The sequence below is a fragment of the Cibotium barometz genome, chromosome 60 (assembly GCF_041138505.1).
Source record: "Cibotium barometz isolate CiBa-2024 chromosome 60, ASM4113850v1, whole genome shotgun sequence".
Lineage (NCBI taxonomy): Eukaryota > Viridiplantae > Streptophyta > Polypodiopsida > Cyatheales > Cibotiaceae > Cibotium > Cibotium barometz.
In genome coordinates, this window is record NC_141105.1 from 17,204,967 (window position 1) to 17,277,055 (window position 72,089).

A 72,089-nucleotide genomic window follows, 5' to 3' on the forward strand; every position below is an offset into this window, starting at 1 on the left:
GATATCTTATTTATCTTGTTGTATTCGGATAAGGAAATTTGGATTCTTCGTTTGTTGGCATTTCTTTCTCTTGTTCCGTACTTTAGGTGATTTATATAGTCAACCTGATTGTTTACGGATGGACATATGTGACTCATCGAGACGCTGATGACTCTCTATGTTCATATAGGTAACTCGGGACGTCGATTATTCCATATGCAGATGTGGATATGTTGGGGCGCCGATGAATCCCTGGTTTCTGCTGTTTAATGCCATGTTTTCCTACTTTATTTCGAATGGTTTACAACGAGGAAGTTACTTTGAATGTGAATTTTTTTGATCATCCGCAGTCTGATGAGCAAACAGAGCGTATGAATCAAATTATAGTGTATATGCTTCGTGCATGTCTCTAGAAAATCATCATATTGGAAAAAATATCTTCCAACGATGGAATTTGCCTATAACAGTTTTAAATATACGGCTATTGGTTTTAGTCCGTGCATACTTATGTATGGGTATCAACCCAGGGCACCTATTGATATCGGTCTTAAGGACATCGAGCTTGATGCATCGAGGGATTTCTTGCGAGATATGCAGAAAATGCTAACCGAAGCTCGGGATTCTATTAGGAGTGCTCAAGATAGGGCACGATTTTATGCTGATAGGGGACGCTCATCTCGGTCTTTTGAACCATGAGCGTTGGTTTATTTTAATATTCCTAAAGATTTTCAGACTTTATCAATGGGAAAATGCTCGAATTTATCTCCTAGATATTGTGGTCCATTTTCGAATTATACATCGGATTGGCATGGTTGCGTTTGAACTTAAAACTACCTCTACATGTTAGAGATCCAGTCTTTCATATCAATAGATTGAAAGGGAAACTGGGAGGTGAGGACAACACAGTTACTCCTCAAGAACTCGTTGAAGTTGAAGATTTATCCTATGTTCCACATGAACTTGATAAGGTACATGAATTCAGGGAAAGGAAACTTTGTAGTTGACTTATCCCTGAGGTTAAAATTAGGTGGAAAGATAGGGAAATAGAGGATTCGATTTGGGAGTCAGTTGAGATTGTTCAGTGCAGTTCTCCTTCTTTTCATTGCAAGAGTGCAATGTTTTGAGAGAGGGGAAGTATGTTATATGTACATTATGTGTGCTATGTTATATGCACATTATGTGTGCATATACTAGGAGGCTAACCCACATTAGGCTTGTGAGCATGGGAGCATGGGAACAAGCTCTAGTGGAGCATGGGTTAGGACTAACCTTAAGGATTAAGGTTAGGGTCAGGCATCCAAGGGTCACACATGGGGAATGGAAAGTCAAGAGTCACTTGAGGGCCCTCCTATATAATACGGGCATGGAGCACACTCAAAGAGGCTTGGGGACTTGGAGGCTTATGCTATGGTCTCTTGTGTAGAGGTCCATATCTACTCATCTACCATTTCACACTATAGCTACATGCTATTGGATTGGAGTTATACCTCTTGATGGTATGGGACATAAGGTAGAGGTATGATGTATTTCATTTATGATTCATGTGTGCATCCCTTGGGCTCGGGGGTGGTTGGGTGGTTGAGTTTATGCCTGATTTATGCATGTTTATGCATAACAATTATCTAGAGAGATCTTAGGGTTTTAACACAATCCCCCAAACACACACACATTGCTGGCATCCCTAAAGCAGTGACCTTCTCTCTCCACCAACAAGAAAGCTCCTCCTTCCGCTGCAGGCAGAGACAGAGAAAAAGAGGGAGACACTATGAAGAGAGAGCAATGAGCTTAATAAGTTTCGCACCCTCTTAGAAAGCCCTCCTAGCATTTTTTCCAGGTCTCACAACATTCCCAGAGAAAAAAAGAGAGAGAGACTAAGAGTGATTCCTCTCTGTTATGCAAAGAGGGAGGAGACACAGACTAAGAGTGATTCCTCTCTGCCCTGACCAGCTCCAGAAGGGTTCCCTACAGTAGCAAACTCCCTCCCTTCTTGATGAGGATTCTAAGGGTCATGCCTTGTACTACAGCACCTTCTTCAATTAACTGTGCTCTCAGTCGTGATGGTTCCACAGAGAACCACTACCTTGCATCAAACCTACAGCAGGCCCGTGCAGTCCCAAGACCCACCAACAAGAGAAATGATGGTTCAGTTCCACAGAGGACCACTACCTTGCATCAAACCTACAGCAGGCCCTTGCAGTCCCAACACCAACCACCAAGTTGTCTCTGCATCAAGCATCCAAGGGCCTCCCACAGCTCCCTTGTCTACTTTTGAAGGAGACAATGCCCATAGCGGCTTCCTTTTGACCCCACCAATGGCTCTCCTGTACTCTGCCAACACTGTGCATGTGCAGCTCTCTTGCAACCACCTCCATTATTCAGGTGATGTTGTACTCCCTCAACCTTTCTATGTTTAATCAATTCTATTTGTTTCATCTTCTAGTCTCTAGTAAGGGGACAAAGCGCCACACAATCTCAAAAGCCCTTTGATTTGCATGTAACCATTTTCATGTAACCGTTTTCATACATTCTTGTAACGTTCCACTCTCCTTGCAGAATCTCAAAAGCCTCTTTGATCCGGATGTAAAACCATTTTCATGCATTCTTAAGAGTACGCATGTGGCATACTCATGCACTTGCATATTCTCTCGCCTGTTTAGTTTTAGACAAGGAAGTGTTAAAGTATGATTCATACCATCACATGTATGCACATGCATACTTCACGTTCACACTGCATTCACCATCGGACACTTGTCGGTTTCAATTGTTGTAAATAAAACCCCCATTTAGCTCTCAATATCTATTCTGTTCCAGCTCCTGCTTAGTTATGGGTATCTCAAGGTCACACCCTATTCCTGAGAGAGAGAGAGAGAGAGAGAGAGAGAGTGTGTTTTAATTAATTAATGCATCCAAAAGTAGCATATTTGACAAGTTTGGTCGTTTTGGAAGGTAAATCTTGCAAGGCTAATGATCACAAGTGAAGAGGAAGATTGTTTGTGCGACAGTCCTTGTGTCGAGACACTACAATTTTGATCGGAAATTGGATTTGGTCTCAAGAAATTTTCAAGACCTAACATGTGTATGTAGAACTGTATTTTTAAAGTTCAACATTGTTAAATCAATAATTGAGACGGTCACTTGTTCCTCAGATATCAAAAATAAAATGGAAAGAATCTTATTTGTGTGAGCCATGAACAATAAATGAATACATAACAGTCTACTTTTATCTACACACACTTCTTTACGTTGCAAAAAAGGTTTGCATCAATTAACCAATGCTAACATTAATAAGTGAGCACCTCTAAACTTCAATAAGATTAATCAATTAACCAAAGCTAACATTAATAAAGTGAGCAGCTCTAAACCTCAACAAGATTAATAAATGTGTGCCTTCGAAATCCTAAGAAGCATCAAAAGCTTTTAGGAAGCATGGAGCTTAGTGTCTTCGCGACAAACTGCTATTGCTCACAAATGCATTGTTGCTTGCTTTTTTTTTTTGCTTTGCTTGATTGCTTTTTTTATGTGTGTTTTATGTCTTTCTTGGAAGGGAGGAGGGGGTGTGCTATTGTTTTTTAGAAGGGAGGGGAGAGTCCAGATAAAAACAGAGAATTGTGCAGGATTCAGTTAAACTATCTTGTCCCTCCCTATCAATGAGGATACAAGTCCACTTGATCTATTACAATCGAAGCATGTAGGATCGATCTCTCTCTCTCTCATGCCCATCCCCAGAGATCTCTCCTTATCAATTAGGGTACATAGGATCTAAGGATCTATGTGTTTCTTTCTCACCATGCAATAGCAGAGAGGGCAATGAGCTCATGCAAGTAAGGGAATGCTTCTTTGTGAGATCCAAGATAAGGCGGGAGGCTAGGATGGTGCAACACAGTAGGCAACGACTACAACACATGAAGCAAGAAGGGTCAAGTTGTGGGTGACGAAATAACAAGCAAATCAAGGCTACGGTGGGTGAATTTTACTTATAAGCCAAGGTATTAAACTTCCACTGTAACTCTGATGGTATTATAGTACGTGAATTTGTGGGAATACATATCCCGTTGTTGTAAGCTTAAAAACTAGGTTTATATGAATGGTATTGTAGCCTGTACTTGAATTTGTAGGAGTCTACATCTATGTGCCATTGTAGATTTAGAAACTAAATAAACTAGGTGTATTCCCACAAAGGCTTTAGTGGCTAATCTACAGTTAGCTGTGTTAGTTATCTAGTCCTTGTTTGTAATCAAGACCCTAATCTTATAACTCACTTTTAATAGGAAATTCTCAAGAAATGGCACAGGAGATTGACAAATCACCTTGCCTCTTTAATCACCTTGTATCCAATGAGACGGTTAATGCTTTATGCATAGGAATATAGAATGTAGCCTAATAAACTGATTGTTTATATCAAATCATACAACCACAAAGATGTGTTCGTTCAAAAAATGGCTTCTTAGTTTGCACAACATTGAGTTCACTTTTTTCAGTTGTCTCAATTTGCCTTGCTGAGGATAGAATTCAGTTTCATGAAAATCTTGTGTGTTAAGGATATATGACGAAATGGTTTACCTTACGACATGAAATAAAAGTACTCTACATGAGGCTTTTCCTGCTTTTCCTGCACCTGGCGGTTCAAAGGCCAGTAGTTAAACAAGAGATCAGATGCCCCTCAAGAATATATAGCTCCATCTCCCCACACAAAACAAGTGTCCAATCTGAAATCTTTTTCCATTAACATTAGAGTACAACAAGTTCTCAGTTCCTTCCATAAATTGTAAAAATGTATATTTACATAAATGCAATTTTGAGGACGACATGTAATGGCCTTCCATCAATTCATGAACTAGGAAGATGATTGTTTACTGGCTGTGATGACTTAATGACATTGGTTTAAAAAATATTGAAGACCAATAATAACAAAATAGCTCTGAAAAGCAATTGTTTATCAACTGCTTATAATAATAATAATTGTTTATCAACTGCAATAATAATAAGTTAGCAGATAAAAACCCGATCCTCTGGCTTATCATTTGGAGCACTAAAGTAATTGACATCCACAATTACAGCTCCAAAATCATCTGCAAAGCATATGAAAACACTACAGATTAGAGACAGCACATCACAACAAATAATGCTAGAGCTTTTATCTTGGAAATAAATAAGCTCCAAAACCAGAACAAAAGCTCCCTGGAGTACCTTCATATACAGTCCGCACAACATCAACATAATCTGGCACAAGATCTTTGTAGATTATGCCCTCTGGATGGGCATCCAAGACAAGGAGCGATCCTGTGTGAATCCAAAGCAGGGAAAAAACTTTCATACAAGCTAGTAGTGCATGAAGTAATCAAGATAAGTGAGAATGATTCGTACCAGGAGCAAGCCACTTTGACATGGTTGTGCCATTGTTCGAGCAATCGGGCATTGGAGCTAGCCACAATATGTTTCGAAGATTCATGCTCTCATCATAAGGTAAAGGTGAGCCTACAGTAACCAATTTGAAAATGTCAAAAACCACGTGACATAGCTGAGGGAGACCTCTCGGCCATACTCGTCAACCCCATGCTTGACATTTTGGAGAGTGGTATACCATCTACTCGGAGCTGATGTTGCTCCCATGTTTTTATGTTCTTAGTATTCCATGACGAGTTTCCATGGACAGTTTTGTATCACCCCAGTGAGATAGCTATATTTATGTTTTCATTCTGTTTTATTTTCCATTCCATGATGAGATATGCCATGGACATTATTGTACCACTTTGGTCTCATAGGCCCGTTGGGTCTTTAGTAGACGCTTGATATATCTTTCTTTCTTTCTCTGTCTCTCTCTCAGTGGAGGTGGTTGGATTGCAATCGGCCAGATGCGGATTTCATCCCACCGCCTCAAAGTGGAGATTGGAAGAGCTAAGCGCGTCTTCAAAGCCAGAGAGCTGGAGACCAAGGGAGGAGAGAATCAGCTGATTATGCCCCACAGAGGTTAAGACAAAGGAGCATTACATACTTGCTATCCAGTATGCTATGCGATCCGGGAGATGTTTCACTATCTGTTCCATGGCCGCTTTCAAAATCATTGACTTCCCGGCCCAGCGCTACCTAGGGCTCTTACTACTTCGAGCTCCGCATACACAAGGACACTTTCTTGAGAGACCTTCGAACCCAATCACCCTGACCCCTCCCTCGCCAACCAACCATCACCGGCTTCTTCTAGACCCAAGAGAAGGACACCCATACAGTGGACCCACCTCGGGTGCTGTGGAGCCACCTCGCCTAAAAGGAATTACCAAGGACCGGGCCTCCGCATTCCAGATTGCCCCGTGCCCCCGGCCCCCCAAACGTTGGCCATGATCCCCTCATCAGCTTCATATCCAAGACATGCTCCATCGCCATCAAGCTATCTTTCCACGTGACGTAGCTAAGGGAGGCCTCGGCCATACTCATTAACCCCATGCTTAATATTTTGGAGAGTGGTATACCATCTATTGGGGGCTGATGCTCCTCTCACGTTTCATGATCCCTATATTCCATGATGAGATTTCCATGGACAGTTTTGTATCACTCCAATCATCAATGAGAGTTTTGATTTGTTCTATTTTATTTTTTGTTCCACGATGAGATATGCCATGGGCATTATTGTATCACTTTGGTCTCATAGGGCCATTGGGTCTTTAGTAGATGCTCTCTCTCTCTCTCTCTCTCTCTCTCTCTCTCTATGCATGCATGTGTATGTGTGTGTACACGCATGCACGCAAACACACACACACACACACACATTTGTATACATACAAATATGTATATGTATTAATGTATGTATGTACACACACACACACACACATACATATACAAACATGCATATGCATATACATATACATATACACATGTATCTTGTCTTTTCACATGATCACTATTGTGTATGTAGCTAGTTGGTTCACTTTCTTTTCTTTTCCCACGATCCAGATAGTTACCTCATGAAACTATATTTTGGTCTCACAGACCCTTAGGGTCTTTACTATAAGTTTCTTCCACGCCAGATGGCAGCCAGACACTCTTTCTTGTATAGAGGTGAGGCCGTGAAGATAATTACTTCATATGTCTATCTGGGAATTACACTTTGCCGGGCCATATTCTTGTGGCAGTTGTTGATGAATGGCATATCCCTAGAGGTAGTTCATGCTGATGGACGAAGGAAAGCAGATCTCCTACATGGTATCTTTGCCATCCCCCACCATACAACAAAAGTACAACAACAGAATCTCGAGTTGCGCAGAAAATTTCATAATAGGGCAAGGTGCCATCATGGCCTTAGACGAGATCTCACCTACTTGACAATAACCAAGGTGCACTGGAAAAGTCTCCTGGTTGAAGGCTGGATACTCCCTTGCATGGAATCTGGAGACAGAAAAACTCCCGATTCAGTGCAAGACTTCTAAGCACCTGGTTAAAGGTTTACCGCATTGAGGGAATAGAAAGGTGACCATGCTTACAAAATCCCAAGTCTTCCTGTACTCTGGGCTAGAAACAAGTGGCCATGAAACAAATCGAATCGATTAAGCGTGACATTGAAGCCTACAGAGGGTGCCAAAGCAGCAACTGCCTCAAAAAGGAAAGCAAAGTACTGATTCAATTCCTGGATAATTCACACACAAACATGGTAGTTAATAAAATGAGCAGTCAAACCTACACTATGACATTCAAGAATAGAGCCCTACTCATAATCACCTTCTTTTCAAAACGATGCCCATATGTGTATTTAGTCAGCTGGCAAAGCTGCTCATTTGCTCCCTCCACATCTGGCACCTGTGAGCACTGGCACAGCTTTATTCCTCTCTTTCACACGCATATACCCATCATTGGCATAAGCATCTCCATATAATCTGGCTAGCATGCAATTAGAAATTGGTAGATAGTCAAAATACAAACAGGTAAACCTTGAGCAGTCAGCCAGCTCAACATCCCTATACAAGGGGTTGGGACTCATACTCACCCATCTCATATCTCATAAGCAACAAGGGCAAAAGCAAGGACAAGAAGAAGGAGATCTGCAGCAGCAGAGAAGTCAATGCCCCCTTTTTGAAGGCTAACCCAAGCATCCATTGAGTCCCACCAGTCAGCCTCCTAAGGAAGCAGCAAGGTTCGGATTTATCCATTTGGTCCCTTCACTAGTCTTGACCAGTGTTTCACACATTGAGCGAAACAAAGGTGTGAACGGGGATTTTCCACAAAAGAAAGTTGGACAAAGTTTGGCCTAAAAGATGGCTATGCAGCATGAACACCATGGGATTTTTATCAATAAAGTGAGTTATAATGTTTAAAAGTCCGTGAGTTCACACATCATTAAAGACGGGCTAGACCTCTTAACCCACTGTGGAGAATTCAGCAACTGTTCATCATTCAGGAGCATGTAGATGTCAGCCATAGCAGTAGATGATGTAGATGCATTTCATGTAGAGGGGGACAGCCCTAAGGCCAGCCCCAAGAGGTGGGTAGCCTTGCAAGGGGTAGCCAACCTCTGGTCATGCATACAAGGCCATGTCGGCCAGGCCTATGTGGCTTGGGCTCTTGTCGGCCAGGTCAGGCAGCCAACCAACCAGTCAAACAGCCAGCTGACCAGCCAACCATTCAGTTCCAGCAGTTGACTAGCATTTAATGCTAGTTGTGAGAAGTTTGCTGCAACCGACTGGCATTTAATGCTAGTCGTGGACACTTTATGCCAGCCGACTTGCTGTAGGGGCAACTGACCTGCTTCGCTGAGGCATATAAAAAGGCAAGATCAGTTCAGTCCATAAATCATCAGTTAGAAATCAGAGATCTTCATCAGAACTCAAGCATGCATGCTTAGGCTTGTGCATGTGCATACTTACAGCCATACTTGTGCTCTCAGCCCAAGGCAAAGAAGCTGAGTATCTTTAGGAGTATTTAGCACACCTTCCCTCAGTCTCGTGCCGGTGTATCTCTCTCGAAGATAGCTTCCAAGTCGCCTAAAGCTCATGCATAGTTCTACCCAACGTTTGGTTGCTTTGTCCTTTCGTTTGGCGGTGAGTCAGTTAGTTGGTCCGCTCAGTCTTGTGGACACAGTTCACCTTGTTTACAGTTCTCTAGAAGAAGAAATAAAGCAAATACTCTTGCTTGCAAGGGGGCCCTTCAGTGGGTAATTTGGGACCCCATCTGGTGTCGTCTCTACTACATCTATTTTTAGATTCATGTATGCCGTTTTAAAGGATTGCTAAAGACTCACTAAACTCAGGTTTAAAGAAAGGCTTCGTTGTTTCACATGGTCCTAGCTGAGCGCATGCTACATGTATGACCAATGCAGAGAAAGTCTGGACAGCTGCGCAAAGAGAGAGGGAAACTGTACGGCTGATCAACGAGAGAGGGAGACTGCCTTGGTTGAGGATGGAATCACATGCCTCAAAAGAGAAGCCCCACCCCCCTTTTAATAATATCAACCAACTATATGTAATGTGCTTTTCCTTTTTCTTCCAAAAGTAGCTAACATGCCCAAAATCTAGCTTTATGCTTTTCCCAAGCTTGTTGGCCAAGTTTCAAGTAGGCGCCTCCTTTTGTCCAGCTGTCCATTCCCAAAATAATAATATGATTGACCTGACACTGTAAGGCTAGGAGACTAACCTACGTAGCTCATGCCTGACATGTCTCGAACTGGGCTCACAAAGGGGTCACGGCATACAACAAATAAATCCCAAAAGGTACTACTTTTGTACAGGATTCTTGCACTGTTGATGAGCCAGTTTGTCATTGTGTGCCACAGTGCATGGGTGCACGTGACATTCCCTCCTACTTAGCTTGGCGGTAGATTCTTAGCTTCGAGGTAGTCCACCAACAACTATGGATACTCGTGGAAGAATTATTCATCTAGCCAAACGGCTTCATGGGTCCCTCGATCTTTGAACTTGGAATAAAATTGGCAAAGACGTCGTCCATAACCATGCTTCCAGTGATGTAGAAGGATCTACTCAAGCTCTATCACCTTTGCTTCATCATCCATTTCTGACTGCTGCTCTTCGGGAACATTATGCAATGGAGGTCCAATATAAGGCTTTAACCAAGAGACGTGAAAGACGTTGTACATCGTCCAACTGTCTGGCAATCTAAATTACATGGCGACGTCGCTTATCTTCTTTACGATGGGAAAAGGACCAAAACTTTTGAATGACAACTTTGGGCAGTGCTTGCCCACTTGCTTGAGTCTTTGCTTCATGATCCCTTAAATAAATATACCCATTCACCTTCTTTGAAATTGACGTCTCTCCGTGATTTGTTTGCCTGTTTGGTGTACGCCTCTTGAGCTTGGGTAAGACGTTCTTTGATGGACTCAATGATGACTGAAAAAGTTTATGTTGTCTTGTTGGCTTCCAAGGAAGGAGAGATCATCCTCGTGATAAGGATAAAAATCTTCTGCCTCGTATATGGAGTTCTGCCAACACTAGATGAGTGTCATTGAGAATCGCCTGTACCAACGGGAGATGAAGCTCCCACTTTGACTGTTGATCATGGCAATACGCTTTAAGCACATCGAAAGCCAACTGATTGTAAATCTCGGTTTGGCCATCGGTCTGGGGATGGAATGCACTGGACAATTGCAATTTGATACCACAGTTGTCGAACAGAGCTCACCAACAGTGAGATGTAAACTTTGGGTCTCGATTTGAAGTAATGGTCCGTTTGGCAAACCATAAACTCGGTACCAATGTCAGAGAAAGAGCCGGGCTATATCTTCTGCTATGGCCATTTGTTTGTATGGTATAAGCATACAAAATTTACTGAATCTAACAACTATTGTCATACAGTGAGTATTTCGAGATCCAGTAGATGCAGAAAGGAGTCCAACAAAATCCATCAAAATTGTGAAACGGACCCTCAAGAACGGGCAATGGCTAAAGCAATCCTGCCTGTTCGGTATGAGGTACTTTCACTTTTTGACATATGGGACACTGAGAAACATAGTTGTACACATCACTACACATCTTCGGCCAATAAAACGATCTTTTTAACTTCTCCAAGGTACTGTTGATCCCGCGATGACCACCAACAAGTGAATCATGGGCATCATGGAGGAGTGCCAGTCCTTTCTCCCCGAGAACACATAGTCGACACTTGTAAAAGAGCAAACCGTCTTGAATGCTGTAAAGACCCGATTCTAAATAAAGGGCCATACTGTAAGGAGTTCCGAATTCTCGACAATCTATACTACCTTTGTGACTCAGAGCGTCCGCTACGAGGTTGTTCTTACCCGATACATACTCAATCATTCCTCAAAATTGTCGGAACAACTGACTCCACCAATGTTGTCTATCGCTCCACCAGGCACTTGGCATAGTTTGCAACCACTTCAAGGCTTGGTGGTTTGTCTTCACAGTAAGTTCCCTTCCATAAAGAAAAGGTTTCCACTGCTTCAAGGCTGTGATAACCCCTAGCTAGCAACTCTTTGTCATATACAAAATAATTTTTTTCTGCATCATTCAACTTTCTACTGTAATGCGCCACCCACTGGTCTGCCTTCTTCTTGCAAAACTACTCCTATTGCGAGATTATTGGCATCGGTGATTACCTCAAAAGGGTCATTCCATGATGCGAGCTTAAGAACTGGTGCTTCGGAAGCTGCCTTAGAAAGCCTCTAAAGCCTTACCTGTGTCTGAAACTTTCTGTCTTCTGGTCTTCATGCCCTTGAGCAAATCTGTCAAGGGTGTTGCAAGGTTAGAGAACCATGAAGGCAACCGACTGGAGCTGAATTGATCTTGGGAGAATCAAGTACATAGTGTCATGGGCATTTTTGACCAGATTTCCATACCAATGCATATGAATACAGTATTGCTAACAAGTGGTTGTCGATGTAGACTTGCAATCCACACTACCCTCTCAAGTGCCCATGTTCCCTACCATCTGCTCTCTATTGTTCCACCAACACATGGTGGCAACAATCTGCAAGAGAGCACGTAGGAAAAGAGAACACTACACAGGGTATGTGATCTTGTAATCCGGTTCCTCCCTCCTGCTACTTGCTTCCATATTTAAGCATTAAAGCTTACCAATTGCAAGTAGAGTCGATGACAGCGGAAGTCTTCGCGATGGAAGTCCTTGGAGTGTTGAGAATCGAGATCTTCAATTTGTCGCATTTCTTCACGACAAAAGTCTTCAAGAGGATGAAGGGACCCTTGGGAAAGCTTCCCCTATGGTTCAACTTGAGAAAGGAGGGCTGAAATTAGGGTTTTCAGCAAAAAGACCAGAAAATACAGCAATAAAGAGAGCTGTTTTGCTGAATTTCAATCATTGGGAGTGTGTAGGAGAGTGATCAGCATCCGGAAACTTTCTTGGAAGCTTGAAAAACACCTTAGCAAGCTTGGAAATGGAGTTGGGAAGGAAAATGTGTAGAAAATGCAGCCCAACAGCCCTCATGAAGAAAGCGCCAATCTCTAGAGAGAGGAGGAGGAGTGAGGTGGTGAGTTGTCCAGTGTAGGTGGCAGACGAAGCTTTGTGGAGCAAGCTAGAGTGGACACATGGCTGGTTACTCCCTTTGTACAAAGGGAATAAGGTTTGGGCGGTGGACATTGGGTTATGTCCACCTCGGCACATCAGTGTATGTGAACACCGGGCTGGTCATAATTTATAAGTGAGTTTTGGTCGCCCAAAACTTAATGAAGTGTGTACGCACTCACTTATAAATTAGTGCTAACTCCTAAGGCTAGGTTTATGACCAATACTTACCACCTGTCACATGCCACATAACCATGTCAGCAAATAGTTTCACACGCACGGTCCGCGGGCGGGCGTCCCCTTACCCGGAACTACACATTGGTCAAGCAAGCATGAAAACAACATGCAATTTCAATTGCAAGCAAGCACATAAAGATGCTATGCAATGCAGCATTGGTATGGACAATCCCCGTGCTCCAGGCAAGTACACGAGGTACCAGACCCAATGGAACACCAATCCACCAAGCATTTCCGGGCATGTACACGGAGGCACAAATCCCAACGGAAAGCCAAGTCCACGGTATCACATGAGTAGTATCAATCCTCGGCATATACAACTGCCATGGACACTAGTCCAATGTACATACATGATGAGAAAGCATGGGTGGACCAATTGGGTGGCCAAATGGTGACATCCCCCCCGGCTTCTAAAGAGTTGTCTGCAACTGAAAAGCATCCAAATATGTCTGAAGCACATGCGGGCAATCTCTGAAGAACTCTTCATCTACCCATTTAGCATCAATGGAAAGATGGTTCTTAAACTTCACAAGGTAACGCCTGACAACTTTGCCTGCAGCAAGCTTGCGTTCCTTGTGATAGACAATCTGCTATGGGTGCAAGATCTCCTCAAGCTCATCCACTTCTGGTGGATTCTCAATGATCGTTTCACTGGGCTCCGGCCCTACATACTTGCGAAGGAGACTCACATGAAAAGCATTGTATATGTGCACTAGGTAATGCCAATCTGAAAGCCACTTCATTGATCTTCTCGATCACTCGAAAAGACCCATAATACCTGGTTGCAAGCTTAGGATATGCACCCTCTTTGCCAGGGCTCTTTGCAAGTCTTGCTTTCTCAAATTTCAGCAATACCCAATCATTCTCTTTAACATCCAATTGCCTTCTATGCTTGTCAGCAGCCTTTTTATACTTGTCTTGTGACCTTGCAATGGTTGTCCGCACCTGAGCAAAAGCAATATCCAAGTCTCTTACATACTCATCAACTGCAAATATCTCATCCTTTGTGCGAAGGATGGGTGGCAAAACCACCTTACCATAAACAATCTCAAACGGGGCCTTTCCCGTAGATGCATGTACCGTGTTGTTGTATGCAAATTCCACAAGCGGTAAGTACTTCTCCCAAGAAGACTTCTGATCCGCCACATAACATTTCAAGAGATCCAACACGGCTGAATTTGCAGCCTCACTCTGCCCATCCGTTTGAGGGTGATAAGCTGATGAGAAGTCCAATTTGGTGCCCATATTATCAATTAAAAAGGCCAAAAGAGACTTGTAGTCCTAGGATCTCTATTCCCCACAATGGACTTCGGCATTCCATGATGCTTGAACACTTGTGCAAGATATATTTTAACCATATGCTCAGCTTTGATGGTCTTTTTGACCGGCAAGAAATGAACTTGCTTGCTAAACCTGTCCACAATTGTCCAAATTGCATCATTACCCTATTGGGTGCGTGGCAAGTCCATACTTTCCCATGGCTGCGTGGGAATAGGCAATGGCTGAAGCAAACCTAGTGCCTTTTGCCTATCAAATTTTACCTTTTGACAGGTGATACATGCATGTACATGTGCCTCTATGTCCTTCCGCATACCTGGCCAAAAGAAATATTGCTCAATCATGTGCGTAGTAGGCATTATGCCTCTATGACCAGCATATTATGGAGCATGGCACTCATCCAAAATATTTTGCCTCATGTTAGACACCACACAGAGACAATTATCTTTCCTGAGATAACCCTTTTGATCACATATGAGGCATGTGCATGACCAGCCATCAAATCAGCCCAAATAGTGGCAAAATCAGCATCCGTATGATACAAATCACGCATGGCAGACGAGTCTCCATGAGGCAACGGAGATAGCTGCTACATACGACTTTCGTGACAATGCATCGGCCACTACATTCTTCTTTCTTGAGGTGTGCAAGATTTGAAAATGAAACAGAGAGGAAATTGGCCATCCTCATATGCTTCTCTGACAACTTAGTTTGGGTAAGAAAATATCTCAAACTCTGGTGATCTGTCTTCACAGTGAAATCAGCCCCAAGAAGGTAATGTTTCCATATAGTAAGTGCATGAATTACAACCAAGAGCTCTTTCTCATAAATGCCAAGAGATAGCTCTACATCATGCAATCTACGGCTGTAACGCCTCCGCTACGGCTGCGTCTTCCTCAAGCCGCCATAGCCTAGGCGTGGAGAAGAAGAGTGTCACGTGCATCCCGCACTTGGATGCCACGTAGACATTCTGTACAGAAGGTGCAGGACCTGGGATGGTGAACTGGTCCCATGTGAGCCCAGTCCGGGACGAGTCAGCCAGGGATCCATCTCAGTCGTCCGAGGTCAGGTGTGCATTGTCCTGCACATGAAGCAGTGCCAGTCCGCGCTGTGAGTCTCCCTCTGGAATGATGTCGGATGTGCTGTGTATCTGGTTTGCAACTGGATGCCAGACATCTGTAGGCATGTAGTTTGCATGTAGAGATGGGGTCAGCCCATAGGGCTACCCCAGGACAAGGGTTTGCATGTGCATACTTAGATGGGCATGGGGGAGGTGTAGAACCACCCCCAAGGGGCCAGGAGGGCCCAAGACTTTGCCCACCAGCCAAGGCAAGGGCTGGAGGGGCAGTCGGCCAGCTCCAGAGCCTCTGGACAGGCAGCCGACAGAGGGTAAAAACCCTAGAACAGAAGGCGGCCAGGTGTGGGGGGCAGTCCCACACCTCTGCGTTGAATGCCCAGCAGCCAAGGTGCTGTCCCAGAAGGCTGCGCAGGCTGGACAGGCTCTAAACAGGTGTGAAAACACTTGATTAAAGTGTGAAAACATTTATTTATTATAACACAGTCGTGAGGCTGTCCTGAAGACAGCCGACTGCATGATATGAGGGGTATAAAAGCCCAAGTCATAATTCATTTCATCCATCTCATAATTCACCAAGAGCATCAAGCATTCAAGGGCCAGGACAGCCAAGGGTTTGCTAAAGCTAAGGGGTGAAGGACTGAAGGTCAAGGGCAGGTTTTCCAGCCAAGAAAAGGTCAAGTACTTTGTATTTGTTTTCAGATTTACATCATTCTAATAAAGCAAATACACCATCCGTGGTGGGGGCCCTACAGAGGGTAATTGGGACCCAATATTGTGTCCTTCTCCATCTCCCCCTTCTCTCTCTATTTTCTGCACATCGTCTTTCAGTTTGTGCGTTAATTCCGTCGCGAAAAGAGTGCTGTTTTCTGAGTTTTGAAGTACCGATCCTTCTCCGAAGCTTCCGCATATTACAGTGGTATCAGAGCCTACTTCAAGGACGAAGATTCAGCAAAGAAGACCAGAAAATTTTTCGCTCGTGTGGTTGGTTTTTAGACGCCGGTGGACTACCCTTTTCGGAGTGACTCATGTCCCTCGAAGGACGGTTGGTTTTTAGCCTCCGGAAGCCTCCGGAAGTCTCCCACACAGATAGTGGATGGTCAGATTGCGTTCCGGAAAGGAACTGCATTTTCCCGCTATGGCGAACTTCGGCGACGAGAGAGAACCAGAACCATGGGACCAGAGTGCACCAGGCAGCCCAGCTAGGGCACCCGGCTTGAGTGTACAAGACATGTTCCAGCAGATGATGCGAGCAATCGCAGACCAGACAACCAAGTTGGACGAGCAGAAGGCGCGGATTTTGGCTCTGGAGGAGCGTTCTCGCTCTCCAGCGTCGCGTTTTCCATCTCCTCCTCCCTCTCCTTCCGTACCCCAGATACCAGATCCTCGTCACAGGGACCCTCTCGAGGGGTCACAGCCGCAGTCAAGCTCCTTGCTTGAGAGGCAGATACTGGCATTGGAGATTCGACAACGAGAAGACGAAGCCATGCGACAAGTGGAACACGAGCATTACCTCCGAGCTTTGGATGCCAGATTGACACCGGCGGCGCCCTCGAATCATTTTCCCGAGAAAATGAACTTCAGTAAGTATAATGGTAAACTCGATCCCACTACTCTGTATTCATGGTTACATCAATTTGAAGCTTACTTTGCCGCAGTTAGGAAATCAGATATTGACAAAGTGATCTTAGCCGGTTGGTATTTGGAAGGTGAGGCCATTCCTTGGTGGACTCAGTGGGCTCATGCCCACACCAGATCAGGTATGGCAGCTTATGGGTGGGACGAGTTCGTCCGTGACCTTAAGCAGCGGTTTTTACCGCCCCACTACCTTGAGCGACTCGAAGACGAGTTCAGGGGTGCGCGTCAGAATGCGCAACCAGTCCTTCAGTTTGCCAATAGAATTTCGACCTTGTGTCTACAATTAGGCTTATCTGATGCGGACAAGAAAGGGCAGTTTTTGTATGGCCTGGACACGCACATCCAATGGGAGGTGCGTATGTTTAGACCAGCCACCTTTGAGGACGCACTCTCGCTTGCGCAGAGTGCAGAAATGAAACACAATGGTGGCAAGCCCAAGACTTCCCAGCCGGCTTCTCCCAAGGCTAACACCTCGGGGGGCAAAAGCCAGAACCAGACGGGGTCTTCCCTAGGACAGAGCCCGGGAGCCTCTGGCTCCAAGAACTCGAACAATGCGTCTAAGCTTACTCCAGACCAGAAAGCGGAGGCCGGCAAGACAGGTGGCAAGTTGAGTGCTGAGGAGCTTGCTCAGTACAGGAAGGAGGGTAGATGTTACTTTTGTCACACAAAAGGACATACTTCTCGGGATTGTCCGAAGAAGCCTCCAAAGCCCGCCGCCGCCTCCACAGCTTCCGTGGTGAGCACAGCTCCCACACAGACCCCAGTGGCTATCCCTAGTTCTTCAACCCCCGGTGCTTCAGTTGGAGCAATTATTAGCCGGGAGCTCGAAGATAAGCAGAAGGGCGCCCATGACCAGGAGTATGAGCGCAACGAATTGCTCAAGTCCTTTGGCTACATAGGTGGCCAGAGAGTCGTTGTCTTGTTTGACAGCGGCAGCACGGAGGATGTGATCACGGAAGAGGCCGCTAGGCGTGCCCGTTTCGAGCTCACTCCGGTGGACAAACAAGTTGAGGGTTTTAGCACAGGTATGACTACGAGCGTCAAGTATGAAGCTCTAGGTGCTAAATTAGTCATTCAGGGCATAGAGTTTGTGCGTGATTTTATGGTTGCCCCTCTTGTAGGAGCAGACATAATTTTGGGTATCCAGTGGTTTCACAAGTTCCTTCCTGATGTCAAGTGGGACAAGCACACGTTCCAGATTGATCGGAATGTGTCAAACACCCCTGTGACCATTAAGTGTGAGCCAGGTATTCCAAACTTTCCGCTCATAAGCCACTTGCAGGCTAAGCGAGTAGTCAGGAAAGGCGCACAGTGTGCGATGATTTACGTCCAGACAGCCCAGACGGTGGCCAGTGCTTCCGAGAAGTACTCGGTTCTCCATGAAAAGTTCCAGAAGATTTTTCTTCGGGACAGTCTCCCTCCCCAGCTTTCCCCGTCCAGACCGGAGGATCACAAGATTGACCTCCTCCCAGGCTCGGAACCCTCGAGCAAGTTTCCGTATCGCCTTTCTAAGGCAATGGAATCGGAGTTGGACCGCCAACTCCAAGAATTGTTGCAAGCTGGCTTCATCCGCCCCAGTGTGTCGCCATTTGCAGCACCGATCTTGTTTGTCAAGAAGAAAGATGGGTCTTCTCGGTTGTGTGTCGATTATCGTGCACTCAACAAGCTGACTATCAAGAGCCGATTCCCGATGCCTCGAATTGACTATATTCTCGAGAGGCTGAATGGAGCTAAGGTGTTCTCTAAATTGGATTTAAAGAGTGGGTACCACCAGGTTCGGATTGTTGAGGGGGACATCCCCAAGACAGCTTTCCGTACAGAACAGGCCCACTATGAATTTGTGGTCATGCCATTTGGTTTGACGAACGCCCCAGCTACATTTAACCGCATGATGATGCGTATTTTCCGGGAGTTGATCGGAGTGTGTGTGTTCATATTTCTGGACGATATACTCATATTTTCAGCTACAGTTGAGCAGCATGACATTGATGTGGAGAAAGTCCTCAAGTTGCTGGAAAGCAACGAGCTCTATATCAATGAAAAGAAGTCAGAATTTTATCTGTTCCAGGTACATTACTTGGGATATATAATCAGTGCCGAAGGCATTCGACTTGATCCGGCTAAAGTGGCCGAGATTGTTAACTGGGAAGTACCTCAGACTGCTTATGACATTAGATCATTTGTGGGTATATGCCAGGCATATTCCACCCACATTGACAAGTTTTCTGATCTCTCGGCAGACCTCACCGATCTGCTAAAGGGAGTGAAAACAAGGAGGCAAAAGATTCGAATGACTCCACGAGCGTTGGAGGCATTCCAGAACCTCAAGGTGGCTTTGTCAGAAGCGCCTTGTTTAGCCCTTGCCTCGTGGGACGAACCATTTCAGGTGATCACCGATGCGAGTAACATCGCAATTGGAGGTGTGTTGCAACAGAATGGTCATCCAGTAGCTTACATGTCTCGTAAGTTACTGCCCGCCGAAAAGAATTACTCAGTCTACGATCGTGAACTCCTAGCAGTCATTCAGGCCTTGAAACATTGGAAACATTTCTTGTATGGCCGTGACTTCGAGGTCCGCACTGACCATCAGGCATTGCGCTGGATTCAGACGATGCCAAGTGCACAGTGGAGTGATCGACAGCACCGCTGGAGTCAGATATTCCAGCAGTTTGGTGGCATGATTGAGTACCTTCCAGGAAAGGCCAATCCAGTGGCCGATGCTTTGAGCAGGAAGGGACAAGTATCTATGATTCAGACCACTAGACTAGACCTTGTTGGTACAGGACTAGAAGACATGAAGCACACGTACGCGGATTCCGAGGAATTCGGTACACAGTGGGAACAGGCATTGGATGCCACAGGACCATGCCATTTTCTGATACGCGATGGTTGGCTTTACTACAAAGGCCGACTGTGTGTCATGAAATCATTCCGGGCAGCTCTTCTCCATGATGCCCATGACGCCATTACAGGTGGTCATAGGGGCATGAATTTGACTCTGGAGAAGTTAGAACGGCAATACTATTGGCCAAAGATGAGGCGTGATGTGTTTACATATGTACAACGCTGTGACATTTGTCAAAAGGTGAAAGCTCCTCGTGGAAAGAAGATAGGGTTGTTACAGCCTTTGCCAATTCCTGAGGGTCCTTTCCAAGACATTTCGATGGACTTTGTCACAAATCTGCCTCCCAGTCCGAGTAAGCGTAATACACAGTGTTTGACTATTGTTGACAGGTTCAGCAAATTTGTTATGCTTATTCCTTGCAGGGCCAATGTGACCGCCGAGGATGTTGCCCAGTTATTCATTCGGCATTGGTACCCGATTGGTGGGATTCCTAGGACCATAGTGTCAGACCGAGATGCCAAGTTTACCAGTCATTTTTGGAGGGCATTGTTTGATAATTTTGGTACTAAGTTGAATTTTTCCAGTGCATTCCACCCACAGACAGATGGCCAGACAGAGATATACAACCAGTTGGCCTTTGATGTGCTGAAGTGTTATGTCCACGATCAGCAAGGTAAGTGGGAATCGTTTTTGCCTTTAGTTCAAGCTGTGTTGAATGACTCTTTTTCTTCAGCTATTGGCAGGACTCCATATGAGGCAGCGTTTGGAAGACCTTTCCAGTCGTTGTTAACCAGGACGTCGTCTTCAGTACCGGAGGCGAACAGGGTGACGGAGTCTTACCAGGAGATCCTAGAGTCCGTTAAAGACAGATTGGCTAAAGCACAAGAGGCCTACACTCGACAGGCCAATAAAGACCGAAGGGACATGAAGTTTTCGGAAGGAGATTGGGTATATCTTCGGATTATGAAGCAAAGATTAAAGCAGGTGGGCAAGCGATGCCCAAAGTTGTCTTTCAGGAGCTTCGGACCATTCCCCATCCGGAAAAAGATTAATGAGGTGTCTATGCAGTTAAAGCTACCTCCGAGTTGGACTATGCACGATGTATTTCATGTCAGTTGGTTAAAGCCATATGCAGGTCCACCCCCTTCAGAGGTCCAAGACGAAGCGGAACCAGACATCATTGATGAAGCAGAAGTCATGGTTCCAGAACAGATCCTTCTGCACCGTTTCAAGCATGGCTCAGGCCGAAGACTACGACAGTTCCTCACGAAGTTTCAGGACCGAGGAACTCATGAAGCGGTATGGCTCGACAAAGAATTCTTCGAGGACTATCCGGCTTTATTGACGGATTATTTGGAGGCTATGCAGCTTCCGTCAAGTTAAGCAGAAGGGGATGTCACGTGCATCCCGCACTTGGATGCCACGTAGACATTCTGTACAGAAGGTGCAGGACCTGGGATGGTGAACTGGTCCCATGTGAGCCCAGTCCGGGACGAGTCAGCCAGGGATCCATCTCAGTCGTCCGAGGTCAGGTGTGCATTGTCCTGCACATGAGTCCAAGGTCAGGTGTGCATTGTCCTGCACATGAAGCAGTGCCAGTCCGCGCTGTGAGTCTCCCTCTGGAATGATGTCGGATGTGCTGTGTATCTGGTTTGCAACTGGATGCCAGACATCTGTAGGCATGTAGTTTGCATGTAGAGATGGGGTCAGCCCATAGGGCTACCCCAGGACAAGGGTTTGCATGTGCATACTTAGATGGGCATGGGGGAGGTGTAGAACCACCCCCAAGGGGCCAGGAGGGCCCAAGACTTTGCCCACCAGCCAAGGCAAGGGCTGGAGGGGCAGTCGGCCAGCTCCAGAGCCTCTGGACAGGCAGCCGACAGAGGGTAAAAACCCTAGAACAGAAGGCGGCCAGGTGTGGGGGGCAGTCCCACACCTCTGCGTTGAATGCCCAGCAGCCAGGGTGCTGTCCCAGAAGGCTGCGCAGGCTGGACAGGCTCTAAACAGGTGTGAAAACACTTGATTAAAGTGTGAAAACATTTATTTATTATAACACAGTCGTGAGGCTGTCCTGAAGACAGCCGACTGCATGATATGAGGGGTATAAAAGCCCAAGTCATAATTCCTTTCATCCATCTCATAATTCACCAAGAGCATCAAGCATTCAAGGGCCAGGACAGCCAAGGGTTTGCTAAAGCTAAGGGGTGAAGGACTGAAGGTCAAGGGCAGGTTTTCCAGCCAAGAAAAGGTCAAGTACTTTGTATTTGTTTTCAGATTTACATCATTCTAATAAAGCAAATACACCATCCGTGGTGGGGGCCCTACAGAGGGTAATTGGGACCCAATACTGTGTCCTTCTCCATCTCCCCCTTCTCTCTCTATTTTCTGCACATCGTCTTTCAGTTTGTGCGTTAATTCTGTCGCGAAAAGAGTGCTGTTTTCTGAGTTTTGAAGTACCGATCCTTCTCCGAAGCTTCCGCATATTACAAAGAGAGGGTGGAAGTCGGTTCACCTCCCAACCATATAATGACAAGTTAGGGTTTCTCGTTGGGTTTTATACCAAAACCCTGGCCTGTGTCCACACCTCCTAGCCCGGCCGCCCATCTTACTTAAGAGCCGTGCTAACTTAGATGTGTACACACATCGACCAAACCCTAACGCCCATTAACCCCTGAACCCCGCTAGCACTAATAATACTCTCGAGACTCCGAAAGCTATTGACTTATGCTAGGGTTCGACTTCCGTAGGACCATAGTCCTGACATTACTCCCCCCTTCGAAAAGAGTTTTCGTCCTCGAAAACAAAAGTGGGGAAACGTTTCCTCATCACACTAATGTTTTCCCAAGTGGAGCCTTCCTCTGGACGGTCCTTCCACTTGATAAGAGCTTGTTTCCGAACTTGGTGGCGAGTACGTAACATGTGGTAATCCAATACTCTTTCTGGTTCATGAGGCAGTATTGGGGGTTCCACATATTCTACCAAGAAAGAATCATCCACCGGCCTTTCATGACCCATAAGGCGTTTCCTCAAACGGCTTACGTGAAAGATGGGATGAACCTTGGAATGTGCTGGTAACTCAAGTTTATAGGCTACTGGGCCCACTTTCTTGAGTATCTTAAACGGTCCACAAAATCGGGGCGACAATTTTGGTACGGGACCCGTTTTTAAACTGGTGGAGTTTTCTGGTACCTTCAGAAACACCCAATCACCTTCTTGAAAGTGAAGTGGCCTACGTTTCTGGTCCGCAAACTTCTTGTAACGATCTTGCGCTTGACGAACATTTAATCGTGCAAGGCGCAACATATCCATATGGTCTTGGATAAAATCCTTAACCTGACTGATTTTCTCATTCGCCACTCCCACCGACACTGGTGAACGTGGCTGAAAACCATACATCAACATGAAAGGGCTAAAGCCTGTCGATACATGCTTTGCACTATTGTAAGCAAACTCAAGAATAGGCAAATAAGACTCCCAATCAGATTGTTTTTTGCTGACATATGCCCTAAGCATATCTTCCAGCACTTGATTAACCCGTTCAGTCTGACCATCTGTCTGCGGATGATCAGCTGTACTAAGGTTCAACATAGTACCCAACTTACTGAATACTGCTCGCCAAAAATGGCTATTAAACTTGCGATCGCGATCACTGACAATATTGGACGGTTAGCCATAAAGTCGGTAAACATTCTCCACGAAAAGGCGTCCCAATTCTGGAGTTGTAACTGTTTTCTTAGTAGGCACAAACCTACAAAGCTTGGTTAATCGATCCACGATTACCCAAATGGCATCATGTCCACGATTCGTTGTGGGCAAAGCCCGTTATAAAATCCATAGAGATACTTTCCCACTTTCCGTCGGGAATCTCTAATGAATGCAGTAACCCGCCAGCTTTAAGACGTTCTGCTTTGTTCACTTGACACTTCTGACACTGTAGAACATAGTCAGTAACATCCTTGTGAAGTCCAGGCCAATAGAAATGCTTTCTTACGAGAGCATACGTTTTGCGAATGCCCGCATGACCTACACTTGGACTATCATGACACTCAAAAAGAATTTGGCGCCTAGTGTCTAAGTCCAATGGAACACAAACTCTCCCCTTGTGGAGTAAGTATCCATCATCGATGGAAAAGTTTTTCCATCGCTGTAGTTCATCTTGTGATAAAGAAGAACCATGTGTGGAAGAACTGGAAACACTACCGTTTGAGTGAGAGGGACCCCTCATTTGAACATGATTCCACACCTTTGAGTATGTTGAATCCTGCTTGCATTTGCCTCGTAAAGATTCTAACAATTCGCTTTTCAACTCTGTGAATAACAGCGAATTAATCTCTGGCATACGACTCAAAGCATCAGCTACAATATTCTAATGTCCTTTGCGATAGCGTAGCTTGCAATCATACTCCTGAAGCATCTCAGCCCATCTGGCCTTTCGACCCTGCAAATCTGTTTGGTTCATAAACCACTTTATGCTTTCGTGATAAAAAACAATCTCGAATTGCGCACCATATAAGTAATGTCGCCATTTTCGTAAGGCATATATAATGGCAAAGAGCTCACGCTCGTAAGCTGAGTAGTTTTGTTGAGCACGATTGAGCTTCTTGCTCTCATAGGCAACAGGATGACCATCTTGAATGAGAACCGCACCCACTGCCTTAGCACTGGCATCCGTTTCAATCACAAATGGTTTTTGAGGATCCACAATTGCCAAGATGGGAGCCGTAGCCAAAGCAACTTTAAGCTTATCAAAGCTACGTTGTTGCTCCTCACGCCATTGAAAGGTAATTGCCGCACCTTTCAATTGATCAGTCATGGGAGCGGCAATCTTTGCATAACCATTCACATATTTGCGATAAAATCCTACCATTCCCAAGAAGATTTGAAGTTCTTCCTTACTTCGAGGTGTTGGCCATCGCATAATAGCATCAACCTTACTAGCATCCATAGCAATTCCGTCTGCAGAAATTACATGACCTAGGTATTGTATGCTATCCTTAAGAAATTCGCACTTACTTTCTTTCGCGTAAAGTGCATTCTCGCGTAGTAACTGAAAAACTTTTCGTAAGTGTTCCAAATGCTCTTCTAAAGTCGAACTATAGACCAAAATGTCATCAAGAAAGACAATGACAAATTTACCTAAGTACGGCCTTAGTATGCTATCCATAAGCGTCATAAATGTTACCGGGGCATTAGTAAGCCCAAACGGCATAACCAAAAACTCTTAGTGTCCAAAGCGAGTCCGGAACGCAGTCTTGGTTATATCATCAGCGTTAATATGCACTTGATGATATCCTGAACGTAAATCAATTTTAGAAAAATACTTCGCACCTTTGAGTTGATCAAACAACTCATCTATCCTAGGTAGCGGGTATTTGTTCTTAATTGTTACCGCATTCAAGGAGCGATAATCCACACACATGCGCATGGATCCATCCTTTTTCTTCACCAAAAGAATGGGCGATGCCCATGGTGAAGCACTATGGCGAATGAAGCCATTACTAAGGTAGTCAGCAAGCTGACGTTCCACCTCAGCTGCTTCAGACGCACTAAGCTTGTACGACAGCTTACTAATTGGTTTGGTGCCCGGAACGACATCAATGCGATGAGGCAAAGCTCGTTCGGGTGGCAAACCCTCTGGCAAATCATTAGGAAAAATATCTTTAAATTCTTGTAACAGTTGTTGCAAAGACAAAGCATTAACTGGTTGCTTAAGATTATTTAAAGAGATTTTAGAAGAAGGTAAAGAGAAAGAAGGCATCGCTGAGAAGATTCATTTGAAGAAGAAACATCATGCACATCAAACCCACTAGTTTGCGACACACAATAACAAAAATAGACTTCTTCTATTTGATTACTATGCTCCAAAAAAGAGCTCACGCTCGTAAGCTGAGTAGTTTTGTTGAGCACGATTGAGCTTCTTGCTCTCATAGGCAACAGGATGACCATCTTGAATGAGAACCGCACCCACTGCCTTAGCACTGGCATCCGTTTCAATCACAAATGGTTTTTGAGGATCCACAATTGCCAAGATGGGAGCCGTAGCCAAAGCAACTTTAAGCTTATCAAAGCTACGTTGTTGCTCCTCACGCCATTGAAAGGTAATTGCCGCACCTTTCAATTGATCAGTCATGGGAGCGGCAATCTTTGCATAACCATTCACATATTTGCGATAAAATCCTACCATTCCCAAGAAGATTTGAAGTTCTTCCTTACTTCGAGGTGTTGGCCATCGCATAATAGCATCAACCTTACTAGCATCCATAGCAATTCCGTCTGCAGAAATTACATGACCTAGGTATTGTATGCTATCCTTGAGAAATTCGCACTTACTTTCTTTCGCGTAAAGTGCATTCTCGCGTAGTAACTGAAAAACTTTTCGTAAGTGTTCCAAATGCTCTTCTAAAGTCGAACTATAGACCAAAATGTCATCAAGAAAGACAATGACAAATTTACCTAAGTACGGCCTTAGTATGCTATCCATAAGCGTCATAAATGTTGCCGGGGCATTAGTAAGCCCAAACGGCATAACCAAAAACTCTTAGTGTCCAAAGCGAGTCCGGAACGCAGTCTTGGTTATATCATCAGCGTTAATATGCACTTGATGATATCCTGAACGTAAATCAATTTTAGAAAAATACTTCGCACCTTTGAGTTGATCAAACAACTCATCTATCCTAGGTAGCGGGTATTTGTTCTTAATTGTTACCGCATTCAAGGAGCGATAATCCACACACATGCGCATGGATCCATCCTTTTTCTTCACCAAAAGAATGGGCGATGCCCATGGTGAAGCACTATGGCGAATGAAGCCATTACTAAGGTAGTCAGCAAGCTGACGTTCCACCTCAGCTGCTTCAGACGCACTAAGCTTGTACAACAGCTTACTAATTGGTTTGGTGCCCGGAACGACATCAATGCGATGAGGCAAAGCTCGTTCGGGTGGCAAACCCTCTGGCAAATCATTAGGAAAAATATCTTTAAATTCTTGTAACAGTTGTTGCAAAGACAAAGCATTAACTGGTTGCTTAAGATTATTTAAAGAGATTTTAGAAGAAGGTAAAGAGAAAGAAGGCATCGCTGAGAAGATTCATTTGAAGAAGAAACATCATGCACATCAAACCCACTAGTTTGCGACACACAATAACAAAAATAGACTTCTTCTATTTGATTACTATGCTCCAAAAAAGAGAGTTCGGCATTACATATGAGTGGTGTTGGGGGTACATCACGTTCCCCAATAAGTAAAACATGCTTACCATTGGCCTCACACGTAAACGTATTATGTTCATAACTCCTTTTGAGTGATGACCCTAACCCATACAACCACTCCCGTCCTAAGATGACATCCGCACGAGACATATTCATCACTTGGAAGTCAAGAACCATAGTGTGTTCTTGCACAAACACAGGCACTTGCCGTACTAGAGTATCCCACACATCGTGATCATCCCCCTGAATGGTGGACACCACATAACGATGAGAACTCTTTGTCTCTGGCAACTTTAATTTCTTAACTAATGCATAGTTCAAGAAATTGTGCGTGGCACCATCGTCAATAAGAATACGTACTCGATGACCATAAATGGAGCCATGCATACGGACCAAATCATGTGGTCCAACTGTCTCTTGCCACATAGATGCAGTGAGATTACACTCATGCATCTCGGCAGTGTGCGAAACCTCTACCGCAGAATACTTAGGATCAGCATCCAAGGGAAGCGTTTGCACCATGTGTACAGCCTTCTCCTTGACCTTATCCTTATTCTTGCGAGGCAACTGTGGACAATTTTTCTTCTCATGATCACTACCTAAGCAATGATAACATAGTTTCTCCTTCTTGGCCCGTTCATAGTCTTGTGGAGACAACGGACCACTTGACCCTTTAGACTTCTTTGTGTTTTCAATAGAATTGCTGGCAAGTTTACGCTTATTAGCATTAAATTGCGAGCCATTGAATTTGGCCGGTCTATCCATGCCCTTCTTATCCATGGTGTCATCAAAGATAAGGGCACTTTGGATAGCCGCTTCCAAAGTTTTAGGATACTGGGTTTTAACCTTTGCCTGATATTCTTTATCAAGGCCTCTAACAAACCCACGAACCTTTTGAAAGTCGTCCAAACCGTCTAGCTTGAGAATGACTTCACGGTATTTGGACACATACTGATTAAGTGTAAGACCTTCCATCTTGCACTTGTCCCAGGCTGTCCAACTCCGATCTTTCTCGTTTTGCGGTAAGAACTCCTTTTTAAAAGCTACCGCAAACTCCTCCCAAGTCTTAGGGCGAGTTTCAATAGGTAGACTCATCCACCACTTGTAGGCTTTACCTTCAAGTGTGAGACTTGTCTCAGTGACCATAACAGCAGCGGGAGTGCGGCGTAAGTGATGCAAGTCCGTCCACTTGAGTAAAAATGTATGGACCGCATCCTTGTTACGATCGCGCTCCTCTCCCTTAAACACAGGCGGCTTCACGTTTTTCAACATAGCCCCTTCCTGCGTTGCAGAGGGTGCAATAGATTCTACTGTAGGATTTGGAACAAGAGGAGGCATAACTATCGAAGTAGGCCCTCCACTTGCCGCCGATCCACTTGCAAAACGTGCCATAAATTCAATAAAAAGCGTGCTCATGTTTGTGAGATTGGTATTGACATTTGTTATAGTGCGCTCAAGTGCAACTACCCTTGAAGTGAGACGCCCAAACTCTAACGTGTCTACCAAACCATAATCGTCTAGTGGACTCGCACCCCCTTCGGCATCGGTCATGTTGGCATCCCGATCAGGCGCAACGGCCTGTTGCGAATCACCCACACCACCACCCAAAGGGCGTGCCTCACTAACATCAGGCATATCATTCTCAAAATCGAAGTGAACATGAGATGGTTCCGCTGAGGCCATGGTATGCACGTGCTTACAAATAGAGAACGGATTACCTTCAAAAGCAAACTCCAATTGAAGCGTCGTAGAAGAATTCCTCTTGCATGCACGGAAATCGAGAAGAAATCACCACTCGAGTCGTCAATCAACACATGCATGCAAAAAAGTGTGTTGCATGTAGCATGTCGTTGAAGATCTGTCCACCAAAAACTTCCAAACTTGGAGCATAGAAAACTCCTCTCACAAATTGAAAGAAGGAAAGTTGAAGGTGAAAAGGTCACTTTCCTTGTAGTTTGTGTCCTCCCTTGAAAGAATAAGTAGAGTTCTTTTGAAGAGAAGAACAACACAAGTGAAAAGGTGAAGTGGCTAGCACACTTGCCTTGGAGCTTGAGGTGGTGGGTTCAAAACCCTTCACTCCTTGGATGGTAAAGCCTCCCCCTTGTGCCACTCAAGTAAGGGAGAATTCTCGCGCGCTCGCCAACGGCGCGCCAACGATCGCTCACCGATCGCCTTCTAGGACTGCCAGACTGCCTTGGTCGCTGCCTTGGCGTCCGCTGTGGTGGTCGCTGCAGGTGGCGGATAGGCGGCTGTCGACGGGTAGGCGGCGGCGCTCGCTATGTGCTGTCCGCGCAGCGCGTAGGCGGCCGCGCTCGCTTCTTTTGCTGCAGCGTCGAGCGGTTTCCCGTGCAGGTCACGCCCGCCGCCGCTGGCTCTGATACCAGTGTAACGCCTCCGCTACGGCTGCGTCTTCCTCAAGCCGCCATAGCCTAGGCGTGGAGAAGAAGAGAGGGTGGAAGTCGGTTCACCTCCCAACCATATAATGACGAGTTAGGGTTTCTCGTTGGGTTTTATACCAAAACCCTGGCCTGTGTCCACACCTCCTAGCCCGGCCGCCCATCTTACTTAAGAGCTGTGCTAACTTAGATATGTACACACATCGACCCAACCCTAACGCCCATTAACCCCTGAACCCCGCTAGCACTAATAATACTCTCGAGACTCCGAAAGCTATTAACTTATGCTAGGGTTCGACTTCTGTAGGACCATAGTCCTGACAACGGCTCTCATAAGCCACGACATGTCCCTCTTGATTAAGGACAGCTCCTATGCAATTTCCAAATGCATCACATTCCACACTAAAAGGCTTTTGCAAATCCGGGATGATCAACACTGGACCATGAGTAGTTGCATCTTTCAATTTGAGGAATGCATCCCTCTCTACATTAGTCCATTTGAACACTGCCTTCTTCTTTGTCAAATCATGCAAAGGAGAAGCAATCCATGCAAAGTGCCGAATGAACCTGCGGTAGTAAAAGCATAATCCAAGAAAACTACGGATCTCATGCACTGAACTCAATCCGGGCCAATTCCGAATTGCATCAATTTTTGCAGGATCCATCCGCACTCCATCTTTAGACACAATATGCCCAAGATAATGTATCTCTCACAAGAAGAACTCACTCTTCTTTGCATTTATGAAGAGTTTATGCTTACGGCGTTCGTCAAAAACAATGGCCGAATGAGCTCTATGCTCTTCTTCGGTCTTCGAGAAGACTAGGATGTCATCAAAGAAGACACCTGTAAATTTTCTGTATCCACGGAATATACGATCCATCATTCTATTGAATGTTGTCGGGGCATTTGTAAGACCAAAAGGCATAACAAGATGTCAGAATACGCAGCGGAGATGATGACCAAATCTGGGAACACACGAGCAAACGCAATGCAGAAAGAAAACAGCACAAGAGAGGGAGAGAGATAGAGATAGAGGCGTGTAACTCTGCTCTATATACACAAAGAAGATCCCGAATACAAGACACAAATGGCAAGGGGTTGTGGAGCCATTTTATATGGCCCCAAGCATGCAGTCGGCCTGCATCAGGGACAGCCGATAGGACACCAAAGGAGCCCACGACCTGCACACAACAGTCGGCCTGCATAAAAAGGTCAACGACCCATCCAGACCAGTCGGCCAGCTCCAGAATGTGAACACAAGCATACAAATGCAGTCGGCCAGCAACTAGGTCCTCCTGCCATCACAGGGCAGCCTCCCATGCCAAGAAAAAATAGGAAAAAATGAAAAAAAAAATACGGGGAGTGAGGAAAAATGAGAACAACACCTACAAGGGCAAGCACACCCACAACAAAGGCCCTGGTGTCTACAAAAAGACAGGAGATGACTTCTAACACCCCCTCTCAGCTCCTGGCTGTGAAACCAACCACAGGGAGTTGGGGTGCCGCCTGAGCAAATCCTGAGATAGCGACTTCGTGAAGAGGTCCACCGTACTGTCCTCCGTCGAACAGAACTCTAGCAAGATATCATCAGCAACAATCTGTTCACGGACAAAGTGCCTCTGGATGACCATGGGTTCCTCCAATGGAAGCCCAATCATGCAATGCAACCTCACCACCTCACAAGCAGCATCACAAGCAGCCCGATACTCTGCCTCTGTCAACGACAAGGCAAAAGATGACTGCCTCTTACTGCTCCTGGGCCTGAAGTAGATCTCCTCGTATCTGGATCTCTTCCCCAATCTGAGTCACTCCAACCGTGGATTCGGACTCCATCAATCAATCCCCCTCCTGTGTAAAAGAGTTCATGATCCTTCGCATGCTGCAGAAACCACAGGATACACAATCCTGCCTCCCAAAGAGTCATCTGCAACCATGAGCTCAACTGCCTCATCAGGAAGCTCCTGTCCAATCTGGTATCCATCAACCAAATCAATGGACCATTCTGCTTCCGAGTCAAAGAGACATCACACTGCTCACAAGGATCAACACCTGTTACGATGCAAAGCCAAGTCTTGGAAACTTGCTGAAGACCACGCAAGGCCTTCTGAAACCTGTCAACCACCCCCTCTGAATCCGGAACCACAAAGCCTGGAGAATCCACCTCCTTCTGCAAGTAATCAACTGCCACTTGCATGGCTTTCCGAGAGGTCCCCGTGGAAAGAACATCCTCATCTACAGGAGTTTCTTTGTCCCGAATACTACGAGATATTAGAGCATAAGTTACCTGTTCAGTTTCCTCTGACTGGCGAACACAAGAACCACCAACATCAGTATTGGAAAGTTACAGCCAACTGCTGCCATCAACTCGCAAGCTATCCACCATCTGGTCCCGAAAAGCCTGCACCTGCAGCGTATCCACACTTAAGTGGCCATTACCACACTGCCACTCATCACAAACCTGAGAACATGGGAGAGAGAGTGCTGAAAGCTTGTAAACTCCATTCTCCACTCCGCCTTCCCAAACCACCTGGCTTGTTGCTTTGTCCCGGAGAGCAACAAAATGCTCATCAAACTCCACCTGTACGCCAGTCTTGCAAACCTGATGCACAGACAACAGATGAAAACCAGGTGACGGAACATACAACACCTGGGAGGAATGCTTCCCCTCTCTGCCATCGAGAACTATCTCCAACCTGCCCTCACTGTGAACTGGGATAGTGGATGTATCCCCAGTAAGAATGTGACCAGAATACCTGCAGAGATCCTGTAAATCTGAACGGGAAGGAGTCATGTGCTTGGAAGCACCACTATCTAGAATCCACTCCCGAGTATCCGTTACGGAGAATCCTCCAACCTCCTCCCTGCCTGAAGAAAATGAAACATCGGTGTCCATCACCAGTCTTCATGATTGCTGCTGAGGAATCTTCACCCTTCTCGATCTTCCACTTGGGACACTGCCTCCAATAGTGGCCTTTCTCGCCACAATCATTACAGGTCCTCTCTGCCTTTAGTTTCTCGCGATCAGCGAGACGGACTTATTCTCAGAAGACTTCTCCGATGAAGCTTTCCCTTTGCCCATGTTACTGCCTTTCGACCGTTGGCCAGTTAAGGCCTCCGAACCCTGAGGAGGGTTCGTGAACCATTCCTCCTGGTCCAAGACCATGGGCACAAGCTCCTCCCACGTGATGGTGCTGAACCTGCCACTGGTAATCAAAGACGAGTAAAATGCTGAGTACTGAGAGGACAAGTGCGACAGCAACGTTATGGCCATGTCCTCTGATGATATCTCCTTCCCAGCCTGAAGAACTTCCTGCTGAAGAGCCTGCAGCTTGTTAATATGCTCCCGCATCGTCAACGACTTTACAGGGCTCATAACCCGCATATGTGCTTCCAAGGATCCTCTTCATGGGCGATACCCTGTTGTAAAGAGAAGCCAAATGCTGCCATATACCTCTGGCCAACGTCATATGCTTTACATGATTGATTACCTGCGGTGTGCAGTTGAGGAAGATAAACGAACGGACCCTGGCGTTGACACGATCCCACATATGTGCCTGTGCCTCCCAGTCCTTTCAGATCAACGGTAACTCTCCTTCCTCTACTTCCGGCCGTGGAACCCCAACAACGATGAAATCAGCAAGGTCGTAAGACTCCAGAACAGATTCCATCATAACCTTATGCCATAGTTGTTCCCGTCCAACTAACGGTCCACCGGGAACGTGGGGAGTGTAGGGATCTTCACATGCCTCTCGGCCATCTCTAACAGATCTGCCATTGCGGGGATGTACTCTGAAAAAGGGTAAGTGGGTGGGAACAAAGAAGAACTTACACCTGCAACAAGTGGCTCCAGCAAACCAGCCCGCCGTCCTCTTGCTTCTCCTCTTCCCAAATAGTCCCGTACAGTCCACCAATCAGCAACACAACAGTCCCCCTCTTGCTCACACAAATCCCAAGAACTATCTAGAGCCTAGGGCTCTGATACCATGTCAAAATGCGTAGCGGAGATGATGACTAAATCTGGGAACATGAGCAAACGCAATGCAGAAAGAAAACAGCACAAGAGAGGGAGAGAGAGAGAGAGGCATGTAACTCTGCTCTATATACACAAAGAAGATCCCAAATACAGGACACAAATGACAAGGGGCTGTGGGGCCATTTTATATGGCCCCAAGCATGCAATCGGCCTACATCAGGGACAACCGACAGGACACCAAAGGAGCCCACGACCTGCACACAACAATCGGCCTGCATAAAAAGAAAATCCTCACGATCCACATAGCCTTGAATGTGTATGCGCAACTTGCCAAAAATAGGCATAACCTGCACTTCTCTACCAACAAAGGCAGCCCCTGCTTCAATTTGAGGACCCATGTCATCCACTTCAATAGCCAAAGCAGCTGCCATCTGTGTGGATATGAAATTTTCAGATTCACAATCATCAAACATGAACAAAGCGAGCTGCTGATCCTTGAGCTGTCCCCAAGCTTTACATACAACCCTTTCTTTGCTATCATGTGAAGTGTTGCCTTGCACATCCAGAACCATATGCACATTAGGCTTTGATGCATTTGCATTATCACGCTTCTTCTTGTTTGGGCATGCCTTTGCAATATGCTCAGTGCTACCACAAGTAGAGCATTTCCCCTCACTCGTATATTGCTTTTTCTACTCCGGAGTGAGACCATAGTCTCTCAGTTTGATTCTTGGTAGTGTTATTTTCAGCCTTTGGACCATTTTTTATCTTGGTTTTGGTCCTTTTTAGGTGGCTGTCCATTTGCAAGCTTTGGACAGCCCTCTCTTTGCCTTGAAATGAGAATTTAGCCTTATAGGATCGACTCAATTTGAGTTTCAAATGCTTGGTGGCGGTGGCGGCTGCGATTAGTTGGTGTAAGGTATGACCAAGATACATTTGTAGTCCCGCTTTGTACACGGGTTGCAATCCCAATTGAAACCTTCTCTTCCTTTCCGCCTCGGTGACATGCATAAATGGAGACACCTCCAAAAGCACTTTCCAAAACTTTTATACATATGCTTTTACCGATTCCCCCTCATTTTGCTTCACCCAATCCCACTTCATTGTTATCTCATTCAATGCATTGGGAGGCAAGAATTGAGCTATTCGGTGAGAGCTTCTCTGTGAGCCACCAATGGGCAGCTGTGCCTTTCATGAACATGCTTACATGCAGGATCATGGATTTCTGAGTGAAATCCTCATCACTGAAAGCAATATCAAACTGGGCAATAAAAGCAAGTGCCTTTGATGCATCATATTCCCCATGATGTGTCAAACTTCACAGATTTGTCTCCGGCTTTGAAGTCACGAGACTTTGATCCATGTGCGTGCATCTCAACATGTTTTCCTCCATGTTTGTCCATTGGGACAACCCCTGTGACTGGCATCATTTTAGGACCAAAAGGTGATGCATAAGGCATAGATACATGTGCCTTGTAAGCATGAGGCATTGCTGGTCCCTCAACATGCATTGATACATTTTCAGCTATAGCTTCTCTCTCACGAGCACACTCGAAGGCATGAGTAGCATGAGAGGTACGCGGAATACCTGCACCAACAGAAAATTGCAGCCCATGTTGCATGTGTTGTGCATGCACATTTTCAGCCGGCAATGGCATTTGACATACATTTTGACCACTGCCATAAACATTGTATCCTTCACGGGCTACATAAGGTATTCCTGCATGGCGTAAAGTCACTGATTGTTCCTCTCCCATAGCATGGAGATTCATCCTCTTAGACATAAGTTCTTGTTCGGGCACCTGTGGGGATTCCAAGACAGTGGAATGGTTGCCTTTTCTGCATAGACATCCTCGATACGAGCCAAGTATGCACGTGCTGCATGCCTCGGTTGCATGTGCAACTCTTGAGCAATCATTGCCATTGCATAATCCATATAAGATGCAGCTTTCTTGGCCTTCAAACGGTCATGTACCAATGGATCCTCGCGGCGGTAGAGATTCAATTCTTCTTGTTGTGCATGGACAAGAGCCTGCATACGAGTAAGTCCATCCCTCAAGACTATGGACTCTTCTTCCTGCATCTTCTCTTTGCCACGGGACGACTGTCCCACATATTCATGTTCCCTATTGTGCACCACATGAGTTTGCTCATCCAGTAAAGCATTGGAAGCATGCATTTCATTGTCCCTACCTCTTGTATTAGCATCTCCAACATTCATTATATGGCTGTCCATAATGTTTTAAGTGTAGAGATAGCTAGTGTTCACGCGGTGATCGTCTCTCACGATTGAAGTGAAAGAGAACTGTGTGCTCTGATACCAATGTAACTTGGTTGAACACAATGCTAATCAATACACTTAAATACACTAAGATTTGATGGACACTTGCTCCAATACAAGAAGTAAATTGCTGAATTGACCAATGACAAGAGACACACAATGAGCCGGAACGGCCGACCCCTCCCTCAAATAAAGTATATTGATCTTGGGAGAATCAAGTACATAGTGTCATGGGCATTTCTGACTAAATTTCCATACCAATGCATATGAATACACTATTGCAAACAAGTGGTTGTCAATGTAGACTTGCAATCCACACTACGCTCTCAAGTGCCCATGTTCCCTACCATCTGCTCTCTATTGTTCCACCAACACATGGTAGCAACAATCTACAAGAGAGCACATAGGAAAAGAGAACACTACACAAGGTATGTGATCTTGTAATCCGATTCCTCCCTCCTGCTACTTGCTTCCATATTTAAGCATTAAAGCTTACCAATTGCAAGTAGAGTCGATGACAGCGGAAGTCTTCGCGATGAAAGTCCTTGGAGTGTTGAGATCTTCAATTTGTCGCATTTCTTCGCGACAAAAGTCTTCAAGAGGATGAAGGGAACCTTGGGAAAGCTTCCCCTATGGTTCAACTTGAGAAAGGAGGGCTGAAATTAGGGTTTTCAGCAAAAAGACCAAAAATTACAGCAATAAAGAGAGCTGTTTTGCTGAATTTCAGTCATTGGGAGTGTGTAGGAGAGTGATCAGCATCCGGAAACACTCTTGGAAGCTTGAAAAACACCTTAGCAAGCTTGGAAATGGAGTTGGGAAGGAGAATGTGTAGAAAATGCAGCCCAACAGCCCTCATGAAGGAGGCACCAATCTCTAGAAAGAGGAGTGAGGTGGTGAGTTGTCCAGTGTAGGTGGCAGGCAGGTGCTTTGTGAAGCAAGCTAGAATCGACACATGGCTGCTTACTCCCTTTGTACAGAGGGGATAAGGTTTGGGCGGTGGACATTGGGTTATGTCCACCTTGGCACATCAGTGTGTGTGAACACCGGGCTGGTCATAATTTATAAGTGAGTTTTGGTCGCCCAAAACTTAATGAAGTGTGTACACACTCACTTATAAATTAGTGCTAACTCCAAAGGCTAGGTTTATGACCAATACTTACCACCTGTCACATGCCACATAACCATGTCAGCAAACAGTTTCACACGCACGGTCCGCGGGCGGGCCTCCCCTTACCCAAAACTACACATTGGTCAAGCAAGCATGAAAACAGCATGCAATTTCAATTGCAAGCAAGCACATAAAGATGCTATGCAATGCAGCATTGGTATGGACAATCCCTGTTCATGAGACTATACCAAAATAGACATGCTCTAGGCAAGTTCATGAGATACCAACCCCAATGGAACACCAATTCACCAAGCATTTCCGAGCATGTACACGAAGGCACAAGTCCTAACGGAAAGCCAAGTCCGCAGTATCACATGAGTGGCATCAATCCCCGGCATATACAAATGCCATGGACGGGTGGACCAATTGGGTGGCCAAATGGTGACAAAACCCGTCCACGTCCAAATGGTACGGCACAAGGGCACATTTCATCTTGGTCGCTAACTGCAATATGCCATTCTTTGAACTGCCCATGTCAAAGAGAACAACAAAATGTTGCCCCTTTGCGGTGCCATAAGCTCTGATAAGACCTTTTTGACGCTCTTCAACTTCGCCCTCCTGCTTGTCATCGAATACCACTGCAGGGACCACATTCGAAGCGGCAAAAGCTAAACAACATTGGTGGTTGAGAGCGGGGGTAGAGGGAGTGGTACAACTGTGGCAGTAGCCACTGCAAAGGCGCGTTGTTTGCTCTTTTCCACCTACCATTTGGTACAATCCTTCTTGGCATGTCCCGTGTGGTGGCAAAAAAAACAACAATTCTCTTTGAAGTATTGTTCCTTCTCATCTAACTGCAGGAATCCTCCAGTAAGGCCCTCCTTGATCTTTTCTTCGAGGGTCTTCTTAGGTCCATCTTGTCGCTCCTTCCCGGAGCTATTCCAGCCCTTCTTCTTTTGATCCTTGTTATTGTTGTTGTTGGGAGCCCCCTTACCTAACTACATGTTAGACGCCTGGTTCTGTTGGTTGGTCTGCATCTGCTGCTGAGGTTTGGGGGTGACTGGAGGGGTCTTGGGCTTGCCTCCATTAAGCATCATCTCATGATTTTGTGCAAGAGCCAAAGCCATGTCATATGTCTGAGATTCAAAATTCTGTCTCTTGCTTGGGACTGTTTTGCTTCAGTATATTCAGCATAGTTGCTCCATATCTCTCTCTCTCTTGCACTCTCTATTCAACACACTCTAGTGCCCCTTTGCTTCCACTCTGTGCACTCTTTCATGGTATCATCGCTCCCGGTTCAGCGACTCCTCTGCTGCCCCAGATTCAGCCCTATTTTCAGCACCCTCTCCTCTGCGTTTTTCTCAGATTTGCAGCCTCTTTGTTGCTGCGTTTTCTGGACAGCATCTGCTGATCACTTCCTCTTCAGATGGGCTTCACCGCTTGCAGCCATCAGGTAATTTTCTGATCAGCGTTTCATTCCATGTGGAGTTTGGATATAGGCGGCCTGTTTTTTCAGGACAGCAGCCTTTCTTTTGCTGTGTTTTCCTCTCCGGTGGTCATTCCCTAGTGCAGAAGGGGATTGTGGTGGTTCGGGCTTTGGTGGCACCCTTGGTACCTGTGGAGGACACTTCTTCTGAGATTGTGCATATTTCTGAGATTGAGCCCAAGCTTTTGTGATGGCTGCTCCGACTTCTCTTCATATGTTCTCTGAGTCTGCAAAGTTGGATGGTTCCAACTACACCTTATGGAAGGTGAAGGTGAAATCGGCCTTGCGTGGCGTGGATCTTTGGGATTGGCTTGTTACACCGGCCAATGCCACCCCTCCCACCCTTGCTTTCGGTGGTGTAACTCAGGCACGGATTCATATTTGGCAGGCGAATGATCGTCGCGTGTTCTCCTTTCTGATGTTGAACTGTCAGGATTCTGTTCTCTCTCATGTGCGTACAGCAAATGCTGCACATGAAGTTTGGAAGGCTTTTGCAAATCTCTACGAGATTAAGTCTCCGGGTCAAATTTTGGTGTTGGAAAAGCAACTTATGAACTTATCAGTTTTTGCCTTTCCATCTCATCTTTGTCTGCTTTCATCTCGAAGATGAAAGATCTCCGGGATGAGCTTGCTGTTTGTGGCAAGGACATCTCCACAGAGGATATGGCTATTCGGCTGCTCTTCAAACTTCCAAAGAGGTTTGATGCATACTTTCAGTCTCTTGTTTCTTCTCCTCGTCCTGTTCCAGTTACTTGGGAGGAAGTTCTCCCCTCCGTCATGCAGATTGAGTCTCGCTTTGAGGAGCGGACTGGCACCTCTGGTGGCCCTGATGGAGCTTTGGCAGCACAAGATAAAGGGAAGAATCAACAAAAGAAAGGAAAAGGGGATTCTGACAAGAACTCCAAGGATTCCGACAAGGATAAAGACAACAAATCTTCAAAGAATAAGGACATTGAATGTCATTATTGTGGCAAGAAGGGTCAAAAGTCACCCCAATGTCACAAGAAGAAGCGTGATGAAGCAACAAAGAACTCTTCCTCAACTGCGGTATCTCAACCCAAGAAGGATGATGGCATACTTCTCTTAGCAAGTACTCGGTGTATACTTGCTCTTGTGACTTCTCAGTCACGGTCTTGTATTGTTGATAGCAGTGCTACTGCTCATATGACACCCCATCGAGATTGGTTCGAGGACTTCACACTGCCAGATCAAGCGAGATCACTCTGGGTGATTCTTCTTCTGTGCCAGTGCATGGACATGGCACTATCCCCATCTTCCGTTCTAACGCGGACAAGAGGTACTTCTCTGATGTTCTGTATATTCCAGATTTGGCTTTTAACCTTTTGTCAGTGAGTGCTCTTACAGCTCAGGGTGCGGAGGTGATCTTTTCTCGTTATGAGATTACCATTCGTGATAAGGCGACTGGTAGCATCTTGGCTCAGGGAGTCCAAGATAGTGGTCTCTACAAGTTGACCGCTCTGCTTTCTTCTGGTGCTTCTGCTCTTTGGCATGCTCGGTTTGGCCATTTGAGCTATCAGTTTCTGCAGCGCACTTCAAAGGATGGGTTAGTTGAGGGTTTACCGACCATCAAGGCTCCATCTTCTCCTTGTTCCTCTTGTTTACAGGGGAAGCAACACCGAGCCGCCTTTCCGAAGGAGGCGACACACAGATCTTCGACATCACTTGCTCTCATTCATGCAGACTTATGTGGTCCTATGAGTACCGCATCTTTGAGTAAGGCATTGTACATGCTCGTGATGGTGGATGATTTTTCCAGATATACTTGGGTTTTCTTTCTGAAGACCAAGCATGAGGCTTTTCAGCACTTCTGTGATTAGAGAGTTGAGGTGGAAAAAGAGACCAGTCGTTCGGTCAAGGCTCTCGAGACCGACGAAGGGGGTGAGTTTACATCCAAGGAGTTTCAGCAATATTGCAAGACCCATGGCATTCGGAGACAGCTTACTACAGTGCATACTCCATCACAGAATGGAGTTGCAGAGAGGAAGAACAGGACCATTATGAAGATGGCCCGTGCTATGCTTGAGCATTCTTCATTACCTCGATGTTTTTGGGCTGAGGCGGCTTCCACTGCTGTTTACATTCAGAACAAGTCTCCTACTACTGCTCTTCCCGATAAAACTCCATATGAGGCTTTCCATCGTGAGAAGCCCTCCGTTGTTCATTTCCGGATATTTGGTTGTTCAGCGTATGTTCATGTGCCTAAGGAGCATCGCTCCAAGATGGACTCGAAGTCTCAACGCATGACTTTTCTCGGATGCAGCACTGTGTCCAAGGCATATCCTCTTTATGATCCTCAGGCCGGCAAAGTTGCTGTGAGCCGTGATGTGGTGTTCGACGAGTATCGTACATCTTCAGAGGGGGGTGGTGAGCTTCTTCTTCCTCCACCTCCGTCTCCGCCTTCTCCTCCTCCTCCTCCCGCTGCTTCTGTTACGCCTCCAGCTGTGGATTCTCAGTCAGATGATGATGACTCTGCTCCTCCTCTAGCGAGTTCGAGCAGATCTGTGCCTGGATGGTATTATCAGACAATTCGTGATTCTGGGTTACGTGAGCTTCCTTTTGCTCCTCCACCTGGTTCTCTCCGACGTTCTTCCAGAGTTACAGGGAAACAAATTCATGAGGGCAACATGTTTGTTAATTATGCTCTTATGTTCTCTATCATTAATGGTCCTTCTGATCCCACTTTTGTGGACGAGGCTCTTTCACATGAGCCTTGGCGTCGTGCTATGCAAGCAGAGCTCGATGCTATTGAACGGAATGACACTTGGATTTTGGTGCCTAGACCACTACAACGTAAGGTGATTGGTGTGCGTTGGATCTTCAAATCGATGTTCCGAGCTGATGGCAGCTTGGACAAGCACAAGGCGAGGTTGGTTGCCAAGGGTTATGCTGAGCGCCCTGGGGTCGACTTCGATCACACCTTCGCTCCGACGGCCCGGATGACTACCATTCGCACCGTTCTTGCTCTTGCAGGTCATCATAGATGGCCCGTTTTCCAAATGACGTCAAGTAGGCTTTCCTGAATGGAGAGCTTACACAGGAGGTTTATGTTGATCAGCCCACTGGGATTTGTTGTTCCAAGCAAACAGGATCAGGTGTACCGGCTGAAGAAGGCTTTATATGGTCTGAAGCAGGCTCTGCGCACTTGGTACCACAGGATTGATGAGTTCTTTCAAAAGCTCGGCCTATGCCGTTCTCATGCAGATTCAAACCTCTATATCCTGCTTGAGAGGGGGTTGATTGTTATCATTGTGGTCTATGTTGATGACCTCATCTTTACAGGTTCTTATTCTGTGAGGATCCGTTCTGTCATGGATGCTTTGGAGGCAGAGTTTGAGATGACGGATCTTGGCCTTTTGCGTTATTTTCTCGGCTTTGAGATTTGGCAGACCTCGAAGGGCATTTTCTTCTCTCAGCAGAAGTACACACGGGAGATTCTCGACAGATTTCAGATGACTGGATGAAGACCAGTATCTTCTTCTATGGATACTAGTGAGAAGCTTTCTCTACTTGATGCTTCTCCAGGGATTGATCAGGGACAGTATCAGGTTCTCGTCAGTTGTTTGGTTTGGTTAACCTACTCCCGATTGGACATATGTTTCGCAGTCGGTTTATTGAGTTCTTTCTCATCCAAACCCCATCAGCAACATTGGCAGTGTGCTCTCAGAGTTCTTCGATACTTGCATGTGGCACTCTGGACTTTGGCATCTTCTATGGCCAAGGATGCACTCTTGTTGGATGGTCTGATTCAGATTGGACTGGAGATCCATATACTCGACATTCGACCACTGGTTGTGTTTTTACACTCGGGTCTGGAGCCATTTCATGGAGCAGTAAAAAGCAACCTACTATAGCGCTTTCCTCTACAAAGGCGGAGTACCGTGTGGTTTGTTATGCTGCATGTGAGGCGATATGGTTGCGGAGATTATTGGAGAAGCTCGGCTGTCCTCCTACCCGATCTACTTTTCTTTGGTGTGACAATCAGAGTTGCATCGCCATCGCCAAGAACCCTGTGTTTCATGCTCGTACGAAACACATTGAGATACAGTATCACTATGTTCGTGAACGGGTTCTTGTTGGAGATTTGCGTTTGGAATATTGTCCTTCAACGGAGAATGCTGCAGATTTGTTCACCAAGCCGGTTTCTCAGGCTTCCTTGGCTCCTCATCTTCGGCTTCTCGAAGTTTGTTCAACATCTGGTGCTGAGAGGGGGTGTTATCACATTCATCCCCAGTTTCTGCCCATTTCTGGTGTCCTTTTGGTCCCTTTTGCATGGCCCTTGATTGTGGGCTAGCCACCTCTATTTTACATATTTTTCTGGGATTTCTCCCAACCCATTTGGTATTTTCCCAGTCAGCCAACTTCTCAACTCCAGTCGGCCAGCCCATTCAGCTCCAATCTAGAGGCCAGCACTACCCACCTATAAATAGGTGGGGCTGGCCTGTCACTATTCATTCAGTCTTGTACATATTTTGCTCCCTCACTTATGAGACTGTACTGAAGCAAGTGCCTGATCTGAACTATTAAGACACACCTTGATCTTACCCTGAGAACAAGAACAGACTCTTCTTCCAAGAGAAGGGAGCTGAGGTCATCAAAATCCAGTTGATTGGTTGTGACTTGGCACCTCAAAGCCTGAGAAACCACATCATACTCCAGAGGGAAGCTTGGTGAGGATAAGTGCAACCACCTGAGCAAAGGACAAGGCAACATCCATTGCCAACAACTAGTCATGGATAACCTTGGCCTTCAGAAGAAACGTGCATAGAACTATTAGTAAAAAATAACATATCATAGAGTTGCCCTTGCAAAGTAAGGGCCAGCATCAATGAATCTCGAGCATAGAGATCCTCCAATTTGGACCAAACTTGATGTGCACTGGTAAGAGTTTGCATGGCCAGTGAGACCTCCTTCGTAATGGTCCGCACAGGCACTGAGTGCACCTTCGAGTCACGATCCTCCCAGTCTTGTCATTCCGCAAGGAAATCATCCTCTTGAACTTGGGTCCAACGCCTCGAGTTTTGAGGACGCTCGGGCTTCTTCTCACTGTCCTGAACAATCTCCCACAAACCCGCATATTCGGCTTCCAATGGCATAGTTTATTCGTAAGGGGGAGAGCCATATCCTCAGCAACAAAGTACTCCAAACACAAATCTCAGCACTCCAAGACTCCTCTCGTGCACTTTCCAATGAAACAAGAGGCTGGATAGCTACAAAACAGTCCACCAACACACACCGGAAACACCCAACTAGAGGAAGGGGAAGCTAGGGAAGAAGTAAGGATGTCGGGGCCGCTTGTTGGGTTGCACCACCTCCAAAAGCTGTCCTGACTGTAAAAACAGCAGCCACTACACCACCAGCCACTTGGACTTGCACCGTGGTGCCTTGTAGGGGTTGCACGGGGCAAGAACACCTCCAAAAGAGAAAACGCTGATGTGAAGAGGCAGAAAATGCAGCCTCAGCAGAAAACGCAGCCACCTTCTGAAGCCAGAAATGTAGGAGGAGAGGGAATCAAAACTCAGATGAGGGCAGCCGGGACCTAATCGTCTGATACCATGTTGGAGTATGCGCAGGCGAAAGCATAGACAAGGAAAAAGAGAGAGAGAGCACTTGTTGACAAGATCACCTTTATTATAGCATGAGGCTTTTACAATGACAATAGCCAGTAAGAGAGCTATACAATGTGCAAGGCTTTTACAATGACAATAGCCAGCAAGAGAGCTATACAATGTGCAAGGATTGGATACAAAGAGTGATGATGAGGAGGCCCTTTATATAGGGAAGCAAGGAGCTGGCCGATTGCCCCTATGTAGCTGGCCGACAAAATAAGAAGAAAAATGGATAAAACCCCATTAAATACACACACCCCCAATACAGTGAGATGCACAATATTCTAACAAAATGCTCGCCTTCACATTCTTCATTGACCACCTCAAATAGGTCCAATTTATAATCCTCTTCATGTGTGCAACCGCTTCTATTGAACAGGCACTCCACACTAAATCTGGACGTCTGTCCATGCTACACATGCACACCACAAGGCTATGCTCCGCAGAGCTGTGTGGCCTTGCCCACAAGCCACGTGTCATGCTGATTATACCCCCCTCCCCCAAGCCTCACTCTGAGAACGGCCAGCCACGGTGAGAGGTCCCCTCTTTCTTCTAGTATAAACATTTACCTCTCAGAGGACTGTAGTCTGCTTGCGAGCAAACGATCTGATTTCTACTAATAGATGGATCTTTCCTTCTCTTTTTTTCCACCACCCTAGGGCCTAGAGTAGCAAAATTTATCCTCGCACAAGGTCCACCCTTCAACTTATTCAATATTGCTACGATGCTTTTTAATCTCCTGCAGTAATATGAACAAAAAAAGGTAGTTTTAAAAAAATGATAATCCCCCCTCTAATTAGAGACCCAGCCATGGATTGAAAGGAATCGACCACCCTTGAGCCACAGATCCAACTAACTGAATTACAGAAACCCATAAATAAAGAAAGAAAAGCAAGGCACGAGTTGTCATCAGGAATTTGTCAAAGTAGGCAGGCCATGAGTTCAATCCATCAATTAACTTTTTTTTTTAGAAAAAACACTCATACTTGGCAAGCACCAGAGGGTGCAGCAACCCTTCCAAATATTTGCTAGTTAAGCCATGGATATCAAGCATACACATAACATCCCATTTCAGAGCTGATTTATTATTTTTCTTTCCTCGCAAGACTAGCAAAAACAGACTCACCAGGTGGCTCTTTCCACTCAGAGAGTTCAAGATTGTGGAAGAGTCTCCATTCCATTCCACAGCTTTCCATGCGAGATCCGCAACTGCGGGAGGAGGCCAGTGGATCAAATGGTCAACAAGGGCCTTCTTCTTCCAAAAGGAAAGCTCGTGGAGTCTCTTCTGAGAATGAAGGAATCAGAAACACGTTGTAAAGGAGTGTAGGAAACACTACAGACCTCCCATCTCATTGCTAGGTGTTGGCTACAAACTTTATAACACAAATACACACACATACACACGTACTACACATGTACAAACTGCTCCACACCAACAAGCAAACCCATCTGAACACGTCGCCACAGACACTCTCATTGACAGCGCAGGGGTGTGCGTGTGCCTGCGCTTGACCAAACTAAAATGGCTACAGAATCAAAACCTGTGAATGAGATGGGATGAAGTGAAACAACATGAAATCGAACCTTGTAATCAAAAGAAAGGCTACGTTTCTTGTAAAGGTAGAGTCCATGGGGCGATGAAGACTCGCTGAGTCCAGGAAGCTCCGGGGGCACCAGAAAGCGCAAGTATGGGAGGATCTGGCGGGTCAAGGCGGGATCGACAGAGTCCGCCTGCTGTTTTCCGCCGAGAAGGGCCAGCAGACTGGCGGCCGTGCTGAGGGGAGCCTCCTTCTGAATGGCAGAGACATGGCCTGAGGCGAAGGCGAGCTCGACTCGGCTGTGGCGAAACAGGTAGGCTTTGCGCGCTTCGAAGGCGTGAAGGCGAAGAGGCAGGGACCTGCACGCTTGCGACAGATAGAGCTCAGGCATACAGAAGACGACGAAGTAGACAAAGCTGAACACGTTTGTGAGTATGGTCCTCATCGCGTCACCGTTCTTCCGCCATGGCTGTTTTTCAGAGCAAAATTCTCCTGCTTCCTCTCATGCCTCAATATATCCAAAGACCGCATACAACAAAAGTCAAATCCAAACAACCATGCAAGCACTTTTTTTTTAAGCCACCGGCGACGAGAGGGACCGCTCTGACGCTGCTAACCCTAGGGCCACCGGCTGCAGGCCTCGGCTGTCGCGCCGCCCGCCCCACTCAGAGTTTGAGTTGCAGTAGCAGTTGGCGCACTGGCATACACGGCTAGTCAGCATGCCGCGGATCTTGCTTCAGCGATTGTACCAATGCCGTCATCTTTTAACACGGATTCTCAAAGCCCAACGCTCGCTCGTATGCTGACACATTGTCTTTCGGAGCAATGGACGCCATCGTCATGCAGAGTCTTCAGGATGTTGCTGCACCACAAAAACCAATCTTGCTGATGACATCTCGCTCGCTACCCCCAATAAGGTCTTCACCGGACGAGTCACTCTCCCGGTGGTTCGCCACAATTTGGCCCGCTTTCACTTTGCTAGAAAAGGCTTCTTTCAGGTTATTCTGGTGGAATTAGGGGCACAAAGAGATAGCATATGTGCAATGGTCCCATTCTACAATGGCAGCCTGACACATCATCCCCTGGTACCCTGCTTTCAGGCCTGAACATGTTCTGCAAAATGAATGCCCGGTGTGGATTAGCTTTCCTGACCTACCATATTACCTATGGACAGAGGAGGTCCCCACAGTGGCGGGGTTTCTGGGCAAAGTGCTCTACACCCGTCCACGGGAACACAATGAAGGCCAAGGGCCAAGGCGGTGTTGCATTCTCTGGGATAGACGAAACGACATCCCGGATGTCCTGGTGCTTACGACACCAGTAGGCATCGAGTACAACATCTCTGTACGATTCGATACATTCCCGGACTCCTGCTACAAGTGCAAACAAGCCGACCACTTTGCCAAGGACTGCCAGTCGTCGCAGCACTAGCTCCAACACTAGTGAAGAAACTAAGAAGAGCGACGACACATCTCCAATCCCCTTTGATGCAACTCTGACACATGCGGTCCCAATCCCAGCGGCAGAATCGTCGAGGAAGAGAGACCGAGAGCCCGATGCACTTGCTAGTATCTGGCCTTGGATCCGCTATGAGTGCTGCAACAGATCTGGTTCACACGAAATTAGGTCGTCTTTCCAACGGTGCCCACATATGGAGTGCCTAGAATGGAAGGAAGAGCGGTTTGTTGCTGAACTAAGAATTCTCATTACCTCTTTCACGTCAGAGCTCATGGACTCAGCTAAACGGTTACTTCTCAGTTCTTAGCCAATTCATCACATGCGACATATCACTTTTCTTTTTTGTAACTAACCTTTCCTAATAATAAAATCACTTTTTCTCTTTTAAAAAAAATCATGCAAGCACTTGGTCAATTTAAGAAGGTGAACTAGGCCTTCCACTTGGGTGTGTTTTTTTACCAAAGAAAGTGTGGTAATATTTATTAGCAAAATATGATAAAAGCAAGCACAAAGGTCAAACCCATAATGCATACCAATATGCATATCGATAATGAAAATCGTCTCTCTATATATTATAGGGCTAATCTCGCCCTCCACATGTCGCGTTTTTTTGCTTGGCTCCACGTCGACATTGCATGCGCCACCTTCTATAGTCCACCACTCTTCCACTGGAGTGCCGCCCCTATTGCATTGCTGGGCCGCCTCTCTTACATGGCCGCAGGTTTTGCAAGAGGTCCCAGGTTGTAGGTTGTCGCCTTCATTAATGCAAGAGGGAATTTAAATTGTATGCAGCGGCCATGCCTTCGTCTACATCTTTGTCCTTTGCAAATCAAGCGAGCTCCCCTCCTATACACGCATTATCCAGCCTTCATTGCACGCAAGATCTCCTCTGCTCCTTGGTGGTGAGCCTCTCTCTCTCTCTCTCTCTCTCTCTCTCTCTCTCTCTCTCTCTCTCTCTCTCTCTCTCTCTCTCTCTCTCTCTCTCTCTCTCTGTTTCTAACTCATGTTTTTTTGGTGGTTGTGCAAGCTTTTGGAACCGTCCTCTCCAGTGGATGTGCTCCCCTCCTCTGTTTTGGTGGGTCGCCCTCCTGACTCGATCTCAAGTTGACAGGTGTTCCCCTTTGGTGTGGTGTAGGCACTCCCTATCTATGTCTTTGGCCATGCTAAATGCTCAATGCTCATGCGATGGGAAAGGAGGGAGAGAGAGTGAGAGAGAGAGAGAGAGGGGGGGGTACCTTTGCATGGTTCTATAATCGATAGCATGCTTCTACAGTCCACATGCATCAACAGTTCGATGACATGCAACATGTTTTCTTTTAGCAAAGGTTGGCAATGGTGGTAGGCATTGGGCACGTAAAAGCAATGGGAAAGGAGGGAGAGACAGAGGAGGGGGCTACCTTCAACAGTTGCAAATCGTAATCCTGTGTGTTTTTTTCATTCTCTCACTCTCTTTCTTTCTGTTTTGGCTTTGTCTCTGGCCGTGCTGAATGCTCATGTGATGGGAAAGGAGGGAGAGAGAGTGAGAGAGAGTGAGAGAGAGGGGGGGTACCTTTGCATGGTTCTACAATCGATTGCATGCTTCTACAGTCCACATGCATCAACAGTTCGACGACTTTGCTTTTAGCAAAGGTTGGCAGGCGTTGGGCACGTAAAAGTGATGGGAAAGGAGGGAGAGAGAGAGAGAGGGGGGGGGGTACCTTTAACATTTGCAAATCATAATCCTGTGTGTTTTGTCATTCTCTCACTCTCTTTCTTTTTGTTTTAGCAGGTTGTTTGCAAGCCATCATTGAGCAAGTAGCACCTCCTTCTTTGTCATCCGTGTCGCGCTCTCAGTAAGTCGCCTGCAGTGGTGCAATGGTTTGGCTGTTTGCAAGCCATCATTGAACAAGTAGCACCTCCTTCTTTGTCATCCGTGTCGCGCTCTCAGTAAGTCGCGCTCTCAGTAACTCGCTTGCAGTGGTGCAATGGTTTGGTTTGTGGATGATGTTGTTGTATTAGCATGCACTGTGGTTTCGTTTGTGGATGATGACTACTAGAGAGAGGAGAGAGGTTAGAGGTGACGCTATTAGAGAGAGAGGATCGGCGATTGTCTCTGTCCACAACTTCGGTGTCTGTCTCCCTGTCCACGTCTGCAGGTCCGGTTGCTCTGTGTGTGCCAACAATAAATAACTGTGAATGATGGTTATTTTGGGTTAAGGTTGCCAATGTGTCATGTTTTTAAAGTGTACGCTTTTTTTCAAAGTTTTAGTAATGTGAATGGCTAGCGTGTGTGCGCGCGAGCGTGTGTATGTGTGTGTGTGTGTGTGTGTGTGTGTGTGAGAGAGAGAGAGAGAGAGAGAGAGAGAGAGAGAGTACATACATATACCCATGTATGTGAATGGCTAGCGTGTGTGCGCACGCGCGTGTGTGTGTGAGAGAGAGAGAGAGAGAGTATACATACATATACCCATGTGTGTGTGTTTTTGTGTGTGTGTGTGTGTGTGTGTGTGTGTGTGAGAGAGAGAGAGAGAGAGAGAGAGAGAGTTTTTAAATTGAAGGTGAAAGTATTTTGAAATGTTTTAGTAATGTGAATGGCTAGCGTGTGTGTATGTGTGTATGGCTAGCATGTGTGTATCTGTGAGAGTTTTATAATTGAAGGTGAAAGTTTGCGAGTGTGTGTATGTGTGTGTGTGTGTGTGTGTGTGTGTGTGTGTTAATCAAGTGAGAGAGAGTGTGTGTGTGTGAGAGGACGAGAGCAAACTTGCGACTCTGCTTGCCTGCGAACCTGCTACTCTGCTCGCCTGCTCGCCTGCAACTCTGCTCGCCTGCGAACCTGCGACTCTCCTCGCCTGTGACTCTGCTCGACTCTGCTCGCCTGCGACTTACCTCTCTGTGAGCCTGCAATTTCGTCACTCCCTCCTCCTACTCTGTGTGTGTGTGTGTGTGTGTGTGTGTGTGTGTCGCTGAGATTCTCCTGCATCATGCCCCTGTTGCGCGATTCAGCCTTCCTTTGCCCTGATTTTTCCTCAACTCTGTAGTGACCTTTCGCAGTCTTTTCTGCTATTCCTGCACCTTTTCTGCCGTACTGTTCTATTCCACTTCCCTTCGTAACCTCACAGTCTCCTTCTGTCATATCGGCCTTTTCCTTTTCATAGCCCTTCTGACTGTTCCCTTTCCGTGGTTCTATCAATGGCTTCAGCTTTAGATGTTTGTACATATGCCCGAAAAGAAAGATCTGTAGATGCTAAACGCCGCCTATCAGAGCCGACTTTACAAGATGATGCATTTACGTTGGAAGCTCAGTATGTGTTTGATACCCTTAAGGATGACTTTCAGCAGTCATGACACGAATGGGGCAAACCGATTCCAGAGGTCACCTACAAATTGAAGTTGCCGTCCCTGGTGAACCCCCTCAGAAAGTTGTCTCAAACTGCGGTTATAATATTCTTTCCAAGAAAAATCCCCGCGGTCAGCGATGTCGCGCAGTGGATTAAGTCCATCCTTGGAGGATGCTTTGTAGAGGGAGTGTATTTCGCTTCCAGAGGCTTTTATGAGGTGCATTTATCAGATGCTTCATGCAAGCAGAGGCTTCTTGAGTTTCGGGCATACAATCTTATGAAATTGGGAATTAGGTACATACATGATGTGGTAGATGATCGGGGATATGTCTTATCCTTTCCTCGGGCCACTGCTTCCTATGCATTGGGAATGCATCATAGGTCGATATGGAAGAAAATTGCTGATTTATTGCATCCCTTTTTACCTATTCCACCTGTGGTTGACACAGACAAGCTTATGGATTGGCAATTGCAGCCATCTACAACATGCATTCATCCTATTCCCCTTCCTGCCTTAACCTCCATAAAAGCCTACAGACTTCTTCAGCCTCCCCCATGGATTCACCAACATGCTAATTCTCTGTGGCATATAAGGAAGCCCCTCTCACGGTGGTGGAAAAATCTCCAGATGTTGTGGAAGTGTAAAATGCCATTGAAACAAAGACTTTTTCTTTGGAGATGTTTGATAGGCACATTGTCAGTGGGGGTCACACTTGCTAAACGTCACATTGCACCTTCCACATGTCTAAGATGTCAGGCTCCCTCAGAAACTGTTCTTCATCTGCTTTGGCACGCACTGCCCTTGTTCCAAGATCCTCCTCAGGAGAATTTCAAATTTTCTTCGGCTCCGTTTCCCAAGTCACAGATTTGGGAAACATTTCTGGCTTTTTGGCAGATTTATGCGGCGGTCCTTGTCCCAATACTCACTGTTTCTCTCTTGGGTGAGATATTGGGCTCTTTGGACAATTTGGAGTGAGCATAATTTGGCATACTTGGGTCGGCAGAATCATCAGTCATATGAATCCTTCCGAGCCTCATTGCGGCAATCCTTATATGATGCCTGCCACCATGAGGGTGATATGGATGCTTCTTGCTTAGAGCCTTTCTCTTTATGTTTCTGACATTTGGGATACTCTCCATTTCGGAGACTTCCCATCTTGTAAATTTATGAGTATATAAATATACTGCACTGGATATTACCAAAAAAAAAGTGTGTTAATCACTTTGCGAGTGTGCGTGCGTGTGTGTGTGTGTGTGTGTGAGAGAGAGAGAGAGAGAGTGTGTGTGTGTGTATACATACATACACTATTATTATCTTCTTCTATTGTTTAAGTATGAAGTTTATGTGCTTTAACTTTGGCATGCATTTAACTTTTTGTGTGTGTGTGTGTGTGTGTGTGTGTGTGAGTGAGAGAGAGAGAGTGTGTGTAAATATATACATATATCCATGTGTGTGTGTGTGTGTGTGTGTGTGTGTGTGTGTGTGTGTTTGAGATAGTTTTTTTATTGAAGGTGAAAGTATTTTAAAATGTTTTAGTAATGTGAATGGCTAGCGTGTGTGTATGTGTGTATGGCTAGCGTGTGTGTGTTTGTGAGAGTTTTATAATTGAAGGTGAAATGTTTTAATAATTTCACTTTGTGAGTGTGTGTGTGTGTGTGTGTGTGTGTGAGAGAGAGAGAGAGAGAGAGAGAGAGAGAGAGAGAGAAAGAGAGAAAGAGAGAGAGAGAGAAAGAGAGAGTATATACATACACTTTTATTGTCTTCTTCTATTGTTTAAGTATGATGTTTACGTGCTTTAACTTTGGCATGCATTAACTTTGTGTGTGTGTGTGTGTGTGTGTGTGTGTGTGTGTGTGTTTTTAGTTTTCTACATCAGCAGTCAGAAAAAACCAAAAACCTTATCTAACTTGACCAGTAAAAATGTTAAACATGATTATATAACAACAGATTTGTATACAATAATCATGTTACAAGTAAGTGGAGCTAGTGACTCCATAATTTGAAAACATTTGGCGTAGAGCATAAACCCAAAGAGATTTTGAGAGAATAGATCCTGCTACCTGCATCCATCCAGACAGACAAAACCAATCGTTAGCCCGTATGTGTATTATAAGTGTTATAGGATCTACTACGTGTTATAGACGTCACTCAAAATAATCCTAGTCTTATTCTCTAATAGGGTCCATCACCCTATAGCATGTTGTGCTATGTGTAAGCAAGGAAATAGTACTATCCTAAGGTCAAACCCTTTGAAAATAGACCCTTAGTTTGTGTAATGATGGCCAAGGTAAAAGTCAGCCATTATAATTTTACAGTCTTGTATCAAGACAAGAAAATATATATCCATTATCACTAGTGATGGTCCCACATAAGAAGTCAACCATAAGACTAGGCATTACTCGAGTCTGCAATAGAACTCATGCTCACAGACCTTAATCAAGGCTTGACAGTTTAATCAAACAATCGGGAGACATTCTTCTAATGAGCCCCGACCAATCCAATAAATAGAGCCTATGTATTCATAACACCAATGCAAGTTTAATCATTGTAACCCGAAATTGTATATTTATAACAACAAACAGGATATATACAGAGATTTAATCCCTTCTTAAAACTCATACCCCTGTTAGAAACCAGAGCCCGAGGTCAAACCGATATACAGAGATTTAATCCCTTCTTAAAACTCATACCCTTGTTAGAAACCAGAGCATATGAAAATAAAACAATCGAGTAATTTAGCTAATGTTTTATTCCCATAGAACATATGCAAGACTCAAACCAATGGTCGCCTCTGCAACCTTATTGTGACCAAAATATCTTCAAGAATTCAAAGAACAGAGATATAACGTGCCTCTTTTAACCTTTGTTCGTGGATATTACATGGAAAAAATATAATGTACAACCATATATCATAAGCCTATGTTGAAAAGAGGACACCAGGTTATGATTAGAAACAATCATCATTGCACAGAGAGATACATGTTTTATGTGCAACAATATTTAATATGCATGGGATATTGAGGCCCTCGTGGATTTCAAAAAAATCATCTTAATCACCTCAACAACTCATTAGGCGCAGAATAGCACACTTAGAGAACCTGATGAAAAAACATTCAGAACTCAGATATTGCACAAGAAGATCCTGATGAGATGTTCGTATGAAGTATCTACACAATGTGGGTCTTGTTTACTTTATGTTAAGATGTCAAGCTCAACATGAGCTAACACTCATGAGCTAACACTCATGAGGCGCCTGCATGACCATTCGACATTTATATCAATGGGGCAGGTTTGGTAGCTGGCATCGACATATCTTCGCCAGATATTCTACAGCTGGACTACACCGATTAGTCCACATCTACCCACTTCTCTTAACATGTTCACATTATGGACCGCTTGTATATACTCCATTATGTGTGTGAGTCACTTAATCTTCTTTGTAGACCTATTTTGTTGTGTGAAGAAGAAGAAGAATTTTTAGCCTCTCACCTTGTGTGCTCTCTTCTAGGGTTTGTGTGAGTGTGTGTGTGCTTGCAAGAGCTCAAGCTCTCTTCTCCCCTACATCTTTTCATGATATCAGAGCCTGGTTCATGCTAAGGGTTGAGCAGCAAGCAAGATAAGCACAGGAAGCGGTACGAGAGTAAGAGCTTCATCTACTCTTCCCCCTTTGTGTTGGCTACTACACCTTTGTCGTTGCGGGAGCTCTTCGGGAGGCACCAGCAAACGAACTCCGATTGAGGAGCTTTCTTCGAGGGAAGAAAGCTACAGGGCAACTATATTGTTTGATTGGACAATGTTTTTTGGGCCGAAATCACGTTTCGGGTGCATCTAGACCTCCGTTTCTCTGTTCGCAGTGTTCACAAGCATTGCAGGTAAGTTTCAATTCTCTGCAGAACTCTGTTTTTGGAACTGTAGGAAGGGCGATTGGTTGTGCAGACACTGTGTGAGCTGCAAGAAGGTCTCAAGTTGCCATTGGGTGTATGTATGCAAAGTAAGGTCACTGGTGTTGAAATATATAAGTGGATAGGGTGTGTGCGGGAACAAGCCCTTGGTTAGAGGCTGTAAAAGAGAATTTGTAAATGTGAGAGAACCTGTGAAAAGGTGAGAAGAATCTACTGGGAGAGAATAAAGGGTAGCATGAGAAGATTTAGGAAGTGTGGAGATATTCTGGGAGATATTCTAGGAAAAGTGAAGAGGTGGAGAGAATCAAGCAAAAGAGGTGGAGTGAATCAAGGAGAAATCAGTGGGATTAGATGCTTGGATGTAAACTCTATAAATTGAGGCATTGGCCTAATGAGAATTTGCTGGTTATTGATTATCCATGCCTACATTAAGTTATTTGTTAATTACTCACGTCTTAATTATTTGCTAATCACTTTGTTAATGATGTTGATTCTAGTATTTGATCCACCATAGCTCATCACATTGCTCTAATTTCAACATGGTATCAGAGCCAAGCCTAGAAATCATCAAGTTTATGAGCCCATTATCTAGTTAATTAGGATTAGTAGATAATTAGAAATTAATCAAATTTTTAGTTATTTTTCAATTCACCTCTGTACCCCTGGCTGGTGGAGGAGCTCTAGCTCCTTGCACACTCAACATTAGGCCAAACCCTTCTAGCCACAAATAGCCATGATCCCCACGATTCAGCCAGTCGAATCAGAACGTCAAACCGTCGCGTAGAATTCTGAAAATTCGTTGATAAGTGGGCACCTTTTTTCTGTAGCAAATCAAAGATCTCTACTTCATCAAATCAAATCAGCCTAATTCCTCTTAGCCCCGGGGGTTTTCAAGCATGTTCTACAAGTTGGTGAAGTCAGAATTCAATTTGATCAAGTCTGCAGTGAGATCCAAGCTCTTCATCAAATCTACAGGTGACTTTGGTAAAACAGAGATTAAGCATTCAATATTTGGTCAAATCTTATGTTTATTGGCTTAATCCTCTACTAGACTCATTGCTATTGATGGCCTTGAAAGCATTTGAGCTCATTTGAAGTCTAAGGCCCCAGATCTGGACTCCTCGTATACTCTGTTTTTTACACACAAAACAGAGGATCAATTTGCTAATCAATGATTAATCAATGCTAATCACTATATTTTGGTGCAATTGAGAGTTCAAATTAACCATAGGTATCTGATACAGATCCCTATAACTTCAGATTGCAATTCGGAGTTGGTTTGATACTCCAACCATTCCGTACAAATTGGTTACCCTTGATTTAATGTAATTTTTGGTAAAATTGTGCTGATAAATTTGTGATAATCATTTTGCATTTAACCCTTGGTTAATGCCTATAAATCACACTCAAATTCAAGATTATTCACAACCAGAGTTGCATTTGGGAATGTGCATAAGAATGAATGCTATATGCATTATGTATTGGGCACATTACATCAGTGTAAAAATGGGATCAAACACTGCCCTTGTCCAGAATAAGGCAAGAGGTAAGACCTCCCGCATAGATTTGGGTTTGCATTGCATAATGATACGAGATAAACATCAAAAGCCCAAAAGAACTGTCAACAAAATGTTTAAACATGTTGCTCACATGGAGCAAGAAGACCTAACGGACAAGCTCATGGCCCCAGCCATGAAAGAAGAAGAAGATCTCTTTCCAAGAAGAGGATCCACACCGAGAAGAAGATCTAAAGGAAGCATTAAAGGGGATAAACCAAATTGTTGTGGAAAAGCTTGACAAGTACAACTTCCATGCTTGGAGGTTTAGATTGACAAATTTCCTGATGGGAAAAGGTTTACTGGGACTACATTGAAGGTGAACATGAGGAGGCACCGGAGATACCAGAGATTAATCCAACTGCTGTAGATATAAAAGAGTTCAAGGATTGGAATCAAGGAGCAAGGAAAGTCATGTATTGGCTTTCCATCAGCATACAAGACACTATGATTGGGCATATACAGGGGGCATATACAGGGGGCATATATAGGATGCCAAGTCACCTAAGAGGCATGGGACACCTTGGGGAAGCTGTATGAAACCAATACCAAGATACAAAAAATTCAGTTGAAGAATGAGTTTCATACTTTGGAAAAGAAGAATATGTCTGTGAATGATTATACTTTGAATATCAAGGGCATTGTGGAATCCCTTGCATCAATTAGTGTTTCTGTTGATAATGATGATAAGGTGGAAGTGTGTCTGCGTGGTCTCAAGCCACAATACAAGGCATTCAAAACGTCTATTCAGACTCGGAAGAACATTCCTAACTTCACAGATTTGGTGTCAATGCTAATCATTGAAGAGAAGAACTTGGGTGAAGATCAACAGTCTTCACAAAATAGCGGCAGGCCTTCTACACAAGTGCAAGTAGAGGACAAGGTAGAGGTTGTGGACATGGCCAAGGTGGTGGCCAAACAGGTAATCATAATTATGGTCAGTAGTAGCAATAGTCCCAGGATTCACAACAACAACATACAGGTGGAAGAGGCCAGTTTAGAGGCAGGGGGAGTCAACGAGGTCGTGGTAATTGGCAAAGGCAGCATAATGATACACGAGGCTATTTTTATTGTGGTAAGCCTGGGCATGTGTGCAGGCAGATTGTTATAAGAAGCAGCGTGACATGTGAAATGAAAAAGTGCAGCACAATCAAGAAGTAGCTTTGTCTACCTCGCCTGAGTTGATGAATGTTTGAGTTGCAAAACACCTTGCTCAATCAAGGTCTCCATCTAGACAACCAAACTCTAAACGTCTACAAACTATTGCGGATATATGTGAGCACACTGAGAAAAAATCGGGTTTCTTGTAAGGAGTACTTAGATGCCCTTTGGGATGAGATCTGTGGAAGTGGCCAAAGGGCACATATGCTAACAGATGAGTTGACTCATCATCTCCATCATGTCCATGACAGTAGTGGTTTCATGGAGACTAACCAACTAGACATGGTTTCTTTCATGGAGAATATGCATGCTGAAATTAGGGAACATCTAGGTGGATGTAATGGGCAACGTCAAGAACAAGTCAAATTTCTAACAGAGAAATTACGTACATTAGGCTTGGAGGTATTGAGTCTTAAGATATTTGTTAATCAACTCAATGTTATTATAAAAAAGATGAGTCGTATGTTGGAAGCCAAGGTAGTTGCCTAGAGATTTTATTAGAGTAATGATGTTTTTGCTCAAGGGACAAATTGTATTGCAACTTTCAGATTTGGCTCTACATTTTGGTGATATTTATGAATTTTCTATTTTCTCAAATTCAATACTTCTCTCTTCTATTTTGTTCTCTCGCTCTTTTTTTCTTGTCTCTCAACATGTTTTATATTTCTGTTCTTTTTTCCTTTACCTCTCTCTCTCTCTCTCTCTCTCTCTCTATCTATCTATCTATCTCTCTCTCTCTTTACCCCTCTCTCTCTCTCTCTCTCTCTCTCTCTCTCTCTCTCTATCTATCTATCTATCTATCTATCTCTCATTATCTCTCTCTCTCTCTCTCTCTCTCTCTCTCTCTCTCTCTCTATCTATCTATCTATCTATCTATATCTCTCATTATCTCTCTCTCTCTCCTTCTCTCCACTCTCTCTTTGGAGACGGATTATATATGCTATACTCACTTATCTATGTAGGAGATGGATTGTATATGTTATACTCACTTATCTATTATAAACTTCTCTAATAATTACATTGTTATTGAGCGAAGGGTCGCATGTGTGATAATAGTTGTTGAAGTATAATAAATGTAATAAGGTAATATTATATTGTTGTTTGAAGTTAAGAATGTTTATAAAAGGCAAACTAGTATTTGTTATTTTATGTTTTGAAAGGAGGTGGAAGATGGCTAGGAGCTGTATATACTTGAGTTTCACGGACAAGGGCTTGCATTCGAAAACAAAATATTGCTAATTTAACGGAGTACTTTAATGAAAATGGAATTGAAACATTTGGAAGGGTTGAAAATGAGGAGGAGCATAGAGAATTCCATGGTGGAATCCACTTAGATTCAAGTAACAGAGCAACTATCAATGCTATGGTACTTTAAGAACCTATCAATGAACATGAGAATGTTCAAGCACATAGAGATATGGCACGAGGTCCTTTTTTATTCGATTTAAATGAGCTACTTATGGATGATAATTTTCATTCTATTTGCTGTGTCGTTAGCGATGTGAAAGGTATTAAATACGAATGTCACTCTATAAGGCGTGTGTTTTCATTTCTTCGGAATGTTAAGCACCCAGCAACTATGGTGGTATATTCCGGAGATTGTACTCTCTATGAGGTGGGATTTCTATCCAAAGGGACTTGGTGCCTTGAGGGTATGCTAGCCCGCCCCGAATAGTTTGCCTCTATATATGGGGAGGAGGTGCAAGGAGAGGCAAAGCACGGACCCATGGTAGGCACCTTAGGAACGCACTCCCACACTCGGGAAGGCCACGTAACCGCACTCACGCACTGGGTAAGCACGTTACATGGCCTTCCCAGGTGCGGGAGTGCGTTTCTAAGGTGCCTACCACCGTGCTTTGCCTCTCCTTACACCTCCTCCCCATATAGAGGTAAACTATTCGGGGCGGGCTAGCATACCCTCAAGGCACCCTCACTTTGGATAGAAATCCCACCTCACACTCTCCACTCATTAGGAGCCCTTTCTTATAAGTGCCATTTTTGTGGTGCACTATCAAGAAAGCTTTGATAATATGTGGGCAAACACTGTTATAAAAGTTGGAATATCTCTTTACTAACTTTGGAAAATCCACCTCTTGCATTGGTTGAGTTTTTACTTGGTAATGATAATGCAAGTAAGGAATACAAGAAGAATATATGCTCTTATAATAATCCCTTGGCATTCGTTTCATTGGGTGCTCACTTGGATAATTAATTCACTAGGGAGGGGGGAGTATTTAATTTCTGAATCCATGGTACTACCTATCATCGTGTTGGTTATGTAATACCTTATGAAACACAAGATGCGGCTCCTCAATTTGCCCAACTATATGTGTATGATACGGAGCATGAATTAGAGAATAGACTTTATGGGATGCCTTCTTTAAATCATAATGTACTTGAAAGGTTGCAAACAATGATGTATGGACATAATCCGTACGCCTGTGCACTTTGTACAATGAGAGAAATGTTCCAGTCAAGTCCACATGCAGATTTGAGAATGGTCAACATCATCTCACTGAAGCGTGATCAACCTCAAGGCAATACTTGGTTCCTACAGGAAGTGAGGTAGCAGCTATCATGCTGGATCAAGGAGATGATTTTCATGTGGGACATAGAGATATTCAAATAATGTTGCGCAGAGGTGTTAAAAAAAATATAACTTGCATTGTTTATATATGCCTTTATTATATGTTCTTCTATTTCCTCAAGGAGAGGATGGTTGGCATGTTGGAATTCCTGCCAATGGTAGGAATAGAGAAGGAGACAAAGACAGTATCTCAATGGTAATATTATGCATATAGACTATAGATAAGGAAGATACAAATGCCTACCTTCTGCACGGTGGTCAACTTTTGCAATAGTACATTGTTGATGCATATAGTAGCATGGAAGAATCAAGATTAGTATGGATACGCAATAACTAGAAAGCATTGCATGCTGAAGTATACCAAGGTCTTGTAGATATGGTTAATTTAAGCGATGGGGCCAATAGAGTCTTTGGGGGCATTGCTAGACCCAAGGTAGTGTACTAGGATTCAATGGCAATTGTTAGGAGGATGGGTAAACATGACTTGTTTATTACCTTTACTTGCAATCCTAAGTGGGATGAAATAACCAATGCTTTGCTACTGGGTCAGGTTGCCCAAGATCGACCTAACTTGATGGCACGGGTCTTTTATGAGAAGCATAAGGATATGATGCACTTATTGGTGAAAAAAACATTATTTGGAAAGGTATCATGATTTTTTTTTTTGTTATTATATTTCAAAAAAGAGGCTTGCCACATGTACATATATTATTGATATTGGAAAGTGAATGTAAACCAATCGAGATTGCTCACTATAATATGTTGGAATGTGTTGAACTTCCTGAGATAAGGTGATGTTTCTTGAGTTGCACAACATAATCAGTCATTGTAATGTCCATGGACCATGTGGGGAACTAAATATGCGCTCTCCTTGCATGGTTAACTGGAGTTGCAAACATCGGTACTCTCGGAAGTTTTTTGAGACTACTAGCGTTGATGATGACAATAGGTATCCAACTTACATGCGGTGAGACAATGGTAGTTTCATCCACGTAAAGGATCATAGGGTGGATAGTTGATGGGTCGTTCCATATAACCCTTTTCTCTCTATGAGGTACAAAGCCCATATTAACATAGAAGTATGCTCTACCATTACAGTAGTGAAGTATTTGTATAAGTATTTATACAAAGGACATGATAGAGCTACTATAGAGCTACTATAGAGTTGCAAGACACACATGGGGTTATTGATGAGATTGGTTAATATCTGAATCATGGTACGTGTCTACATGCTGGCACTTATACCAACATGATTTGCATGATGAAAAGCCTCATATACAAAGGTTGCATGTTCATCTCTCGATGCACAATAATGTGATATTCAATGACCTGGTGGATGATTTGCGTGATGCGATTACTTGTGACAGAAACGAAAGAACATCTCTCACTGAATGGTTCAGAGCTAATCAATTGTATGGAGATGCAAATAGCTTGCTATATGTTGATTTTCCTTGAAAGTGGGTGTGGAATTCAACTCTCACTCAGAGCTAATCAATTGTATGCAAATGCAAATCGCTTACTGAATGGTTCAGAGCTAATCAATTGTATGCAGATGCAAATAGCTTACTGAATGGTTCAAAGCTAATCAATTGTATCCAGATGCAAATAGCTTACTGAATGGTTTAGAGCTAATCAATTGTATGTAGATGCAAATAGCTTACTGAATGGTTCAGAGCTAATCAATTGTATGCAGATGCAAATAGCTTGCTATATGTTGATTTTCCTTGAAAGTGGGTGTGGAATTCAACTCTTCCATCATGGACTAAAAGGAAAAGGAAAAATATGATTGGACGTATGTATAATGTTAGCCCGAGTGCAGGTGAGCAGTATTACTTACGCATGTTACTCACATTTTGCAAAGGCTGTAAATATTTTGAGGATTTATGAATAGTGAATGGACATTTGTATCCCTGTTTTAAGGTTGCATCATGTGAAGCCAGAGGAATGCTGGAGAGTGATGAGGAGTGGTATATGTGTCTTCAAGAAGTTGCATTTCAGAAAACAGGATTCCAACTACGTCAACTATTTGTCATTATATTGGTTTTTTGTGAGCTTATATACCCTGGACAGCTTTGGAACAAATTCTCCACCAAACTTTCAGATGATTTTTTTAATTCCTTGTAGCAGAGAGGCTGTGCTAGTGTTGGTTTTTGTCATTCTATAGCAAAGAATCAAGCTCTGTTGCACATGCAAGACCTTTTACAATAGTATGGAAAGCGGCTACATGATTTTGAAGGGTTGCCTATTCCTGATGATAGATCAAGTGTTGCCATTGTTAACAATGGTTTACTGATGGAAGAGATGATGTTTGATTCTATTCAATAGGTTTATTTGTCCGTTTCCATGGAAAGGAGTCTAAATAGTTGTCAATCAAGAGCATTTGATACTATCCTTAAGGCTGTTTCTTTGAACCAAGACCAGGTCTATTAGGCAAAACATATCTTTATAATGCCTTGCTATCTCGATTATGTGGAGAGAATCAAGTTGCATTGGCATGTGCATTGTCTGGAATAACTACATTGTTACTTTCAAATGGTCGTACAACTCACTCACGTTTCAAAATCCCATTGGTTCTCAATGCTTCTAGCACATGTGGTATCAAAGCTAATAGCCCATTGGTTGAGGTGTTGAAGCTTGCAAGGTTAATTATTTGGGATGAGGCTCCAATGATGCATCGATACACTTATGAAGCATTGGATAGGACATTGAAAGACATTCTGCAAAGTGATATAGTGTTTGGTGGGAAAGTTATGCTCTTTGGTGGTGACTTTAGGCAAATCTTACCAGTTGTACCAAAGGGATCGCGTGAGGATATTGTTGATGCAACGTTCTATTGGTCACATATTTGGAGATATGTGAATGTTTTAAAGCTCACCCAAAACATGCGGGTCAGACAGCGTGCTTATGATTGTACATAACAAGAATTTATCAAATGGACATTACAAATCGGAGATAGCTCTATAGGCCATCCAAACAATCAAGGCAAAGTGGTAATTCCACCCCCACGAATGTTGATCCATAGGAACTCCGTTTTGAGTTTGGTAGAATGGGTATACAAAGATCTTTAGAGAGTGGAGGATTATGCATGCTTCTTCAAAGACTGTGCTATTCTTGCACCATGAAATCTAGAGGTTGATGAGATCAATAAACTAGCCTTGAGTGCATTGCCCAGTCTTGAAAGAGAATACCTCAGTGCAGATTCGGTTGTTTCTTTCGAGAATGATGTAATATTGTATCCAATTGAGTACTTGAAAAATTTGAACTTAGGTGGTGGTTACTCTCCTCACCGCTTGCTTTTAAAGATTAATGCTCCTATCATGCTGCTCCATAATTTGGAACCTTGGTGGGGACTTTGTAATGGTACTAGATTGATATGCAAGCAAGCAAATTCACTCAAAGGTGATAGAAGTAGAAATAATTACAAGCACAAACATTAGAGACATGGTCTTTATTCCCAAGACAACATTCATACCAATTATGCTTCAATTACCTTTGGACATGAGAAGGAGAAAATTTTCAGTATGGTTAGCTTTTGGTATGTCAATAAATAAGTCCCAAGGACAAACATTGAGTGTGTTGGGACTTTGTTTGGCCATACAAGTATTCACACATAGATAATTGTACGTTGTTATGTCACGTGTTAGATCATTTGATGTAGTGAAAGTGTGTGTAAAGTATACTGTGGAACATGAAAGCAGCATAGAAGTTCAAACAAGGTCTTCACAACCAATGTTGTCTATAAGGAGGTTTTGCGAATGGCATGCATAAGAATGTAAATGTAATCTATGCACCTAAAAGGTAGAGAATGAGCTATTGATACAACAACCTACAAATGCTAGAGACTACATTCATACATTTCTCTGTATCAATAAAGTAAGCATTTGAAAGGAGAATGTTTGCAAAGATGTGACATGTGTAATCTATGTTGTCTTTTTGTGCCATCTTTCACATTGATGCTACTCTTTTTGGTAATATTAAATTGATATGTATAAATCTACTTGCATTGAGGTAAAGCCACCATGTAGATCCGCAAAAGGGAGTGCCCCATCATTGCTCAAGAGGTGGTTCAAATTGTTGAGACGGATAAAGAGGCTTGGTGAGTTCTTGTTTGTTTTTTTAACACTTGGATAAGAAAATGTTTACTTTTGACTTGCTTTTATATATAGTGGCATTATTTATTTTTCTTGCTTGGCACACGAAATACTGAACACACACACACACTTGTTTGTGGACTATGAAAAAGCCTGATAAGTTAGATTTTTGGTGCATAGGCACTGGACATTACATAATTTTTTCATTTGCTATCTACGAGCCTGTTCAAATGCCATTCGCCTCAAATATTGATTCACCAAATGAGTTTTGTAAGGTTTTATATTTTTCCTTCTTTTTTTCTTAAAAAATTATATCTTATAATACCTAATGTTTTTATCTTAAATATATTTTGTTAGATGGAGGCAAGGATTATATGCTTCCAAGGAGAGATAATCCAGTTGCTCGAAGATTGTTCTAAAGAAGCTTTTGTTCAGGTGTGTTAAGATTGTCAACGCTATATTGGGTTGTAATGCTAGATGTCTATTTATGCCAAGTTTGATGCTTTATTCAAAGAAATGTAAGTGCTTTACGAGCCTCTACATGGATATATATGGCAAGCATGGTGTGTTTATATATAGGTTAGCAAGTTAAGGATCATGAGGCCCACCATGGGCATCAAATATAAGGCTCATCTCTACTCCCCCCGAGCATGTTTTTTTTAAATAGAATTGGATGGAATTATAAAGTGGAACACAACACAAAAAAACCCATGCGTGCCACTGCTTGCGCTGTGAGGGCTTGAACCTATGACCTTGGGACTCTCAAGCAACACCTCTATCCACTTCACGGTCGACAAGGACGAGCCTTTTAGTTTTATGCATGCAAGAATACTCTTGCCTATCAGGGACGCGGGTCATGCATGTAGTAATGAGAAAAGGAAAAAAATTTTGGTTAGAGCTTCTAATATCCAAGTCCATTCGTGCATGCACAAACCTAGAGAATACCTATATGATGTATAAGTCTATATGCATAGCATACGCCACAAAAGTAAAAAAACATTGTCAAAATAAAAAAACCTTGAAGGACTCCGAAAAGTAGTTTGTTGGTCTATTTGGATTTCTCTATTTCTATTCTCTTATGTGTTTCTGAAGAGGAGTTTGATTATTAAGGATCGTGATTCTAGTCCTTTGGAATGAGAATGTAAGTTGATGAGTGCTCAAACCAATAGCAATAGTTTGTTCCTAAGATGGTTGTTTCTATGTTGGTGTTTGTCCAGCTGATCCGTCGAATGTTGTTGGTTGATTGATCACTTGAATGTATGACATTAAGTGAAGAGTCTTGCCAAACATGCAAGAAGATTGTGTTGTGCATTTCCAGCTGACGTTGAAGTCACCGAAGATGATGATTGGGTTGTTGTCTTGTAATTCTACTAGAAGGTCTTGTAGAAGGATTGTAAAAGTGTTGGTGTTGGTTCTAGGGGATTTGTATGTTCCAATTATATGCATTGTGTCAAATCTTTCATTCTTGAAAAGGTGGCATGTATTAATTCTATTCCTTGTTTTGCTATTCTTCTGCTTGATATATCATACATTGTGTTTGTTTGTATAGAAGTGATAGGCAATAGCCATCACATCAAAGTAGAAAAGTTTGTCTCATAACTAGGAAGTATAGCTTCTCTTGATCTTTTATTCCTTGTCTCTTGGAGACACAAGACATCAGCAGAGCCATGAGATTACTGTCTGCTAATATGTCTTCTTTGTGTGCATTGAATGAGACAATGTTCAAAGACTCAATCATTATATGGGATTGCTTGTATGATGGCATTATTTTCTGCTTGCATTCCCATTTTGGTGTGGTTTGCAAACGTGTTATTTCTCTAAGCATAGTGCTATCAACTTTGATGTGTCCTTTTTGCACTTTATCGAGCAAGAATAGATTGTTTGTGCATGCGATTCGAGAAAGAGCTATGTAGACGAGTCCATGAGTTTGAACCTTTTGTGGCTTGAATGCTACACTTGCCATTGTTAGCTCTTGAGATCGGTGTATTGTTCTTGCATTGGAAATTGACTATGTTCAGAGAATTCTTTCCTATTTGAAATTCCTTTGTAATTTGGTGCAATGGTGTCCATGTTGGTGATATTTTTTGGTCATACAGATGCTGATTCTCACATCGGCATTTTGAACCTATGTTGCTAGTGTGAAAATCAATCCAGAGTATTGGGTGTGGTTCTGATGTGTGCATGTTGAAATATATCATCGGCACCATTGACTAGTCCATCAAGAATATCTATATTACCTGCACATATCTCAACTATCATGCCTTTCTTCAATGCTAATGTTGTATGTAGTCCAGCTATTTCTTGTGCATCTTTTGTAATCTTGATTTATTTGTTGCATGTCTTATGCTTTGTCTCAATTGCTTGTAGAATGTAAGGTGTTCCTTGGAGCTTGTTGAAGATGTATTGATTGTGGTTCTCTTTTTGGGCACATTGGTGAAGAAAAGGTGTGCAATGTCAGTGTGTGGGTTTGGTTTCTTATGGAATGTGTTGTTTAGATAGGCTAGGTCTTCGTCGATTTGTTCCCCAATTCTTATTTTGTTTAGTATGTCTATGTCTGTTTGCCACATTGTTGTCTCTTTGCCACATTGTTGTCTTTAACTCGTAACATTGAATCATGTTTTGCCAATATAAGTGATTGATGAGACTTGTTGAAGATGTTAATTTTTTGAAGATCCAATTATCCCTGATTGGACTAGCTTGGCAAAGGTCACCACAAAATATGACATCTAATCTGCCAAATGCTTTTACATGGTTTCATTTGATTAAACGTATACGAGTATCAATGATTTTTATCATGTTTTTTCCAATTAGTGATGCTTTATCAAAAACAACTAGCCTCGGGTTCTTGTACAATGTACTAGGGTTGTCAAGTTTCTCACATGTTAGACAGGTTGGTGTGTGTGTTATATCAATGGAAGATGCAATGCTGAGTGAATTGTTGTGCCTCCTATGTTGAATGTAGCTTTGCTTGTGTAGGCCATGAGAAGCACTGCTAGCAAGTCAATATCATTGTCAATTGTTTGTGCAGAGTGTTGAAGGAGTCCTTGGACTATGAGGCGAAGTGTGAATGTTTTCCCTGTGCCTACACCGCTAGTTAAAAAAAGATGAATGGTTTTGTCTGGTTGCAATCTTTTTCGAAGCATTATGTCATTGTGGAATAGTCGTTGTTCATCGTTCATTGTTCTAATTGCACTATGGTATTCTGATTTTGGCATGAATTTGTAAGTTCTATGCATGGAATGATCGTTGTTTGGCCGGGTTATGCATTGTTCTATGTCTAGCCCAATATCGTAGTTGCATCGATTATATGTTATTGTGCTCAATGAATGTGTTGACTTCTCAAGATCTCTATTCATGGGGATTGGTTGCTGTGAATTTCTCTGTATTTTTCTTGATGACATTTATGTTTTTTTGGTATGCATCATGCCATGCGTTTTCTTTCATCAAAATAGTGTCCTCACAGTCTTTGAATGGTAGATAAAGGAGGCAATTCTCATGGTAGAAGAAAATTGGATCCTTGTGTTGATTGAAGTGCACAAAACATATGATTCATGGCTTCTTTAGTTTTCTCTCCTTGCCATTCGTTGTCTTGTAGAGGCTTGCATATTCAGCCAAGCAAATGTTTGCCAATGTTCTTTGATGTTTGGAGTACTTTTGCACTATATCTTCAAAGAATATGTTGGTGTCATCATTGCTTAGAGATTGAAAGGTTACTTTTATTTTTAGTAAAAGTATTCTCTCCTCTTAGAAGTTAGTATTGATGAATGTAAATTCCCTTGGGAGCTTGTTAGAGGGAGTGATAGTGCAATGTAAGCACCTTGTTGTGAGCTTAATTCTTGGGTGTTTATCATTGTGTTGCCAAGTTTGCGTAGGCGCTAAACTTTGGGAAGATTACTTTTAATATAATAGTTGAATGCTTCTTTCATGGCCTTCGTTGTGCTTGTATCTACTTTTGTCATGTAGGATGTGCAATAAGTTACCGCAGCATGTGCATTCAAAATGAATTGTATATCAGTGTTGCATCCCACAGGGAAGATAGCTTAGGGTTGAAGTTATTGGTGCAGATGTCCTTTGGCTCTCTTTTCATCAGGATGAATGGTTTTGCCATGGAATGTCTCAATGAATATATGTATTCCGCTTCTGTTGTGCTCGATAACTTTAGCCAGTCATCAAAGGAAGTTCTTGTTCCATAGTGAAGATCACTTAGGTACTTCGTGATTTTTTTTGCTAAATCATGGATGAAACTCTCTCTCTTTGTCAATTGGTTGTAAAATCAAAGTTTTACATGAAGATGGCTTTGGGAAGTCATACTTGCATGATCTTTTGCCCTTCTTGCAACCTTGTCGCGTCGATGATGGTGGATTTGTGCATCTCGAAGTGTTCCATGCAAGTTATTGCTATCGATAGATATATGCTTGTCTGTGAAGACCATCCAAATGTTGGTGCATCTTCAATCCATAGCATGCCATGATTATGTTGGCTACCTTTATGTTGAAACTTTGTGTGACAAAGAAAAAGTCAATCATCTTGCGCAATATTATTTTGTGTTTTCTTAACTCTTATTTGATTGCCTGAAAATGATGGACATATTATCTTGCAGTTGTGATGGGATCTGAACAAAAAAGATGTTGAATATACGATGTTTCTGATTCATTTGTTGATTGTTGGATATCTGGATTAAGTCTTTGAAGGCATTTTACAAGATCCATCCAGCATCTCTCAGCGCACGAGATCCATCCAGCATCTCTCAGCGCACGAGATTGTCACAGAGAATGTAGATCCTAGTTGTCATATCATGCCAAACATTTTCTTCTTCAATTTTTCTTTGTAGTCACTTGATGTTTGCAAGCTTCGAAGTCCCTATACCCTATCCTTGAGGTCAATAATCGTTTAATGTTTGTATCTTCTCGAATGTCTTGCGCATTAAGTTGCTTCCCATGCAATCGTGCCTTTCAAAGTAGACGATAGAATCTTCAAGATCATTATCTTCATTGTTTTGAAGAACATATTCTCTACATTACTTTCAAATCTTCTATCTTTATTCATTATCTCCCACTTTGTAATTGCTTGGTAGTGATCATGGCGGCATAGGTTATGGTATGCCCTTCGTTGCCCAAAGAATAATGTTGGGAATGACATCTCTTCGCAAAATACATCTTTGAATAGGCTGAGTGGGGAAAAACCCTCAAATGGTGCAAGATGTGTCACAGAATCATTATGGCCAACAACTTGTTTTTGTGATGTGTATAATCCATGGAGTAATGTGTTTGTTTTGAAATTATCCCCACCATAAATCCCCTCATCAATTTCCATAGATGTAGCAATGAATTCCCTCATCAATTTCCATAGATGTAGCAATGAATTCTTGTTGCTTTTGTTTTAGTGAAGCTATGTGGTTAATCCATCGATCGTTAAGAGTCATGTTGTTGTCCCTATAGAGTGGTGTTGAAATAATCTCATGTAATGCTTTCATTGTTAGCAATGGTTGAGCAATCCCACTTATGTAACAATGTTTGTATTCAAGCTTACATTTAATGCCCACCAATATGGATGCTTCCTCAGTCAAAAACGGTGGCAATTCTACTGGTGCTTTTTCCACGTTTGCCATCATGTTTATCACACTTCCTCACAATCCATATTTTCCCTCGTAGTTCAATCCTCAAATTTGTGCAAATGTATCCTTATGGACACTAGTCTTGCTTGAATTGGATTAAACTTTCAAATGGATTCATTAGAATTATTCATTTGCATAAAGAAGTTTGTAATCCTACCAAGGTTTAAGGATCATGCACATTTGTTGCATGCATTGATTCTTTGCGAACAAATGTTATCATTGTTACATTTATTTACTCTATTGAAAGTAGTGATGCTGTCAGGACTATGGTCCTACGGAAGTCGAGCCCTAGCATAAGTTAATAGCTTTCGGAGTCTCAAGAGTATTATTAATGCTAGCGGGGTTCAGGGGTTAATGGGCGTTAGGGTTTGGTTGATGTGTGTACACATCGAAGTTAGCACGGCTCTTAAGTAAGATGGGCGGCCGGGCTAGGAGGTGTGGACACAGGCCAGGGTTTTGGTATAAAACCCAACGCCAGTGGTGTGGTTAGGTCAGCCGAGACTCCACAAGACCTATGCACTAGTTTTTAAGTTGACCTCTATGATAAGAACGTCCAAAAATTCGTGTTGTAATTCCAGAGATTGTACTGCAATGTGCAATGGAGGGGTCAATTTGTGTAGTCACTTCTTAGCAGCAAGTGACTTAAGCATCTTGTTATAGATGGTTGTATATTGTACTCCCACTCGGGGGAGGTACGCCATTGGGTACGGAGTTACTCACAGACTAGTATGGAGCTACTAGTGTGATGATAGTGGGTACGTAGTTACTCACTACTAATACATAACTGCTAATAAAATTAAGATCCTCGAGTGAAAGATACTCTAGATCAACATTTTAAATTACCGAACCACAATCCATGAGTATCGAGGTACTCATAAATATGTTGACGTTGCTCAAATCGAGACTGATTTGTTCGATGGTATGGAATAAGCAAGGAGAGTGGAGTAACTTAAAAGTTACACATCACTAGTGATTATGAGTTTGGTGTGAGATATGGTTATGAAGTTCTTACAAGAGTACTCGTTTATTTGCTTGTCATCAGTTATAGCTTGGTAGAGATTGCCACCTGTGATGACTAGGTAGCTTTGCCGCTATAATGAGGAGGCAGTAAATAATGTTCTCATAGTTATACTTCATACCAACACCAAACAGGGATAGGATGAAATTCCTAAGTTCATCATCACGAAGTACTGTGATGTTTGCATTTATATTGAATGTATGATGCAATGAGACATTGGGCTTGTGTAATTACCATCAATTATCTAGCAACCTATGGCTTCGCATAGCAAGCTCAGTCATTATCTGTGGATTGATAATGTGGTTATTAGTAGTTTGGAATTTTTCTTATAGATGGTACAACCTATGCCACGTATGAACGAGTTGTTTGATCAACTCTATGGGTCAAAATATTTCTCTAAGATAGACCTGAGATCTGGGTATCATCAGGCTAGAATTAAGGTCGAGGATGTTGCGAAGACAGCATTCAGGACACGATTCAGTCACTTTGAGTTTTTGGTTATGCCGTTTGGGCTAACCAATGCTCCAGCGACTTTTATGACGCTGATGGACAGTGTTTTACGTCCATACTTAGAAAAATTCGTAGTAGTTTCCTAGATGATATTCTTGTGTACAGCAAAACGCGTAAAGAACACTTGGCACATTTGCGATTAGTGTTCCAGTTATTGCAACAACACAAGCTATTTGCGAAGGAAAGCAAATGTGAATTTTTTGAAAGAGAAATTCACTATTTGGACCACATTATATCCGCCCATGGTACGCGGATGGAACCTGAGAAATAGAAGCTATTCTCAAGTGGCTAGCTCGAAAAAATCTCGAAGGATTGTAGATTTTTCTTGGCATGTCGGGGTTTTACCGACAGTATGTAAAGGACTACGCGAAGATCGCAGTCCCGTTGACGGATCAATTGCGCACAAAAACAAAGAATATATGTTGGGAGGGAGACCAACAAAAGAAGCTTTGAAATACTTAAGGTAGCCATAACAGTTGCACCTGTTTTGACTATAGTTGACCCTACTGAGGTGTTTGTCTTAGAGACAGACGTTAGTGGTGAGGCCATTGGAGCCGTGCTTTTGAAAAGGGGACGCCCTGTTACATTTGAGAGTAAGAAATTAGATAGGGCTAAGCGTAACTACTCGGCTTACAAACGAGTTACTGGCCATCGTACATGCACTTAAAAAGTGGAGACACTATTTATATGGTGCCACTTTGGAAGTACGTACGGATCACGAAAGCCTGACATGGCTTTCGAGTCAAAACGAGTTGAAAGGTCGGAAAGCTCGGTGGGCGGAGCTCCTACAGAAGTTTGACCTTCAGATTCGCTACCAAAGCGGTAAATATAATGTTGTGGCGGATGCGCTTAGCCGCATGCCACAAATTAATGAGTTAAGCTTTACGGTTTTCAAGAATGAGTTCTTCGAATCACTCCGTGGCTTATGTGAGCATGATCCTGTCTTTACAGAGGTCTGGCGCGCTGTACGCGTACGCACTTTGTCACAGCCACGCCCACCTTCCTCGCCGGCACGTAATGCTAGTCCGGAGAGACTGGCCGTAGGTGCGACGGCGGGTAGCAAAGCGAGAGTTAGTTCGGAGAGGCTAGCCGAGTCTTCGGGGTATAGTTTTGAGCCGGAGAGCTCAGACGTAGGCCCTTCATCACCTTTGTTTTTCGACACAGTTTCAAAGGATGATGCTAAACTTCGTCGGGGGGGAAGTATGCTAACTACTCCATTGACGACGGGTACTTACTCTACAAGGGTAGGGTGTGTGTACCAACTATTGGTGACTTTCGAGCATGCATTCTTAGAGAAAGTCATGATAGTCCAAGTGCTGGTCATCCCGGGATACAAAAGACCTATGTACTAGTCAAACGACAATTTTATTAGCCTAGTTTGTTCAAGGACGTCCAGACTTATGTGCTGTAATGCAATAAGTGTCAGGTCAATAAGCATGAAAGGCTAAAGGTTGGGGGCTTGCTCCATCATTTAAGCATTCCTCAAGGGAAATGGGAAAGCATTTCCATGGATTTCATCACCGGTTTACCCACGACAAGTCGAGGGAATGACTCGGTCTAGGTGGTGGTGGATAAGTTAATCAAGATGACAAAATTTATTACCACCAAGAAAATGGTAAAAATGCCAGAGTTGGCAAAACTCTTTATTGAACATCTCTTACAAGCTATATGGCTTGCCCACAGAAATAGTGTCGGATAGAGATAGAAAGTTTAACAGTCACTTTTGGAG

At 43.9% G+C, this 72,089-nt stretch overlaps 1 protein-coding gene across 3 annotated transcripts; it reads right to left on the reverse strand.

The window, feature by feature from the left end:
• Window positions 1-4,677: 4,677 nt before the first annotated feature.
• LOC147605061 (T-box protein) lies at window positions 4,678-46,031 on the reverse strand. Of its 3 annotated transcripts, none has more exons than XM_086794002.1 (8): window positions 45,192-46,031; window positions 44,734-44,892; window positions 7,687-7,764; window positions 7,452-7,594; window positions 7,286-7,356; window positions 5,344-5,454; window positions 5,167-5,259; window positions 4,678-5,048 (listed from the first exon to the last, which is right to left on the reverse strand). In XM_086794002.1, the coding sequence occupies exons 1-8, from the start codon at window positions 45,588-45,590 to the stop codon at window positions 4,966-4,968; spliced, it is 1,137 nt and encodes a 378-aa protein (XP_086650128.1). In that variant the 5' UTR covers window positions 45,591-46,031; the 3' UTR covers window positions 4,678-4,965. The 3 variants fall into 3 exon arrangements, with proteins under 3 accessions (XP_086650128.1, XP_086650129.1, XP_086650130.1); XM_086794003.1 differs by having other exon boundaries at window positions 44,734-44,889; window positions 45,192-45,730; XM_086794004.1 differs by lacking the exon at window positions 44,734-44,892 and having other exon boundaries at window positions 45,192-45,730.
• Between the last annotated feature and the right edge of the window lie 26,058 nt (window positions 46,032-72,089).

Excerpts from the sequence above, each read along its gene's own strand:
- LOC147605061 (XM_086794002.1), bottom strand. The coding sequence starts at position 45,590 with ATGAGGACCATACTCACAAACGTGTTCAGCTTTGTCTACTTCGTCGTC. Across the intron at positions 7,765-44,733 it reads TGAGTGGAAAGAGCCACCTG|GTGCCAGATGTGGAGGGAGC; the intron begins GTGAGTCTGTTT and ends CAGTGCTCACAG. Across the intron at positions 5,455-7,285 it reads CCTTGGTTATTGTCAAGTAG|GCTCACCTTTACCTTATGAT; the intron begins GTGAGATCTCGT and ends TGGTTACTGTAG.